The 72,089-nt window shown below is 35.6% G+C and overlaps 2 protein-coding genes, 1 long non-coding RNA gene and 2 pseudogenes across 8 annotated transcripts; 1 reads left to right on the top strand and 4 right to left on the bottom strand.

Moving 5' to 3' along the window:
* Nucleotides 1–11,191: 11,191 nt before the first annotated feature.
* LOC108980169 lies at nucleotides 11,192–17,772 on the bottom strand. 3 transcript variants are annotated; one of them, XM_018951019.2, is made up of 7 exons: nucleotides 17,202–17,772; nucleotides 15,173–16,234; nucleotides 14,622–14,816; nucleotides 14,381–14,535; nucleotides 13,186–13,296; nucleotides 11,567–11,631; nucleotides 11,192–11,483 (listed from the first exon to the last, which is right to left on the bottom strand). In XM_018951019.2, the coding sequence occupies exons 1-6, from the start codon at nucleotides 17,376–17,378 to the stop codon at nucleotides 11,571–11,573; spliced, it is 1,761 nt and encodes a 586-aa protein (XP_018806564.2). In that variant the 5' UTR covers nucleotides 17,379–17,772; the 3' UTR covers nucleotides 11,192–11,483; nucleotides 11,567–11,570. The 3 variants fall into 3 exon arrangements, with proteins under 3 accessions (XP_018806564.2, XP_018806563.2, XP_018806565.2); XM_018951018.2 differs by having other exon boundaries at nucleotides 11,192–11,631; XM_018951020.2 differs by having other exon boundaries at nucleotides 11,192–11,631; nucleotides 14,381–14,514.
* Nucleotides 17,773–40,615: 22,843 nt separating this feature from the next.
* Nucleotides 40,616–47,200, bottom strand: LOC108980171 (serine/threonine-protein phosphatase BSL1-like). 4 transcript variants are annotated; one of them, XR_004800865.1, is made up of 7 exons: nucleotides 46,165–46,280; nucleotides 44,718–44,819; nucleotides 44,330–44,411; nucleotides 43,078–43,083; nucleotides 42,792–42,956; nucleotides 40,776–41,396; nucleotides 40,616–40,644 (listed from the first exon to the last, which is right to left on the bottom strand). XR_004800865.1 is itself a non-coding variant. In XM_035687601.1 (7 exons), exons 2-7 carry the CDS (start codon nucleotides 46,926–46,928, stop codon nucleotides 41,275–41,277), a joined length of 483 nt encoding a protein of 160 aa, XP_035543494.1. In that variant the 5' UTR covers nucleotides 46,929–47,017; nucleotides 47,121–47,200; the 3' UTR covers nucleotides 40,691–41,274. The 4 variants fall into 4 exon arrangements, 3 of the variants coding, with proteins under 3 accessions (XP_035543494.1, XP_035543493.1, XP_035543492.1); XM_035687601.1 differs by lacking the exons at nucleotides 40,616–40,644; nucleotides 46,165–46,280 and adding exons at nucleotides 46,923–47,017; nucleotides 47,121–47,200 and having other exon boundaries at nucleotides 40,691–41,396; XM_035687600.1 differs by lacking the exon at nucleotides 40,616–40,644 and adding an exon at nucleotides 46,333–46,384 and having other exon boundaries at nucleotides 40,691–41,396; nucleotides 46,165–46,232.
* A 3,671-nt stretch (nucleotides 47,201–50,871) lies between these two features.
* On the bottom strand, nucleotides 50,872–52,912 carry LOC108980172. Its single transcript, XR_004800866.1, has 3 exons — nucleotides 52,662–52,912; nucleotides 51,413–51,567; nucleotides 50,872–51,318 (listed from the first exon to the last, which is right to left on the bottom strand). It is a non-coding gene; the product is annotated as an uncharacterized LOC108980172 (long non-coding RNA).
* Nucleotides 52,913–53,053: 141 nt separating this feature from the next.
* Nucleotides 53,054–54,954, top strand: LOC108980170 (annotated as a pseudogene).
* Nucleotides 54,955–68,008: 13,054 nt separating this feature from the next.
* LOC108983324 lies at nucleotides 68,009–70,162 on the bottom strand (annotated as a pseudogene).
* Nucleotides 70,163–72,089: the final 1,927 nt, after the last annotated feature.

The raw sequence follows: 72,089 nt of genomic DNA, 5'->3' as shown, positions 1-72,089 counted from the left end.
CATGCACGTATATGTTTGGAGATTTTTAATTGTGAAAACTTTATGGTGTGTTTGTCTAATATATTCAGATACAAAGAGGAACTTGCCCATAGATAATGTCAATAACTAATACAAGCTCACTCAAGTTTGGACGTTAGATACTTAGATATGATTTTTAACACAATTTAGTTCTCTCTTTTACACACAAAAGGAACATCATGAATGCCTTAACTAAATGGAAGTTATAAAGCATAATTTTTTTTTTTTATTGGTAAACAAGCTTTTATTGATAATAAAGATGGGCAAGAGCCCAAGTACACGAGACATGTACAAGAGCAATGCATCAGACATGTACAATAAACATTCATAGTAGGAAAACTGTAACTATAAAATGACATAACATAGCAATGAAACTATATTATAGAAGCAATGGGCGCACCTCATTTAATTGCAGTCAATACACAAACCATGAATAAACTCAATCCCGAATACCAAGTTCAACACTAACGTCCTTGATACTGTTCAAATAGTTTTCAATCTCAAATTTCAGTGGTTATTCTTCTAGTCATAACCTAATCAAAACTATCTTGATTAAACTCATAACTAATTTTTTTTTATTTTCCTTAATGTTGTGCAGTTTGTTGATATTGTCAAATACAAGGATGAAGAGTATGAGAAGTGTTGCGTAATATATATTTTTGCCAGCGAAATGGTATCACTGGTAAAAATATTGTCTCTTGTAGTGCATGTTTATCATTTTTCTAAAAAGAATTGTATGTATAATGTCAATTGGTGGTGAGCTCCGATTCCTACAGCTTGGAATCCATACCTCTAAACTCCTATTCTGATCGTAATTTCTGTTCTAACATGTCCTTAATTTATGTCCTGACAAGGGTTCTTGTAAGGCCCAGTTTCTTCATCAGTGGCCCGGATCAGTGTGTGAAAATGGCCCAGCCATTTTAGTGTCTAGTGAGACCACCGAGCGGCGTCGTTTTGGGAGGTATGGCTATCTCCTCTGTTTTCCGTTTCTTTCTCCCTTCTCTTCCGCAGTTTCAGTTTCTCCCGCACCTCTCTCGCGCACGTCTCTCTTTTCTTTTCGGTTTCTTCTTCATTTCTTGTTGCTGGAGTTATTTTGAGATTCCGAATCCCATGCCCTAAACTTCTTAAATTTCGGTTTTCTCTCTTGCGCTGCACTTAGTTTCGGTGTTGCCGTCTGCTTCATTCCTCTGTTTTCTCTCCATTTGTTTTACGTTTCTGTTCTTCCTCTGCAAGTCAGCAAGCAGTACCTCTCATTCCTCCATTTTTCGACTGGTAAGTGTTTCCTTCTCAACCCTTTAGGTTTCGGTTTCATCTACTGAAATTGTACAGATTCTGATCCTTAGTATTTGGTTTGATTTATCCTCTGTTTCTGCAGTTTCTGTTTTGGCCGTGAGGTTTGGGTTGCGTTTGTGTGTCTGGGTGTTGTGCGTGGTGAGTCTTCAGGTAAATCTCTCTCTTTGCTCTCAGGTCGATGCCTTCCCCGTACTTTATTTCTCTGGTTTTATGCAATTCCGTCATTTGAATTGTTCCAGGCGGTGCCGTTGTTTTGTTCCCCACTCCGAAACCCCACGTTGATGTTCTTTCTCTTACAAGCCTCTTTGTTTCACTTCTGTCCGCTTTGTGTTTAATCTACCTGCTGTGGCTTGGCTTTGAACTCTGTTGAACTGGTAAGGAGGCCGTGAACCATACTCTTCATGGTGTAAATTTATGTCTTTAATTGTTGGAGCATGGGAAGGATTTCTTTTGTTTTTTATTAGATGAGGTTATGCCTTTTGTCTTTTAATACTCGGGTTGACTAGGTACTGTGTTTCTTTGTGCTGTTGGTTAGTTTTTTCAACCATTGGTAAGATTGTTATTCTGTTTAATAGTTGGCGTTGGTCTTGGAGAGTGTTTAGGATAAAAGCAAAGACTAGTACATGGTTCTTGAGTGGGAATGCGGGCTGTTCAATATTATTAAGTAGTTGACTTAGTGTGTTAAATTGTGGGTTTTAATTATTTAGATGGAGGTTGTGTTATTATCTTTTAATACTTAGTTTATATGTTTTTTTTATGAATAGGCGACGAGATTGATAGAGGTCAATTTCAAGGTATAGATAATACGCTGCAGGAGTCAGGTAAGCGGGGTTCCTATGCTGGGTTTTATACAAGTTAATAAGATTGAGGTTGATTTTATGAAAAACTTGCATAATTTGTGTTGTGTTGGGATTTTGTGAAAACAAAGATCAACCTCGGTCTCTTATCTGAATTATTCATGAAATCTGTGTGAAAAAGGAAAATATATTCTGACATGCATTGTGTAGATATGAGCTAAATTCTGTCATGTGATTTCTGAAATCTGAAAAAAATGAGCGATATTGAGAATATGAAAAGTTGGGCATTTATTTGAAAAGATATTCTGGCTTTTGTGTTCAGTGTGTGTAAACTATCTGATTCTGTTTTGATACTCTCTATTATTTTGATATAACATCTGAAAACCTTTGGCATGGTATACTGGTTTTCGTATCTGACTCTGTCTCTGCTGTGCTCTGCTCTGCTCTGTTATGCTCTGCTCTGTTTGGGTTGGTACCAACTTCTCTGTCTCTGAGTGCACCCACTTTGGAAACAAAGTGGTTTTATTGTGGTCTTTCCTGTGTGCACACTCGGGGCTCCGAGAAGAATAAAGGAAAGATTTCACCTCTGTCTCTGCCTGGTTTGGCCACCGGGGTTAGCACAACCCTACCACGGGGGTGAAACATGGTCTCTGCTCTGTTTGATGCTCTATTTGGATCTGATGATGATACTCAGTTTATATTATGCCAAAGTACTATGGGTTTTACTTGTCTTAAAACCATCGCTCTGTTATTTTTGAAAATATGATCTGTTCTGCATGATAACTCTGGAAAATATTTTGTTCTGCATACTCTACTTTATGAATGCTCATGTTTGCACGCTAGCATATGATTTCTGCTTACTGAGTTGTGATAACTCACCCCCTATCATGATAATATTTTTCAAATGATATGGAGAGTCCAAATGAGGACCTGGATTAGATTGATGAACGTGGTTAAGCTGAGGAGATATGGTTGGAAGAATGACTTTTGATGTTCTTAGTTTTAATGCCTTTGAGTTTTAATTATATGTTTGGCTTTAGTAGGACCTATGGTGTTATCAGTTTGGTATGTTACTGTTATCGTGAGATTGTGGACCCCTTTGATTTATTATTATTGCATTAAAGTTTGTGTGGAGTTTGTAATGAGATTATTTAGAAGCTATGAGATTGTTTTCACTTATGAAGTCTTTGGAGATTATTCTTTGGATGTGTTGGGAGACATGTTTATAAGTGACAGGTAGTAATTCTCCAAGCCACCCGGGTTTGGGGCATTACAGTTCTAATCTTCCAGTTGGACCCAACCCAACGGGGAACACTAATATCCCTTCCATTGATGATTAAGGACATACAATATATATGTAGTAGACAATTAGGGGTGTAAAAAGAAATAAAAAAATTAGTTGAACTGAACTGGTAGGTTCGGTCCTGTTTGTAAGCTATTTGGTGTAGTCCAGTTCTTAAGAACCAAAACCGGTTTGATATCGATTTTCATATTTTGAAAATTGGTTTAAACCGAACTGGACCAACATATATTTATTTTTTATATTATATATATTATATGCTGAATAGCTAATTAATATAACATAAAATTCTAATCTTATTATTCAAGTTTATTAATCTTATAATATAAAATTAATCTTATAATTTTTAATATAACATTTTATATAACATATAAATTTTAAACTTATAATATAAAATTAATATAACATAAAATTGTAATCTTAGACATAAACATTTGATAAATACATTTTTGGCATAATAAATTATAATTTATATTTTTTTTGTAATTATATTTTTACACATTTGATCATATATACTCATATAAAAAGTCTAGAACTTATATAGACTATAGTTAAATTCAATATTATACTAATATGTGTTAATTATTATAAAATAATGTATTTTATACTGTAATATAAATAGACCAAGAGTTTCATATATGTAAATATCATATTATTATTAACATAGATAATCCATAAAACCGGAAAAACCGGATTGGAGTGGACCGAAGCCGGAATTCAGTAGTGAATCGGTCCAATATTTTTTAAAAAAATTTAGAACCAGTGTATAAGGTATACCTGATCAATTATAAAAAAATGTACAAAATATGACCGAACAAGACCCATTACCCCCTATAGACAGCTTAACATACCTTAATTCAAAGCATATTAATTTACCAGGTTACATATAATTAAGCTTGATTTGAGCAGAGGAAGAAAAAGAAAAAGGCACATGTATATGGACCACCTTCTAATTATGGAAATGTTGTAGAAGAGCCTTGATTTCCACATCTTCCGCCATCACGGGTGCATATTTTCGATCGAGCTTCTTTGAATTGGCCTTGTTTTGGTAGCTTTACTGACCTCGGCCTTGGTGAGATGTTGAAGGCAACGTACGGCACTTCTTGGAGCTAGGCTGGGTTATGGTTGATTTCTGTGGATTGGTGGGCTTGCGTTTTGCCTTTGGATATGGGGATTCCACATGGGCCCCTTTTGTTTGGGTCGCTGCTTGCCTTTCGATATCATCCATGCGGCCCATTATATGATACAACTTATTAAAAGATTTGGATAATAAAAATATTTTAAAATATTTATGAATAAATGTGAAATAGTTTGAGTTAAAATATTTTATTAAATTTAAAAAAAAAAATTAAATAAAAATATTATAAAGTTAAAAAATTGTTTGAATATAATTTTTTAGAGAAATACCTTAGTCACAAAATGATTACACAAAAATAAATTCACAAACTGACATAGCTTGATACAATACGTCAAATTATAAAACTATTTTTACTGTAAAGTAGGTCTAACAGATTATATAAAACCACGTCAGTTTGTGGATTTACTTTTATGTAATTTCTTTATGTCTGTAACACTTCTACATTTTTTAATATTACTTTTATTTGAAACTTTGAGAAAATTATATAGGATTTTGTGTTTTGTTTGGGAGTTTGAAAAAATTATATTGATTAGGTAATGATTAGATGAAAATATTGAAAATTCAAATTAAAAAATTGTATTTAAGTGATGTTTAAAAATAAAATATATGAAAATACCCTAGAACAATTATGTTCCCAATCATGTCCTAAACGTTGACTTTCCTATACTTCCTTTCCTTACCTTTAGCTTCTCCCTTCTCAATAGTTGTCAACAGATTGTACACCGGTTGGTGTACTAGCATTATTCTTTTAAATTTCCATCGCGGTCGAATTCAGTTTTGTTTATACCTGTTAGGTCCTCCAGTTTTGCTTGCACCCTTTAACTTCTCCAATCATCTCGTCCATCTTTTTTTTCCCTTTCCCTACAATTCTTCTCCAATTTAAATTCTTTAAAATAGATAGAAAAAATATTAAATTAAAAATTAATTTTCTAAAATTATAAAATAAAAAACAAGAGCGAGAGAAAGTGGTGACCACCACGAGGTTGGCAAGAGCCGGCCAACCTTCATGGTGGTCATGTGGGAGCGAGGTTTCAACTTTCAATGGGTGGCATGAAACGGATACCAAGTAGGGTGACCTAGTTTGGGCCACCTGTGGTGGCCAGGTAGTCCATGTTGACTTCCATAAGCCGTATTGACATTGGATAAAATTAGAATTTTTCTGACGGCTAGTTAATCAATAAAAATTGGATATTGAGATTGAGAAAATATGTAAAATAGAAAGAAAACTCTGAGTAAAGTTAATTGATAATATTCAAAAACTGACATTAAGACCCACAAGTTGGACTCAACTAGTTAAGGAAATCCAAGGTTTTAATAATTTTTTTCAAAGAGGAAAAATCCCAATTATTACATCAAAATAAAATACATAGTAAAAGAAGAACCTTTGCAAAACTCTAGCCCAAATTGGAATTGAAATCATCTCTAAAAGTTACAGTGAAACATTTTCATTAGATTAAAAAAAACTTAAATTGACGATTCAGAAGAGAAAATAACTGATTTTGAGATTTAAATGGAGACTAGTTGGCAAAACATGGTGAACATGGCGTGTGTACTGAAACGAGTTTTTCGAATTGGAATCATATGTACGATTTTGATACCTGTAGTCAAACTTATAGCTAAAATACTAAAGTGTGGTAATATTGCCCAAGTCCAAGGAATCTTTGTCTCTTTCTGTCATATTTGCATTGATATGCCTTCTCGAGTAGTCCATCAGTATCAATGTAGAATCTGCCAACTTAGGCTGCATTTAGATGTTGAGCTGAGTTGAATTCTTTATAAATAGTAATGAGCTGAGATGTGGAGTGAGTTTTATTAGGTTCACCTAAAATGAGTTTACATATATTTGAATGTTAATATGAGTTTAGATGTATTTATGGGAAATTGAAAAAGGTTGTAGATCCCATCATTAAAAACCACTGTTCACCTGGCATTCTCTTGTCACTGCGTGCCAAACCTTTAAAGAAAAAAAGCCATTGTACAAGCTTCACTTTCAACCTTGAAAAAATGTACAACATGTGGTTGCACTTGCAGCCATCATTTTCGGCACAAATAGTGAGTTACATGTTATAGGGTCCAGCTGATGAAAAAGAAAAGAAAACGTAAGATGCGTTTGTGATGGGCACCAACATGTACCTAGTCTTAAAGATCATTTGTAAGTTCCAGATGGGCCAATTACAATATCAAGAGCTAAGAAGATCAATGAAGCAATACAAATATTGGTACAATCCATTTGGGATGAAGCTAGCAAAAGCCCAACACACAAGATGAGTTTTAAAGAAGAAGAATCAATTTTGTTCCACTTGATACAAGTTGTGGAAGACATGATTCAGAGTTATTGTTTGAGTCTATTGTTATTGAAGGCTTTCAATTTGTTTAAATTATTTAAACGATTTATTTTATTAGTTTAAAATAATTGGGCTTGAGGATGTTTGGCCCATATATGTTTTATTTTGTTGAACTAGGATTTTAAGAAGTTACTGTAGCAGCGGCACTATTCACTCAGGGGTATTTTTAGAAGAATGGGCTTTATTTTGGCTAAGATTTTAATTGGGTTTTAGTTTAAATACTCTTTGTAGCCTCATTTTAGTGAGTTTTATGAAATTTGATGAATTTATTCATTGTGAGTTGAGTTTATCTCCTCTTGTGCTTGAATGAACTTTTGAACTTATCAAAGGTAAATCACAACCTTTGTAGCGTTTTTCCTTATAATTTTGGTTCTTGAGACAGGTTTTTCAATGGGTCTAGATTTTCATATAATCTAGATTCTTGAAACGAGTTCATCAACAAGTCTAAATTTTTCATTGGCTTGATTTTGACTTTCTTGGGTGAGTTTTCAAATTGATTGTAGATTTAAGGGATTTTATTCCCACGGGTTCATATCATTTTTGTCAGTTGTGGGGTCCAGATAAGTTATAAATTGAACTGCACTCATTTGTGGTTAAAATTGTGTTTAGATGTTTAAGGTAGCTTAAAAATAAGTTGAGTTGAGTTGCTCCCTGCATCCAAACTAGGCCTTACTACCATCGGACTCGGATCCACCTTTATCATGCATCCTCTCTATGCAAGCCATTGGCGGGCCACCCCACCACAATGCAGTTATTCTCTCTCTTTAATATTCAATTTTTATAATTTTAGAAAATTATTTTTTATTCTAAAATTTAATTTTTCTATTTATTTTAAAGAATATTGATATTTTTCAAGAAACTAATGTTGACATGTGGCAGCTTGTAATTGGGCCACATGTTTTACTTTAACGATGATGGACGAAAAATCTAATGAAAGGAGAAAATTGCTCGGTTGTTATTCTTAAAACAAAATCTCGAAGGGGCCTAATTCTCAAAACTCAATGAAAAACCCTACTTCAACTAACAATGCCTATTATGGGGTTATGAGGATGTTTAGAAAGTGTGAAGCGGGAGAAAGATGAAAGTCTACAGCTTGGAGACAGCATTGGGTAAGGGTTATAATTAGATGATTTTAGATGAGTTAACTAAAATATTATTAGAATATTTTTTAATATTATTATTGCTTTGAGATTTGAAAAAATTGAATTATTTATTATATTTTGTGTAAAAATTTGATAAAGTTATAATGATGAGGTGAAATTATTTCTGTATCCAAACGAGCCAAACCCTAAGGCTGTGTTTGGGTGACCAAGTGTCCTCAACACTTTTCAAGTATTCTCGTACTTTTGAAAATACTTCACATACCAAACAACCTAAAATACTTTCAATGGGACCCATAAACTCACTTCAATCTCTACTCATAACTATTCACAAACATTCTATAATACTTATCACTATTATATATAAATAAAAAATAAAATCACTATAATATTTATAACTATTAAATATAAATAAAAAAAATCGTTATAATATATAAATAAATAAAATCACTATAATATATAAATAAAAAATAAAATCACTATAATATATAAATAAAAAATAAAATCACTATAATATTTATCACTATTAAATATAAATAAAAAAATCATTATAATATATAAATAATAAAAAATACTATAATATATAAACAAAAAAATATTTATCACTATTATATATAAATAAAAAATAAAATCACTATAATATTTATCACTATTAAATATAAATAAAAAAATCATTATAATATATAAATAATAAAAAATCACTATAATATATAAATAAAAAATATTTATCACTATTATATATAAATAAAAAATAAAATCACTATATTATATAAATAAAAAATAAAATCACTATAATATATAAATTAAAATTAAAATCACTATAATATATAAATTAAAATTAAAATCACTATAATATATAAATAAAAAATAAAATCACTATAATATTTATCACTATTAAATATAAATAAAAAAATAAAATCATTATAATATATAAATAATAAATAAAATCACTATAATATATAAATAATAAATAAAATCACTATAATATTTATCACTATTAAATATAAAAAAAATCATTATAATATATAAATAAATAAAAATCACTATAATATATAAATAAAAAATATTTATCACTATTATATATAAATAAAAAATAAAATCGCTATAATATATAAATAAAAAATAAAATCACTATAATATATAAATAAAAAATAAAATCACTATAATATTTATCACTATTAATATAAATAAAAAATAAAATCGCTATAATATATAAATAAAAAATAAATCACTATTAATATAAATAAAAAATAAAATCACTATAATATATAAATAAAAAATAAAATCACTATATATATAAATAAAAAATAAAACTATAATATTTATCACTATTATATATAAATTAAAAATAAAATCACTATAATATATAAATAAAAAATAACATTACTATAATATTTATAACTATTATATATATATAAATAAAATCATTATAATATTTATCACAATTATATATAAATTAAAAATAAAATCATTATACTATTTATCATTATTATATATAAAAGTAAAATAAAATCACTACAATATTTATTAATATTAAAAAATCACTATAATAAAATCATTATAATATTTATTACTAAAAATAAAATCACTATAATATTTATGGGACCCACACATTTTTCAACTACTTACTCAAAAGTCAACAACTCAACATACTTCACACATCCAAACAACTCAAAATACTCTCAATGGGACCCACAAACTCACTCCAATCTCTACTCATAACTATTCACAAACATTCTCAACACTTCTCAACACTTTTCAACACCCAAACGTACCCTAAGTGTATGGAATCTTGAACAACCAAATAAGGTTAAAACCTTCTTATCGAGGTTTTGCAATGGTATATTACACACAAAGCAAGCTCTTAAAAAGAAACGTGTTTTACAAGATGCGACCTGTGATCTATGTAGACAGAGAGAAGAGGATAGTCTCCATGCATTAATCACACGTCACCATGTTAAAAAAGTTAGGTAGCTAGTCTATCCTTGGTGGCTTCAATTGCTAGTAAGTGATCAACAGAGTTTTGGGCTTCTCATTTTAAGCATGAAGCAGACTTTTCCTAGCAAGGATTTGAGCGAAGTCTTTACAGTTGCCCGGGGATTGTGGTATAGAAGAAATGTATTCATTCACCAACAACATCTTGATCCAACAATAGCTGTTCATGAGGCATTATGTCTGGTGGAGAGTTTTAGGAAGGTGCAGCTCTGTCAGCCAATTATAGAAAGGGTAAAAAAAAATACTCCTATTAGGCGGAAACAGCACATGGAATTCTCAAACTCAAACTCAAACTCAAATGTTGATGGAGCACTCTTTAGAGAGCAGCAAGAATCAGACGTAGGCGCTTTCTTGTGAGAGGAGGAATGAAAGTTTTAGGCCTCGTTTGCATAGTTAGTTGAGTTGAAATAAGAAATATGTTAATAATAGTGAAATAATTTGAGTTAAAATTTTTATTGGATTTTGCCAAATAAGAGAAAAAAAAAATTGAAAAAATTATTATAAAGTTAAAAATATTGTTAAAAGATAATTTTTTAATATAATTTTTATTTTGAGATTTGAAAAAGTTGAATTATTTTGTGTTTTACATGAAAGTTTAAAAACGTTATAATGATTAAATGAAAATGTATAAAAAAATTTGAAAAATATTTTTGTTTAAATAGTATTTAAATGTTCATTTGAGATGAGATAAGACCAAGTGCTTATCCAAACGGGGGCCTTAATGGCTGCATGCATATTGGAGTATTGTGAACAGGAAGTTGAAACCATTTAGTATTAAGAGGTTTGCAGTTAACCACCCATCTGGGCATCCTCCAATAATTATAGAATCTGATTCCTTGATTAAAATTAACAAGCTGAAGACATGCCCCTCTAAAATGTCAATGCAAGAAGCCACTTTTGATGACATCCTTTTAGTTGGCTACCTTCTTTCCGAGTTATGTTACATGCAGTCGTGAAGTTCGTAAACGCCGCACAATCGTTTTGAAAAATAATAGAGTCCACTATTAAAAAATTAATTTTCGTTTTTCAAGTGGATCTTGTATTTACTCACTTTTTTCAAAGGAATTGAGCGGCACTTGAGCACTCCACGACTACAAATATCATTTCTCTGTTTTCTATATATTTAAAAAAAAAAAAAAAAACAACTCATGGGATGTTTCTATTCCACCATGTTGGAATGCTTTCTTTTCCATGAGTTTGTGAAATCGTGTTTTTCTTCCTTTTCAAGTTTTTGTGAAACGGATGCAAGTGACACTGACAAAAGCTAGCACAAATATAGCAATATGCAAGGAATTTAGGATATACCAATGGGAACTGCTCAAAGTTATACGGTGTAAAATGGGGAAAACGAACCATCTCTGTCCCTCTCTCCAGTTCTGTGGCATATTTGCAAGCAGTTCAGTTCATTTCTTACGGGTGTGCGACGTTTCACAATGCAACCAGAGCAATTAACCACAGCCAAGAAAGATAATTTCAGCAGAAAATGATCATAACTTCCTGAAAAATAATCTCAACTAATCAACTTTATTCTTGTCTTGATGAAGAACTTTAGTTGTTAGTAAGAAGACTGCAAAGCTGACCACTTTAGTTCTCTGCAGGCAATGAATCTGATCTGCAGATGTCACCCCGACAAAGAGGGCATACCCTGCACACCATATACAAGTAAGCATGTTATCTCAGTTGTTTGTTATGTCACCATGTTGGGTTAGGAAAAGTGGGCACACGGGTTCTATATTAGCACTCAATCCTGTTAAGTATACTCGGGACAACATTCTGTTTTTTTTTTTTTTTTAATATTGGCATTGGGTGTCTGAGTCTACTCGGGACAGCAATCTTAATAGATTTCAATTATTTATAGAGGACTTTGTCAAAGGAAAGATTATAAAAATAAAGGCTGAAGCTTATCACATCTCTCTTTAAGACTTCCATGACATGTTCTGGTCTATTTTATATGAAACTGAAAATTTTCTAATCAAGCAAGCAAATGAATTTCATTGTTAAGACGGAAGAGGGAGGCAGGCTAGAGTTGGTATTGTTATTAAGACCACAATGTGGCTAAAGAAAAGGAAATATTGAAGACTCAGCCGTAGTACATTTATTGCACTTGACCGTACAGGTAAAAAAATTTCATAACCGTGCAAAGATACAACATAAGAGGTAGAAACCAGAGCAAAATCATTACTTGACCATGCTGAAAATGTAGCTAATGGAATCCATTTTCCCATTTGATCTAAAGTACTTTCATTTATCAATAAAAAATAGTACAATCTCTCATGATATATCTACTATGTTTTATCTATGTCTCACATCGGACGAGACCATATGTTCCAAAGCATTTATAATGTCTAGTGTTTGCTGGGTGTATTCCATGTATACTCTGGGCACTTGGGCTATGCCTACTGTTTTTTGGATTAATAAAATTTTACTATTACCTGTAAAGAAAAAAATGTTCTGAAGCATTTCCTCATCTTCTTTTTTTGATAAAATAAGAACAATTTTACTGAGACAAGTAAATAGGCATAGCCTAATTACACAGGAAGTGAAAGCGCAAACCTAATTACAGCTTCTCCTTATTTTTCTTGGGAACAATCAGGAAGTGAAAGCGCAAATCTGTCTCTGATACCATTTGTTATAAACCCACTAAGTAGAACTCACCCTTCAAAACTAGCTTACAAGAAAAGGGTGCCTAGGGGCTTATAAACCATCAACCAATCCCATACTTAGTCGATGTGGGATCGTAACACAGTCCACCCAACAAACACCATAGGGCAACTTAATCCATATGCCTGATAAATTCACAAGGGTTCAAAGATGAACCTAACTGGAAACCTAATGTAATTGAAAATTCGCTTGTCCTCAGATTAACCATGGGACAGCTTCCACTGTACATGTTTTCCAGTGTCTCAATATACTTCACCGATATCCTCGTCGTGCTTTTTTCTTTTCCTTGAGCAAAAACATTCTCTGTATAACTTTATTTTTTTTAAACAAAGAAAAACCACTACAATGAAAAAGGATTACATATTTACTCTTCTAGGCCAACAAAAATCGAGTTTTTGAGTTTCATGGTCTGAAACAACCACAGTACAATGGCACTCACTCAACAGTATGGTCGTATAAAAACTTGCATGTATGTGTGTTTATTTATATTGTTAGTCATATATGTAGAAAATGCTAAAAGAAAGGACCAATCTCGTACCTGTGGATCTCCTTCAGCCACTTGTCTATACATGTTCTATGGTATTCATGGTGGCAAGGCAATATCCGCAAGCTGTCTCCTTCCTCATATTCCACAAGGCATATATAACATCTAAAAGCCACCAAAATCAGAAGGCAACTTGAGATAATCCAGCATAAATGGCTAACTTAAACAGAGGTTCCAATCAAACTAAATTAAATTGAAAAAAACAATAAAGAAGTTGTGTAGAATAAGTCATGCTCAGAAGTGTAGCTTAAGCATAGGCCTCCCCCTCCAATGATAATAATGTCAAAACCACTACCCTACAAAAGCACGATTGAACAAGAGCAACTTAAGAACTCCCAAATCTCCTTTCAAAATTGGAAAACAACCTTGGAGCAGTTTTATAGGTGAAATCTGAACACTTCACCTATCCCAGTCCAAATGATGTCTTGTGTAGCATCTCTATTTGATTTGCCACTCTAGAAGAAAGTGAAAATAGTGACAGGAAATATGTAGGCAAACTAGACAAGGTACTCTTGATCAAAATGATCTTACTACCTTCATAGAAATCCTCTTCCAACCAGCCAATAGTTGTCAACCTTCTCAATCACATCATCCTAAATAAACTTGGTCTGAAAGAGACTTTCAAAGGGAGGCCGAAAATTTTCACAAGCAAAGAGGATACCTCACATCCCAATATACTGGTCAAACTATCAACAACAAAACATTGCCGTAGGAACCAATTCTGACTTGTCAAATTTACTTTTAACCAAGAAACAGCTTCAAAACATAAAAAGATGGCCTTATTACAAGCCAAATTCACTTTCAATACTCCATTCCTTTGGGTGGCTTCTATAGAGTTTGATGTCATACTTTTATTGGCTCTGTTTTCTATTTTATGGTTAAGTATTCTTCTGGTATACTTCTCACATACTTGAACTACACCTTTTGCATTTTTAATAGTCTTTGATTATCTAAAAAAAAAAAAGTAGTCATAACCCATTGATCAGTTGATAGCACCACTTCATAAAAAAAGATAATGAGGCCAGGATTGTACCAGGATCACCCCAACCAAAACCCTATTTAAGTGACTAATCAAGAGCTTATTAGACAAGCATATCAACTGTATCAGCACGGCTTTATTAGTACTTCACAATATTCAACCACCTCCATCATAGATATTTAAAAACCAAACAGTAAACTTGAAACTTACTGGGCAGCCTCCTCGTTCTGATGTTTTTTCAACTTGGAGTATAATTTGACAGGCAAAGACTCTACGACTTCATTAGGCGCAGGGACAGATCCAATTGAAGATACAGAAGGCCGGGAAGATAAAACCACAGATTGCTGGTGAATTTCATCCAGAACCTAATTAAAATATGTAAAGAAGATTCAACTGGTATAAACAATACCAAAAATGGCCATTATAAAAGGTAATTACTTATCAGTATTACCTCAAATAAAGCTTCAGCTAACATAACAATTCTTGATATGCTAGCTCTAGCACTTCCATCATCATTTACATTGGCATCACGGTTACCAATCCGACATGTACAACGACCTGTTCTATGTTGACCAGATAAAATACAAGACCTCTCATGTCCAGACAGGTTCTCAAAACGACTCCCCAATCGCTGAAGAGCACGAACCTACACCATGAAATCTGAATCACTGTTCTGAAATCAAACACATATAGTGATCGACAACCTTTAAATTGCACAACAGCATAAATAAGTTTAGTTGGAAACTAAGCAGAGTCCAGTACATAGTATGCTTAGACTGACCATTGAGATCAATGTAGGGCTTAGTTATGTCCCTAACGGGGCTGTCAAAAGGTAGGCACCTCTAAACCAACACGTATGGAATATATCCTGCTAGTAATAATATACAACTATTCTCAAAACTAAACATAGATTACAAGCATGATGACCATGATCTAGTTATGTCTTCCTCACTTTAGCAATGTCAGGAGGCCACAAATAGCTCATACAGAAACTTTACACACCTGAGATCGTATTCTTCTTCTCCGTTCAAGGAAATTTGGTCTATGCTCAAGTAGATCATGGTACCTGCCTTCTCCTGGCTGTGAAGTTTCCAACTCATGATCTTGGATGCTGAATAAAGACCTAGATGTACCGGAGGTTGTTGGAGTTGTTATGGCATCACTTTCAGATACCAATTCCCTAGTCTCACCCTCCATGACCGATCTACGACTGCCCTGATTAGAATCCCTCACTTCTCTCTCTAGTTGCAATGGACAAAATGTCAAGTCAGACAATGATGATCGACGAAGAACCCTGTCACGAAGTCTTCCAACACTAAGTGTCCGACTGAAACGAACATTCCGTTCAACTGGCTCACGAGCTCCAATCCGCCTATCAGAATTTCTAGTCTCAACACTCTCAGTTTCATTATGAATTCTTGGTGAATACAAGTTAACTTCAACCCCATTTCTTGTACTATCACCATCATTGGCCACATTGTGGATATAAGAAACCATCTGATTCTCTCGCAAATTTTCAGAAACACCAGGTGCTGGACAATCTAACATCAAACTACCAGTAGCCTCTTCATAACATTGTGTGGATGTTCCATCAATTAGTGATGCAGGAAGCAAGTGACTACCTTGTTGAGTTTCTGTTCCAGGAACAAACCTGCTGGCAGGTCCTGCTCGTAGATGAAGCTCATCTTCATCATTCAATATTGATAGAGTTGAGGAAGAAACAGGATAAGACCTTGATGACCCTAAACTGGTTGCTCTGCTGAGTCTGAAGCTTGCATTACCAGGGATAAAACTAAAGCGAGAAAGGAAACGACTTGAAGGGTTCAAGGATTGAGTAGATGAAGCTCGGGTAGAGCTGCTACCAGTTCTGGATGCCATATCAGAAATGCTTGCTTGACCCCATTCATCAAGATCAATATTAGACGATAGACAAGGCAGTTCATTTGGTTCATCAACTTTAACCTTTTGGTAAGAAACAGTTTTTATCTCATCTGAATTCGTTTCGGCTCGATTTAAACATGGACCCATACCCTCACCATTTTCTTTCTTCCCAAAATTACACACCTGAATGATTTACAGATCATGTATAAGTCGTTCAGGAAACCAATAATGGTTAAAATTTCCTAACAAGTACTAATAGTATAATACTACCATGCATAGCAACATAAGGGTTGGGTCCCACGAAACTTAACTAAATAATTACATGTCACAGGTAAGCCCTTAGATAGTTATTCAAAAAACAGTGTCACTATGCGTATTGCCCACTGTCACCTCCGGAGTCCAACCTCTGAAAAAACGAAATGTCTTTCATTTTGTGATAAGTGAATTGCCTTTTTTAAAGTAAATAATAATCAACAAAAAAGGCAGGAAAAAAGGAAATGTCACATAATTCTGTGCCTAAAAAGGCTAAGACTTTAAGCAATTTCTGAAAGTGTTAATTTGCCTAAAAACCCAAATCCCTATCTTCACATCAATTGACCAAAAAAAAAACTAATGTTTGGGACCGTTCATATTACCGACTGAAGTATGTTTAAGTTATAAATTCCGAGACATTATTACTAGTGAAAATTTGTGCACATTTGATCCATATAACTAACTGATTAGTTACAGTATTCTGATCTTCGTATCAAAGAAATGAAGGATTCGCTCTCTGGCAGAATCATTTACATATAACTGTAGTTTTTCGAGAGAGCGTAAGAAAGTTATATAGGTCTTCCCTTGGACCTAAAGTCCATCACATTGAACATACTCTAAAGTTTAAGAGTCACCCAAAAAAGATCTAAGACGAAATGTCTTATCTCAAAAGTAGATTCGGTAAGATGACATTCAGAGAAATCGATTTCTCTATCGCAGAAATTTTCGTTATGCTAAAAATGCTACACGAACGAGTACCCAAAAGAGAAAGTATATTGTTTAAAAAAAAAACAGAGAGAAAGTACATAAAACAACGCTCCGACGTAAACAATCAAAGTCGAAGCAGCAACACTGAAAGAGAAACAGAAGGGGCAAAACGGGGAACCAAATGAAGGACCTGGTGGTCGACATTGCCACGGTTGCGGGATTCAGATGGCGTCCCGAGACAAGAAGACTGGAAAACTCTGCGGCCTCTCGACCGAGCCCTTCGGACGGTACCCGACGACGAAGAAGAAGAAGTAGAAGACGATGTCATGGTAGAACCGGAAGACGGCTTGCTTCGGGCCGATCCCATCTCCCTAACTCTCCAAATTCTTTGACGCGCTCAACTGAAGGGGCGTATCCAATTACAGTTTTAAGATCTAGCAGTAGGAAGTAGGTAAAGAGAGAGTTGATTTGAGTAAAGAGGGTGGGGATTTAGGTGGTGATGGCATTGGCCAAAGAATGAGACAAAGCAACTCGCAGAGAGAGAGAGAGAGATAGAGAGAGAGTGGCTATGACAATGAGGGGTTTCTTTTAACCAAAGGAAAGTAGAGATGTCAGATGTGCATTTAAATCGAAAGAAAGAAAGAAAGAAAGAAGGAAGAAGGGAAAAATCGGAAGGGATGGTGGGAGAGTGGGGAGGGCGTTTTCTCTGGCAGTTCCAGTCCGCCTCGGTGTCTGGGAAAATATTTTCAAACCGAACACACACTCTCTCTCTCTCTCTGTTGGCTCGTAAAACCATAACACTATTGTTGGCCTCTTTCATAATTCTAGTTCTACGCGTGCCATTGAGCCTTTCCCCTTCCTTTAAAAAAAAAAAAAAAACTACTTTAATATGCATAAACTTTAATGTTTTAAGCTGCATATAAATATTAAATTGGGTTGAATTAAATTAAATTGAATTGATAAAATATTATTAAAATATTATTTTTTAATATTATTATTATTTTAATATTTAAAAAAATTAAATTATTTATTATATTTTATATTAAAATTTAAAAAAATTATAATAATAAATTAAGATGAATTTAAGAACTAAATAAAGCCTCTTTTATTTCATTATTATTTATTTTTTTTATTATTATTTTATTACTACTATTTAATATTAGTAAATATTTTTGTAAAAATAAATAAACAAAATATTTTTTTATGTATTAATTCCCATGTCATGCAACGTCATATCATATTTTTCTTAAAAATTTATTTAATTTATTATAACGAGTTATATTAATTTATAAATTTGATTTTTGTGAGATCTACGTATCAATCTAATGTGTGTGTATATATATATATATCACGTTAAGATTTGTGAAAATTGGTAAGCTGGGTGATGTTAGGATGTAAAAGAAATTTTACACTAGATGTTGTATCTTTGGAAAAGGAAATTTTATTTATTTATTGAAATATCATATCTGATTTTAGAGATGGTTAACAAGTACAGATAAGAAAAGATTTATTAGAAATAGAAATCTTCTTGTTATTCAAAAAATATTTGAATCGAAGTTGAATATTTTTTTAAAAAAGAAAAACTTAAAGACAAAAATTGGAAACCAAACATGATTAGCTTTTGGAGTAAGTGCCTCCACAATCGATGGTTTTCTAAGGCTTAGAAACTACATCATTATTCTATATCATTATTCTATTTCATGATGTTCTGAACATTACATCTTTTACTAAAATTTGACCTAAAGTTATTAAACAATGTCATGACAATCAAATAGAACAATGATGAAGATGGCCGTGTAGTTTCTAACGTGTGTGTGTATATATATATATATATATATATATATATTTAGATATATATTTCTCCATAATTTATATTCTTAAGTCCCGTTTGGATATAAGAAGTATTGTTTCATCTCATCTTATCATTATAATTTTTCTAAATTTCTATACAAAATATGATAAACAATTCAACTTTTTTAAATCTTAAAATAATAATAATATTTTATTTAATTTTTAATTTTCATCTTAATTCATCTTATCTCAACTCACTATCCAAACCGCACATTAAAGTTAGAGTATTTTTTTCTTTTATAAATTTTTACTGCATATCAACTTTATTTTGAATAATAGATATTGTTGATGAAACTTCTCGAACCTAGTAAACCCCTCTCCACTGTCATCTACAAAACAAAGGAAGTCAAAAAATCGATGCTTGAAGTTTAGATAGGAACACTCCGATATCTTGAACTTAGGCAACTAACTTAAGTATTTTTAGGAAATTTAGGTGTTACCAAAATTGGCTAATTGGGTTGCTTTCTAGGCATAGTTACTTAGAGTTTTATATTTTGAGAAATTTTATTTACAGTCCTCATTTGGAAACTGTATGTGCAAGCCCTTCATTAAATGAAAAAAAAAATCATTTTAATAAAAATATTATTGTAATTTTAAAAAAATTTAAAGATAAAATTAACTAGACTTACAATGCAGTCCTCATTTAAGAAATGTACGTAACATTACTCTTACATTTTAGTGGAGACCTCTTGGTCTTAATACAAGTTCGATAGGCCTATGGGGCTTATCGCTAGTTATCCCTACAATTGCTCTTTAATCTCCTTGTCACTTACAATAGAAATATGATATGAGAATAAAACAAGTTAGCAACATGGTCTGGTCTTTTCAAATCACTTTATTCCTTCAACCTATAACTTCAACTAGGGCTGCTACCCGCACTCCTTGAGAGGGCTTCTGTCTGGAGGTTGGGGGCGGATTGGCCCTTGTTGGCCTCAATAAGTTCAGAACTTATTTCTAGACTATTTTTTTTTATCCATAATCCATTTTTTGAACCTAATTAACCAAAACATGATTTGAATAACAATTAAATACATAAAACATAAAATTAAAACTAAATACATAGAACATAAAATGAAATGATCTCTAATTAAGTTACTAAGCTCTAAGTTCTAACTAATAATTCTAAGTTATTACAAGTACTATAGACTATTACACATTAATCTAAAACTATTACAATTTGTCAAATAAATTGAATGAATAATAATGTTTCAAGAATTGAACATCTTAAGAAATAGTAAACCAAAGTAACGATATGAACATTAGCTCAATGAGATGGTTACTCCAAGTGGTAAGTGACATTATAAAATCTGAAAAAAAAAAAAAAAAAATATGAATAACAATGTTTAAAGAATCGAAATACATATTAAAAAAGTAAACAAAAGTAACAATATAAACATAAACTTACAGCCAAATGAGATAGTTACTCGAAGTGACAAGTGACATTATAAAACCTAAGAAAAAAAGAAAAAAAAAATGAGAATGTGAAATTATGAATTAATAACGTTATATAAATATGTTAGAAATTACAAATAATTAACTAACAAAGTTAACAAATTAATGGTGTTATCAAAGTCAAATTGCAGTTGATGTAGATTGGGACGGGAGTTGTCACTACAACATTTGAATTTGAAATTAATACGTTGAATAAATATAACACAATCTAATATAAACAAAGCAAAATAATGAATTAAGAGCGATTATCGCTTCCAGGCTAATCAATATCACCCTCCTTGTAGCTCTCCTCAAAGTCTATCGACTCCAAAACAAGAATGACTACTATTTTTTCCAATTCTGAGTGCAAATAAAAGTATCCATAGTGCTATGAGGCAATGAACTCCGAATATGCGCCTTCGGTGCTAAATGTAGACTCTGAGGCTACGGTAGAAACATAAATGGCCAAAACATTGTAGTTATCTCTCCAAAGATGAGATACTTAATGAAATTAACCTCCCACAAAGGTAAGATATAAAATTGCACCGTATATAACTGTATGTATACCGACAAGTATCTATCCAAGTCCAATGTCCATCTAAATTCTTCCAAAGCTCGAGGGTCTCGACATACCTCTCACCCCACTTTTCTTTTTTAGCCTATCAAATTCTAGAGAAAGCGATGCGGTAGATGGTGGAAATGTTATATTAACACCCCTGAATGCTGCAAACTCTTCATACAATCTATTGAGGGCATCCTTAACCCTTGCCACAAGTTGATCTACCCATGACTTCCTGTTAGTGCTTTCCAAACAGAATGTTATGCCATCAATTTTATACCACGGGTCAAGAAAAATAGTCACATATAGGAAAATGTTGATTCTGCTTAAATATCCCCAATACTTCTCATACTTGAGCCTCATGCTCAATGCCATAATCTGTAAAGTAGGATCATCACTCTCGCACATTTCATTCAATTGCTCTTTCACATGACAAACTTTCTGACAATATTAATTGGATATAATATACAAAGACCCAGAATGGTGCATCTCACCTCATAGAAAAGTCTCATAAATTCTACAACAATCCGCATAATATCCCAATCATAATTGGTGCATGTGACGCCCACAATTCCCGCTTGAGATGAAACGGAGACTTAAAGCGTCGGGACATGCAACAGTAGGTTACATACTCCCATTCATGACAGCTAATATGCAATGCATTCTAGTATGCAACTAGAAGTATGCAATAATCGCAGCGGAAATAAAAGGTTAAGGTGAAAAATATGTCAGAATAACTAAAACATCTCAACTTCATTAGATAATCATCATGTTCGAAATACTAAAGTAGCATAGACTTATATACAAAGTCATATCATTCTCTTAATGCAAACTAAAGCATAAAGGACTTGGGTTATGAACATCAAAATTAAGTCCAACTTCCTCTCCAAATATGACTCATCCTCAATCATGCGAATCCAGTGCTCCATCAATCTCGTTCTGGTTGATTCCTGACACAAGTTCTATCATTCCGAGTAGAATGATAGTGATCTCATAAAATGGTGAGATTTACGTGAAATCTCAGTAAGTTAAACAACTAACCAACACAAAGATAAATCAATCATAAAAAATGATAAATATGCGATGCATGAGATGCAAAAAATCAGTATACATGTCTTCCATCCAGATTCCTTAACATCTTTAAAAAAGAACGAAGACACGGGTTTTTACTCAGTAAGTAATTTCGTCATCATTTTTGAAAAGACATAACTTCTTCATAAAAATTTCATCATAGATTTTCTTCATCATAGACTTATATCATTATCTTAATTAATAACATAACGTATAGTAATGTTACAGTTCCCCATATGCACTGTGAGTATCTGCCAGTGACCATATATAACTTATGTTGAAATTACATTGTCTATAGACTCGTTCTCAATATATTGGTAAATATAACATAACATCATCAAAATCATAATGTGTACACCTACCAGTGTTAGGTATCATAACATATTGACTTCACTCCGGTATTTTTTAAAGATAACGCATTCGAAGCCTCTTGACTGTTCTTCGTCAACCCAGTAGTTACCACTCCATTATTAAACACTCCAGAATGAACATATGAGTTTCACCAGGATAATTTCCCATCCTGCCCTTTGGGGTCATGACAAAATGATTTTCATGCTATGCTTAAAAAATATATATATTTTTATGACATGTGTATATGTAGTAAATTTCATACAAAAATGACACTTAATATGTAACATGCAAAAATGGTGAAAATGCTATATGTTATGTAAGTATGCACTCGATGTGTCATATTACATGATAATTTATGCTCAAAATGATAATTGAAGAATAAATAAAATATTTATCAATAATTCATAAGAAATTTATCAATGTGTAAGTTAGAGACCAACTTACAAACTTCTGGAAAAATTCAAAATTAGCGTCGTAGCTGCGTAAATCGTGTGTATACTAAGTTAGAGTTAATACTCCTATGGATAGGTTTAAAATCAAAGGTTTCAAAAAACTTGGGTATTCACAAAAATAACCCTAGACTTTAAAAAATTGTTATTTAGGTCTTATATTTTTACTAATTGCAAACGAACTCTAAATTTAACCAAATTTCATTGATTTCATATTTTTGGCATTCTAAAACCCTATATGCCCTTAGATTTTCAAAATTCAAAGTGGAACTTGTCCAATTAGTCCTAATTCGTGGCATGCATCCTAGTTGATGCCTATGTGTATTTTCAACTATCGATCCCTATGAATGCATGCATATGAGATTTTCTTTAATCACTAATGATCACCAACATCTTTAGGGACATTATGAAGTCTAATCCTTGAGTAATCAAATTCATCCCAACACTTAATCAAAGCTAAGAAATCATTAATCACCAATATGTTTAAAACTTATTCATGCTTGATAATCAAAACAAGATAGATTTAAAACCTATCATGACATGCTTCTAATAAAAAATTTAACCTTCCATAATCATGTTAGAATAATTATGAATCATATAAAATCATACTTAGAACATGCCATAGATAAAATTTCAATTAAAAACATTTAATCATTCAAACATTCCTTTAATTGACCCAGTTTTGCATTAAGCATCATAACCTTATCAAAACTCAACCAAATTTCGTACCAACACTTGAAAACAAAGCTTGAAATGCTAGCTAAGATCAAAAGAAAGAAAACTTACAAATTTCATGGCCTTCCAAGCACTCTAGACTGCCTTACTTAAGAACACTCATGAACTCCCCAAAACTCACTCGGTTTGCACTCTTTTGATCTGTAAGAGGGTGAAATGCTCTCAAAACTCAAAATGATGCTTGGAGCTGTAGTGTGGGTGAAATTAGAAGGGGGGGAAGTATTTATAGGTGGCCAGGGGGTGAGGGACATTGGCTTGGGTGCTTGGTGATTAGGTGAAGTGGGAGGTGCTCAAATCTGAAAAATTGCTTGCATGAGTTTAGGCCACTTGTGCAAAATGAAATAGTGCCCTAAACCACCATCATTTCCTCTCCAAAGTAGCTGCAAGGGTCCTGTAGATGACTCCAGGTCATGGGGCATCATTTGGATGGCAGAAGATCCCTCAAACCACCATTGAAAACAGGTGGATGAAGGTAGTTTTGTGGTGGCAGAAAATCAGTTCGGTTTTAGATCTTTTTGGGCAGCAAAAATGAGTCAAAATCCTTCATGATGCTCATGGGACTTCTTGGTGATTGGGTAGAGAAGGAGGTGGCATGGGGTGGTGGTGCAAACCAAGGCAGGAGGCTGGTTCAAATTCAATCCAAATGGTTCCTACACAAACCAGACCAAGGTGCACCCAGTTTGGTTCTTGAGTTGGTTGATGCAACCAATTTCATCCAAGGATGAAACTGAGTTTGGGAGGGTCTCATAAGGTGTTTAAGGACCATATTACCCTTGAGGATAAACCACAAAATGTTGGGTCCAATAGCAAAACAATCCAAGCATTACAATGGGCAATGCACAAAACCGATTGAAACATGGTTTGGGCTTATTATGTCATTTTTCTTAATGACAAGTGGAATGATTTAGCTAAGGTATTAACATGGTCTAATCATGTTTTAAAGGAGTATTAATTCAAGAAAATTTAGATTAAAAAGTTTAATAAGAGATTAAGCATGATTAAACTTCAAAGCATAGCTTAAAGTGCACTAACCTTAAGTATGATGGTTAATGGCCTTAGCTAATTTTCAAAACTAAATTTTGGTACTTTGAGTGTGATTTGTCCTTAAGGAAACCAATGATATGATGTATTGGGCCTTTGGTCTTTGAATGGTAAAATGAGTCTAAACATGGCTTTGATATGAGCTTGAAAAGGGCCAATGGTCCAATCTACACCAAAAGTCTTATGACTTCCTATACTTAGGCGAAGACTAGCCTTGATTTTTTAAGGGGTTGGTTCAAGGTTTTATTGGGCTAGGCCCATAAATGCACTTGGGTTTTAAAAAGTCTCACAAAAATTACTAATGAGCTTGCCTCTCTAATCCTTTGCTGATTAACACTAAGTACCAACATTAATGCTAATCCCACTATCAACCTTAATGAAAGTGATTAACCCAAAAATAAAAACCTAATCTAAAGTACTTAAGGATTAATCAAGAGTTAATTAAGTGGGGTGTTATAGTGGGCTACCTTGATATCCCGTCGTCCTCCTCAAAGTGACGGACATATATGTTGTCCCCGTTGCCCATGTCATCAAAGGTCAATCTATACTGCCATGTTGTCTCCAACATAAAAAAGGTTGAGTTTCAATCTTGTAGAAATATTAAGACACAACATCTTCTTGCACTATATGCCCACAACACGAACAAACACCTTGAACTTCTCAAGCGTAGCTGATGAAGATCTCACAAATCTCACTCCACTTCTTACTCTTGCAACCGACTCATGAACATCTCAAACCGTTAGTCACAATAAGATTGAGGATATGTGCAACACATCGAATATGCAAAAACTCACCACGTAAAATTGAAAAATTGTTCTCTTTAATCTTATTCTTAAGATACTTAAGTGTGGTATTGTTAGACGAGTCATTGTCAACCGTTATTGACACAATTCGCTCCAAACTCCACTTTTTTATTGCCGCCTCCAATGCCTTTTCAATGGTCTCACCTTTGTGATCGAAAATTAAAGAAAATTTGAGAATCTTTATGTGTAATTGCCAATAACTATCTACAAAATGGTCAGTCAAAGACATGTAATTCAAGTTTTAGTGCTGGTGGCAATGCATGTCCTACAATTGCTAGTAAAAAATGCTAACCATAGTTGATGCTGTAGAGTGGTAGAAATAGTCTTTCATGGGGTGGCACGTGAATGGTTTTACAATGGTTTGGTATATATTTAAGCTCCAAAGTCTGTAGAAAATAAACAAAAAAAGCATAAAAGAAAAGGAAAAATAGGATAAAGAAAAAAATAATCAAAGTAAAAGTAGTAAATAGTGTTGGAAAGAGACCTTAAACAACCCTGGTTTGTCCTAAAGGGTTGAGTGTGGAGCCCACACACAGGAACTAAATTGTGTAGAAGATTGGGGGTGGTATTGTACAATTAATAATATATATTGTACAATTATAATTCTAGGTTCAAATATTTTTAAAAGATTTGAGATTGTCATTTCCACCCCCATCACTCAAACACCCGGCCTAAGCTCTACTTTCTTTTATCTGACATAATAGCCTTGATTTGACATGCTAAAAGTCTAAATCTATGAAAATATACACTGATACACATTGCACAATATTATTTTTATTCACATACTAACACACTACATCTCCACTTGCATAGTAATAGAAAACTGACAAACAATAATTCTATTTTCCCCTCAACCGACTAAATAACAAACAACTCATTCTTATCATTTTCTTCCATTTTTTTTTCTTTTTTACTCTTTTTCTGCTTTTCACGACATGGAGACTAGAGTTGAAAAATTATAGAATCGTTGGCTTGCTTACTGTCTGGCTTTGCACTTTGTTGAGATGCTTAGACTTCTAATTTTTATAGTAAGACTTTTTAATCCCTCTTTTATTTCTATATATCTTGTTATGTATAAATTTTGTGAATTTAGTTAAGCCTAGACTTCTCCACACACCCAAAAAAATAAAGACATGAAGATATAATTTAAGTTTACTTATATGATGAAAAACATTGAGGTGATAAAAGTGTGGGATATTATGTAACTATGTTGAAAGAATTGCAAAATTTCTTGCCAATTATTCTGTGAAAGGTCCTTGATCTACCGGTCTATTCACCAAGAAACAAAAAACAAAATATTCATTATTTCATACACTTGCAGTTGGGATTTGATGAAACTTGAAGTGTCAGAACATGCAACATAAGGTTATATACCTTTATTTATGACAGTTAAATATGCATTGCACCTAACATACATCAAACAATATGCAATATTCGTAGTGGCTAATTATTTTTTTGAGCAATAAAATATACTAGAAGCACTATACTCCAAAAATATAAACATATTTCATAATTCACATGGTAAACATATATCCAAAAGGTTACATCACTTGTCTAATACTTATGTAATATAAAAAGTACTGGAGATAGCGTTCCATGAATACAACATGGAAATGAAATTTACTGTACTAAATTGCCGAGATGCTCCTCACTATGACTCCAAATTCGAGTCCAAAAAGCGGATAACTGTAGTTATTATTTACTCATCATCTCCCTGTGCACTACTCAATCTATTCTAGTCCTCTAGGCGCATGTTTCTCTATATCCTAATACATCGTCTACTATTTCAAGAGAAATGATATCTGAGAGTATTAAGTGAGATTTGTTTACATATTTCAGCAAGTAAGCTACCAACAATATAAATATGCATACATGATTGTAAAATGACATGGATGCATTCTGACATGAAAATATGTGATATGACTTGACAAATAGTATAACATGTGCTTGACTGAAAATAATATGACTGAACATGCATGTATATGAGTTGATTAAACTGAATTTAACATGAACTGAACTTGATATGAACGTGACATGAACTTGAAAACTTATTCAATATATACATAATTGATTAAATGTGAACATGTAGATGCTACACGGGTCCCCTTGAGCTATGTACTTATGCCGATACTGTATCACATCACAGACATTTGCGCTAGCTATGAGTACGTTATAATAACTGAATTGATTTAAAACTGATAAATATGCGGTTGGCATCACTGGCGTTGGGTGCCTGACTATGCTCTAACAACTAATTATTTAGGTCTCATTCAAAATCTGTTGACGATATTTTGACAACCCAGAAAATTTCACATTAATTTAAACATTTCAGCGTGGACAATAAAGTTTCACTAAGATAACTCATCATCCTAGCACTTGGAGTCATCATAAAAATAAAAGACTTCAAATGATTTGAAAATATTTCTTTCGTGACATACTCTATGCATGTGATATGACACTGTATATGGGAACTCTGTTGCTTAAAGTTAAGGAGTGTAAACTGAATAATAGTTGGGTTATGGAGCTGTTGGTTTCGTTAGTGGGACAGGATAATGTGGATAATATTGTTGAGGCTTTGGCTGGTTGTAAGGAGGGGTCTGATGTGTTGATATAGACTAAATACGAGAGTGGTAATTTTTCTACAAAATCAGCTTGGGATTGCATTCGAATACGAGGTTCAAGTTTGGATGTGGCATAGGTTGTTGCCTCTTAAAATTTCAATTTTTATGTGGAAAGCATGGAATATGGCTTTGAGCGTTGATGATCGTCTTAGACGGATTGAGATCTCAATAGTTTCTCATTGTGATTGTTGTGAAGTAGGTAAGTACGAGGATCAAAATCATGTATTGTTTGGAGGAGAGTTTACAGCTAACATATGGCATTATTGTGGTAATATTTTTGGTCTACCTCTTGGTCGTACCTGGATGGAGACGGTGACGGCTTGGTTTAGACGTGCGTCGATCTACTCTTAAGTGGGAATTTTTGTGAGGCTGCTTCCGTTGATTATTACTTGGCATCTTTGGTGTAGAAGATGTACTGCCCATATGAAGGGACGCACTCAATCTATTAGTTCGGTTTGACATTCTATTAAGAATTGGATGGGCTCAATAAGTCAAGATATGAAAAAGGTTAATAAATGTGCTATGTACGATTTGCAGATTTTACAGGCTTTGCAAATTCTGCCTAAAGTCCCTGTGAGGCAGTATTTAAAGCTTGTGGCTTGGCAAAAGCTTGCTCAATGATGGTTTAAATTGAATACAGATAGTAGTAGTCTAGGAAACCCAAGTTCTTCAGGCGTGGGTGGTATTATTAGAAATGATCAAGGACACTTGGTTCATTCTTTTAATTCTCATATTGGATTTTGTTCAAATATGGAATTGAGTTGTTAGCTCTGATGCAGGATCTTAAAGCCTATAAAAATATGGGGATTAATTTTATGGAAATTGAACTAGATTCTCAAGTGGTAATCTCGTGGTGGAATAGGTGGAGATGTAGAGTATGGTATTTGGAGGATTTTTGGGAGGATATACTTGTCCTTATGGACTTGATGGTTTGCGTAGTTCGGCACATTTATAGGGAAGGAAATAAAGTTGTTGACTGGTTGGCTCAAAGTGGGGCGGCTGGTCTTAACATGGAATGGAATATTATTGTGGATTTGCCTAGGATCCTTCGAGGATTAATTCGCTTGGATAAACTTGGTTTATCATCTTTGCCTTACTGTTAGAGTCATCCTTCATGTGGAGTTTGGTCGTTGTGTTGGTTTGGTAAGATTTTATTATCGATTGTTGTTGTGCTAACGTTTTTTTGCAGGTGGGGTTTTTTGCTTGTTTTTTCTTTGGCTTATTATTTTATGGACAACAAAATCTAGGCTATTTTGATACCTGGTTTCGGAACTTTATTGTATCCCCAAGTATTGGTTTGTAACCACGGTTTTCCTCCTCCATAAATGAGGGTTTATTAATAAAATTAAGACGGGGTCACTCGTGGACAGGTGATTCTCGACTCTTTAATTAAAAAAAATGTAACAAAATGAACGTGTGACAATGACATGTTATAACATGACATCTAACAGATAAGTATGCATTTGTAATAAATGACATGACATGACATGACATGACATAATATTACAATTTATAATAATCATAACTGACAAAAATATAACAATAATAGTCTTACCAACTTACATACATAAATACACTAAGAGTAAGTTAGATGCTAACTTATAGTGAATGAGTGTAACGTGAAACTTAGCGTGAAAAAAGTGAATTGAAAGTAGATATTTCTAAGGGTTAGAATATCCTAATAAACACTTAGAAACATAAAAAATTACTGAATTATAGCTATATTGTAAATTTACCCTTCTATTTGTAAAAAATTACAATTTTGCCTTTAAATAACGATTTTGCATACTTAGGGGATGTTTGGAAATTGTTTTGATCACATTTCATTTCATTTCATCTCATCTTATTTTCTTCCCAAACATCATTCATAAACAAACACTTTTAGACTAATCATTACAACTTTTCCAAATTTTTAAACAAAAAATAATTCATCTTTTTCAAATCCTTAAATAAAAATTATATTAAAAAATTATATTCTAAAAATATTTGAATTTTATAATATTTTTTATTTAGTTTTTTCCTCTCATTTCCCAAAATCCAATAAATGCTTAAACTCAAAGAATCTCAATACTATTCACAAACTATCTTATTACTATTCACAAAATTCTCATCTCATCTCATTCTCCAAGTATCTCATAACTCTAATGGCTCGTTTGGAGAATGAGATGAGATAAAAATTTTGTAAATAATAGTAAGTTAATTTGTGAATAGTAGTGGGATAGTTTGTAAACAGTAGTAAGATAGTTTAAGTTGAGTATTTTTAGATTTTGAGAAATGAGAGAAAAAAAGTTAAATGAAAAATATTATAAAGTTAAAATATTGTAAGAATATAATTTTATAATATTATTTTTATTTACGATTTGAAAAAGTTGGATTTTTTTTTTATTTGAAAATTTGAAAAAGTTGTAATGGTTAGTTTGAAAATTTTGTATTTGAATTATGTTTGAGAATCAGATGGGATGAGATAAAATGAGATGTGATGAAAATTTTATGTCTCATCTCATGCCCTAAATCTTACCAAAATTTATATTTCTCAGATAAATTTTATCATAAATCTAAATATCCAATCAGAAAAATTTAAAACCAAACAGAACTAGGTGAACCACACCTTGGTCGATCCATACTCTTGGAAAAAAATTGATTTTTGTTGTAATTCAACTAATCATCAAACTTTCATGCTTAAACCAATTTTTACAATATTAAAAAATCACATTCTAGGTTCTAAAATCATGCTAAGACACATCAATATATTCCATAAAAATCTTAAACTCACTACATCAATAAAAATGTCAAAACACAAAGTTTAGGTGAAAAAAGACCAACGCTTGATGTTCTTAGTCTAATACTTTTATAATCAACTCCAAGAACTCCAAAATTCCACAAACATACTCTTAACATTAGGGCTGTAAGCCTGTAAAAATAAACCAGAGAATCGGCCCGAGCCGGTTGGTTCAGTCTGGTTTTGGACATGTTCCTCTATTTTAAAAACTAATCAAAACCGGTTCGATTCTGGTTTTAGGTTTTTCGGCACTAGACCGGTTCATATATATTTTAATTAATTTTTAATATTATATATAATTTTATATAATATATATAATTATATATGAAATAATGTTTTATTATGATTTATAACATAAAATTTAAATCTTAAACATGAACATTTGTTTGATCATATGTTTTAAATATAAAAAATATATATATTAATTACATTGTATGGCCTAATAAATTCTCAATATATTTCTTTTAATAAATACATTAGTAATACTAATACTAAAATCGAGAAACTGGACCAAATCGGTAAAACTGAAGTACCGATTTAGGAAGATAACCAGTGCTGTATTGGTTTTTGAAAATGCAAAACTAGTGTATACCAGTTCGGTCTCAAAATTTATCCAAAACCGGACCAAATCGGACTGGTTACACCCCTACTTAACGTGTACATCATTCAAATCTAAGTGATGGCATGCTTGATCAAACAACCAAAATCTTAAAGCACTTCATAAAGAAATCGTCTCACACTAAAACTTTTAAAACTGTGTACAACATGCTTTTTTGGCTTGAAACAAAATCACTAAATCCATGATTTTCATGAAATAAAACTTCAAGAAATTTAACCATATACCTAACATTCAAGTTCTAACTTGATATAAGATCAAAATTTTAGGTTTTAGTCTTGAAAACAAACCAGGCCTAAATCTCACATCACACGGCAAAAACTGCATTAAAGGATAATACAAACCCGAGAGCTCTTATATTGAGTCCTACACAATCTCTTGCATGGATAAAATTATTCTATCAAAGATTTAAATCAATATTCTCCAAATTAAAATTCTAACAAATAGATCAAAACCTTAACAACATCATATGTGAAGATCAAAACCATTAGATCAAGTTTCTAAAACCAAACATCATAACGTCACAAAAACAGAACCTGTTTTAAGACATCCAATTTCTAACTTTCCAAAATAATGCAAAACTATTTTAGAAAAATATTAAAATTCTATAAATCCAAACATAATTTTCACATAAACATATTAACACTTCACTATAGTAAGATCTACCCAAGATTTCACCAAAAGCATCATCAAAATTTCACACAAACATCAAAATTGTTGCCCAGTGAGACGTTTTTATGTTCAAACTAAGCTTTCAGTAATCAAAACTCCATGAAAAATTACCCTATATATACTAACGTAAACTAGAGTCAAACAGGAACAAAATGCATGAAGATATATTTCATGAGGATCAACTTTCAAATGGCTGAAAAATGCAAGGCAAAAACTGCCATAAAATCTACCTGAAACTCTCTCTGTGTTTCTCTCTCAACAAGTGAGGGAAAATACAAAGTATGAAATCATGATTGAGGGAGGTGTGATATACATGAGAGAGGGCTAACATGGGGTGGTTAAGGGACCCTTGGATATGAGGTTGGTAGCCAAAAGATGGGGACAAAGGGGTTGTATAACTATTGTTTCCTTTGCTGCACCTGTCCGAGTGATGGCTAGTGATGGAGGTTGGCTTTTTGACTTCCATCAAGTGAATCTTAGGGCTAGAATTGAGTGGTATGTCAACCCTTGCCTTGGCCTTGGAAGTAAGAAGAAACTTCCTCAAGAAGCCTCCGCTGGTGATGGTTTTCGGAGGGCCAAAAATGGCCTAACTGATGGGCTTCAATTTAGGGTTTCAATGGGCTTCATTTGGGGTTTCGGTTATGGGTGAGTCCAAAACAATTTTTCTTGGCTCAATGTGATTACCAAGATGTAAGAGAGTGGTTATGGGTGTATGAATGTATAATCAAGTTATTAATAACATGTGAAAGTGATTAACCCACGTGATTAAACACTTAATAAAAAAATCCACTAAAGGGCTTGAAACAAAGTTTGGGGTTTTGATTTAAATCCAATGGTTTGGAGCTTTACTAGGGTTGAAACCTTATTTTGATTGATCGAAAAGTGTTTTGGTTAGTCGAAATAGTGTTTGTACATGGTTTGATTTACCTTTTATTCCATCACAAATCAATATCCTCAAAACAAGTGTCCTATTTCTATTCTAATGAATAGCTAGGATGATGTCATGTGTTTATCCAAAAGTAACCCTAGTGATTCTAAGTGGATTTGGACATTCTACATAGTAATTTAACAACCGTTTGAATTAAGTGTCACATGGCGCTATCCCGGATGTTACTATTCACCTAAAAAATGCGAAAATTATTATTACACCATAAAATCCTAAATAATCATATGAGTATATTGGTACAATTCATTTCGCGAAAATCAATTCCTAAGTGCCTTGATTAAATATAAAGGCACTCTGGATTTTATTCATCTAGGAAATGGGAAACATATTATTGCACTATAAAATCTTAAATAATCATACAAGACTAATGATACAATTTTTTTTTTGTAAACTTATTTTCTAAGCGCCATAAACAAATAGAAAGGCAACTCTATCACAATAGTGGGTCAGAATCTGACTATACTAACAGACTAAAACCTAAGAAGTTGCTCAATTCATAAAATCTTTTTTGAGATTTGATGAGATCATGATAGTCATATCAGATTTGGAGTATTTAATTGAAGTAGAAGAAAAGAAAAGAAAAAGAATCTATTAACATAAAATGATTATTTTGTGAAGAACTTATTTGTTATTCACATGCCTCATTTTATTATGGATGAACAAACTTTGGACCACTTCACAAGATGAATTTCAACTTCTCTATAAAGTTACAGACAAAATCCCATATGCAATCTTATGTGAGTTGCGATGACTGCAGGAGGGAAAACAAAGACATATAGTGAGTGGAAATACTGGACAAAGTATTCTACCGTGCATGGAAAAATATGATCTCTTCCACCCTGCCAATCTCCTTTCCATCTTCTCATGAATGCCCTCACAAATGGGTTTAACCTTAAAATAAGCACCCACAAAGCGACCTTACAACCAAGAATGCCCGGCAAACTAAATTAACCTTCAAAACAGGGCAAAACAGCACACGAAATGCATATGCTCAAGATCTGCTTCCCTAAAAGATCAGGGTATCATCTGTGAATAGAAGATGTGAATGCCATTGACATTCTGAGTCCCATTGAATATTGCAGTTGCAAAAATCCACACCTTCAAAATTTTAACCACTACTTTACTTCTTCAAGGGCTAATCATGATCAACTGTCTTATCAAACTATGCATTCCTCCTTTTAGCCGCTCATGCATAAAGAAACTTACCCTTAGTAATTAAGAGGCTTTATTTACAGCATCTGAAACGGGTTGAACATCTAAATTTTTAAGTTGAGTTTTCAAACAAGCTCTGCCCTGGCTATGGCAAGTAGCTACATAATTGGAAATTAATTACAATATGAAGTACCGAACTACAAGTCAATGAAATAACTTAAACTATGGGTTCTAGTAATTCGATCAAGAAACTCTTGTGCTTTAAGCCATAATAAAATCATTGGCCTTCAGTTGAAGCCAACACTTGTTTTTGCAATATCCATCGTAAAAGAAGGTGATACAACTGATCAGGGCATTAGATTGCCTGTTGCCTCACCTGTTTCAGATGTGAGAGAGTAAGTATCACATTGCTTAAGAATGACTATTATATTGCCTTGGCCTCCTATATAAATGTTGGTTTAGGAGGCCAAAACAATCTAAAATAAAACTCTAATGAGTTTATATTTTTTTGAATAAAATTTATAATTATATTCTATTATAATTTGGGTCTAAAAAAAATTTAGACCCAAAAAAAATTATAGATCCAGTGAATAGTGGGGGGCAGGGTTGAAACCGCCCCCCCGCGCATGGTGCAGGGCGGGGGGCGGGGGACGGGGAGGGGGTGCCCCTGCCCTGCAGCATGCGGGTTGCACCCCTATTTTGCGCTACTCTCAAACCCATCAGAATTTCATACTTTTTGCCACAATTTACTCCTCCCCTCCCAAAAAAAGAAAGTGTAATGACTAATAGATACATAAGAGCAATCGGCAATTAGATATATAAATCCAGATTCACAATAAAACAGCCAGCTTTTAACCGAATGAAAAAACCACCATTGAAAGTAACCATTCTCCCATCGCCAATCAAATCTCATATCTTAACCGAATTCCCACTTGGCCTAGCAACTAGCCCCCCAGAAGCAAAAATATCACATCCTCAATGAATTTTCCATGGTTCACCTCCAAAACCGATTTGGAATTGCCTACTCTCACATCCCATAGCTTAATCGTATGATCATATGATCCAGTCACACACAATTCATGACTAGCAGGTGAAAATCACCACTACATACATAATCCTTATGTCCCTGAAGCTCTAACATTGGTGTCTCGGTGGGGTTTGGGTTTTGACATCAAATACTTTAATTAGTCAAAAGAGATCCGAGGCGGCAATCAAGAGGCCGTTACAGTGTAAGGAGGCGAAGAAATGACGTCAGAGAAAGAGGAGATAGTGGAGGAGGGAGAGAGCGTATGTGGGCTGAAAAGGGTAAGCGAGGTTGAGTAGGTGGCAGCGAAAGGGTGTGGAGTCATGAGAGAGAAGGTGAGGGAGGTGATAGAGGAGATGAGGTTTGGGATTTGGTGGGTTTTGAAGGAGGACCAATACTTGGACTCTAGGGTTTGCTTGGGGGTTCTGGGTCTGGGTTTGAGCTTGGGTTTCATAGTTTTAAAACTTGAACTTGGTTCCGCCATTGAATGAGGGTTGTGGAAGCTCAAAAAAGTTGCGCTAAGATTTTTAGACACGGGAACAAGAGTTCTTGTGGGGTTTAGAGTGTAAAGGGAGATATCACCGTTTGGCACCCCATTGAAGCGTCTCTAGGGTTTTGGTAACAGATCACCAACCTTCAAACATACATGAAAACACCATATTTCGAGACGGATCACCAACCTTCAAGTGTTACTAACAATGAAGCGGGCGTTAAAATGCATCACGAAGGTGTAGGTGCAGTGAGTTGTACTAGCAAATACCTGACATATATAAATTTTTCTTGTATAAATTGTTCAAGGGCTTGGGCAAAAATCCCATTGCTTTTATTTTTATTAAAAAGTAAAATCTTTTTATTGACATACTTTGACCATATCTGAACCAATAGTCAAGCCATTTAGATCCTCGGCAGTAGCATTTGTAAAATTACACAAAGCCATCCTTTTTACTCCTCCGATCCCTGACCATGGAAACTTCGCAAGACACGGTATTCACCGAACACAACCGAAGGAATTTGCCGTGTGATAACAATGGACTCACCGAGACAATGAGCTTATGCTCGGTGGCTCTGGGTGGCTGGGAGGGACTGGCGGTGCAGCTGGGGATACCTATGGTGGTGCGACACCGAGAGAGGAACTATCAAAATCGACAGAAATAGAGGGAGGGGAGGGTGGCGGATGTCATTGGCTTCCCGGAAAGGAGTGGGCTCGACGGGGTTGGGCTGGTCAACGATCTTTGTGGCCTTGGAGAGGTGGTCTGACATCTTGTAGAGTGGTCGACGGTGGCTAGCCACAACACCCAGCGACTTTGGTCACTAACGGCAGAAGGAAAAACAACGGGAAAGGCTTAAACGGCAACGGCGTACGTCGAGGTGGGAGGAGAGCTTACTATTGGCAGCGTCTGTGGTGGATTCCGGTGAGGTAAGTGTCTCGGTTGGATGTGAGAGTGGTTTTCTTGGTTTGCGGAAGCTGCTATGGTGGCTATGTGTATAAAGTTTTATTGTGTTTATTTCTGGAGGTCTCTGGTGGGTTTTATAGGCAAGGAGAAGGGGTATAGTGGATCATAAGGAGATTGGATAGAGTTTGGAGTTAGGAGATAGTTTCAAACTAGGAACCTATTCCAATCTAGGAGACCAAATAGAAAATAAAATAGGTGTATAGTTTAACAGCAGAGAAATCCTATTCAAAACAAATTACTACCTCAAAACATATCTAATAAAATAATAAAATAGTAGTAATAATAATAATAATAATTATAAAATCACACTTTTGGGGTCTGGATGTTACAAGAAGTCTGTGATATCCTGCAATATTTTTTATGACTGATTTTTTTCGTTATGTGCCCCTACATTAATAGACTCGCCAACCTACATGAATTACTTCCATCCTTCGAACTAAAATTTAGAGTTTGGTGTTATTAAATTGCAATGCTTTGACTGGCGTGCATGCTAGATGTTCGAAGATATGATTCCAATGGATTAGTACCTTTATGCTTGGAATCAGGATGCCTGCTTTGCTACCATATTCACTACTTTATCGATATTGATAAGACATCACTCATTTTCTCATGTACTTATAAAAAAATAAAAATAAAACTATATTCACTATAAAAGCCAGTCATATTAAAAACCGCAATTAAAATTGTTCTCTTCAAATGCTTCCAGCCAAGTTTACCAATTCTTCTGTGTTTAAGTTTGGGTTTCCAAATGATATTATCTGTCTTTCCCTAAAGTGTTAGGAAGATGAGCAATAGCTACTATAAAAGAACACATCTTTGAACAGCTACAAAAGCCTTCTTTAGTTAACTCCCAAACCAAAATTTGACAACCTTTAAAAACTGTGTTAGTGGAGACCGACCATACATAAGTCCAAACTTTTTTTTCCTGAAAAGTGAGAACCAGACGATATTGTCATGGTTCTCACTAGGTTTAGAAATATGGAAGATGAGGTGTGTCAAGTCTTAGCTTGCGTAAGAATCAGACATTTGTTTCTCTTACTCACTTTATTACATTTATATATAATCATTTGCTGCTCATGCTGGCCCAGGTTGTCAGTTTTCAGTTTTCTTCTTCTGAACATGTATTTGCATTTGGCGTGGTGTCTGCACTCCATTGTAAATAGCGAAACTGTCTCTGAAGCATCTTTGTCTTCTCTACTATCTAAACGCACTACCTTTTTTGAGCAACTTCAGTACTTTCTCAACACCTTCGCTGAAGGGGAGAAAGTGGGTAAAAATGGAAATCAGCTAGGTTGCAGGGTGAGCATTTTATTGCTTTGATTTTATCAATGTCAAACCACAGCTCAGTTAAAATATTTATCCTTATTTCAATCAAATTTACGTTTACAGATAAAAAAAAAAAAAAAAATTAGAAGGGATTTTTTGGGAAGCCCCAATTTTGGTCTAATTAAATGTATGTTGTGCCCAAGGTTTGCACTATACTTGCCGAAGCATGGTTTTTGTTTAGAAAGACAAATTATTCTTCTACGAAGCTGGAAAGACTAGGAAATTGTCCTGAGCCTTCTATTCTTCAAAAGTTCTGCAAACTTTGTGAACAACTGCTCAACATTTCAGGTGACTCAACATTTTTGCTTCCTTTTTTTGCTAGTAGTATGGTGCTATGATTGGAATAACTATGATAGATCACATCAAGATTGAAAGGCTATGCTGTCACTCGTTTTACATATTTTTGTGGGATTGTTTATTGATACAATACATTGGCTTCGTTTGGATCACTAACTACTCTCAACTCCTCTCAACTCATCATTACAACTTTTTCAAATTCCAACATAAAATATAATAAACAATTCAACTTTTTCAAATCTCGAAATAATAATAATATTAAAAAATAATATTCTAACAATATTTTATTATCTCAACTCAACTCACTTCAACATCCAAACTCAACCTCAAACAGATCTTTTTGGATGGGTTTCATTTTCTTTTTTGATAAGGAATAGATCTAAAAACAATGTAGGTGAGAGCCTTTTGCATTTTTCCTAAGATTTGAACAATCAATGGCATTACATGTATGGCAGTATGGGTCAAAAGTACATCGTTAATTTTATGGAAACATTGAATTTCATCTTTTTGAAATTTTTATTTGTCAAGTGGTGTCTTAATTTTATCTTAATTTATTGAATAGTTTAAATTTTTATAAAACCATTGATACATGAGAAAATGAGTGATGTCCTATCAATCTCGATAAAGTGGTGCCTTATCATAGTTTATCTCATCCTAATTATGTAACGCCCCGGTCCCGTAGGGATCGAAGAGTTACTCCTTATAACTTAAAACTCACAATTCATCAACAAATTTATAGACTCCAAAATATAACGTCATCGGAATACTTCAAAGTCTCTTAATAAAATCCGCCACTGTTCAGAAATCTTCTATGAGTAATTCACTATGCTTAAATAATCATCTCACCGATACTCCATTATCCTGATCCTTAGCTGGTCTATTCAAAAATCATCTGAAAAATAAATGGAGATAAAGGGTGAGTTATCAACAACTCAGTAAGCAGAGGACATATACTAGTGTGTAAACATGAGCATTTTCATAGAGTTCGGAATGTAGAAACAAAACATTTCAGCATCAATATGCAAATCTCAAAAAAATACATTTTATCAGAAATCCAGAGCGACTTCTCAAATATTTCATATTCAGAAACCAATATTCAAAGACTCATTTGGCACAACATGACTGAACAACTTCGTCTTATCATATCATATCAGAACAGAGACCATGTTTAACCCCCGTGGTAGGGTTGTGCATCCTGCGGAAAGCCAAGCAGAACATAAATCACCGTGTTACCAAAGCGATTGCACTCAGAACAGAAAACTACTATTATATCCCGTGGCGGGCTAGAGATCACTATTATCTCCCGTGACAGGGCCAGAGGTCACTATTATATCCCGTGACAGGGCCACATATCAGAGCAAAACAGAATCAGAATCACCATATCAGAGTTAGAAAGTCATGCCAAAGGTTTTTCAGATGCCACATCATAACAGAGTACAGAACATAACAGAATCAGATCACAAAACATACTTTATGCACAAAATTTCATATTCGCTCTCTTTTTCAAAGTTCAGAAAGAGAATGTTAGGAATAAGCTCATGTCTACCCCAGTCATGACAGAAAATACTTTCTTCTTAAACAGAAACTCATGAGTAATGCAGACCAATTATCTGAGGTTGTTTTCAGATTTCTTTTCATAACAAAACATGCACATTTTTCAAAAAGGACCTCAGTTCATTTTATTTAATGCAAAGTCTAGCATAGGAACCTCGCTTACCTGAACTTCTTAGCTTTTCAGAACTTTCCTAAAAAATGCCGAACAAATATTAATCGTCACCTATAAATAATCACGTAACTTCCATAAATTTCCAACCAACCACATATTTCGATATTAAAACTTAAAAGTGTTAAAAGAACCTATTTTAAGAACCTCAAAACCTAAAATTCTCATAATACCTAAAATACCAACATTTTCTAAGACCAACAATATTCACTTAATCGAAATCGCACTGGAGAAGAAAATTAATCGAAAAAAGTATTATGATAATTATAGAACTCAATAAAAATTAATATTCAAAATATCTAACATACCAACAACATTTTGTAAATAAAAAGAATACATTGATTACTAAACTTTTCCTAAAATAATTCATGAAAAACTCACCTCTTATGAAAAATAGATTTACTTACTTTAACTAACAATATTATCAAAATACAATATAATATTTATTAAAACTTAAAACAAAATCCTAATTAAATATAAACTCAACACACAAATTTCTTCTCAGCCGAAACTCAAACCGTGAACTTTCGTTAAAACTAGTAAGTGCAAGTTAAAACTTTACTTATAAATATACACACACACACACATATATATATATATATATATATAAGCACCCTATACGTAAACAGGCGATAAACAAACAACAGAAAACAGCGAAAAACAAGCAGCGGCGGCAGGGACTCACCGAGATGGAGAAGTGCGACGGGAGGTGGTGCACTCGGTGGCTATGCACTGGACGAGAAAGAGAGAGAGAGAGAGAGAGAGATGCACGGTGAGAGAGAGCTTACGGGAGAATTAACCGAACGTGAGAGACAGAAAAACAGAGAGGGAGATACTGTGCGGCGAGGCGGCAAGAGGCGGACCTGGGGTGACAGAAAACTTCGCCGGCGGTTTCTAGAGCCGCAACGTGAAGAAGCTCACGGTGGTTAAAGGTTGCAATGGCTCACGGTAGGAGGAGAACCATCCTCTGTTTCGGGAGTGAAAAACAGAGGCTGCGGGATGGCTATCGAAGGCTACGGGTTCACGGCTGGGTCACGGTGGCGGCGTAAGGCAACGTTGAGGAGGAGCAAGCGGTGACTTGACTTCCTTGGGAGGCTGCGCTTTCCAGGAGACGGTTGGGGATGCAGGATGGCTTTTGGCCGTGCGCGGGCGAGTCTTGCCGTGTGATCCGCTTGCTCCGCGTCTCACGTGGCGCAATGGTTGCCCGTGGTTGAGATTGACCTGAGCTGGCCGTGGGTGGTGCACTGCAGAAGTGCACGGTGCGGGGTGAAGGTCAGTGTAGTTGTTGACGGTAGGGTGGAGTGCAGCTCTGCACGGGTTGCTGCCGCCACTTCTCTAGAGAGAAAACATGCATTTAGTTGATTAAAACCCTAGAAGATCACGTACGTGCATGCGGTAAGGAAGTGAAACTGCTTCCTGGTTGCGTCGGGCTGGGCTTACAGGTCCACTCCATGCATTTCGGCCCACGGTTAAACAAGCCCAGTCTGAACAAGAAGAGTTCAACAATAAAAAAATTAAAGTGTAAATTTAAATACAAACACTGATTAATATCAAGAAAGCACATCAAAATAAATTTCACAATTTAAAAAAATATAAAATAAATCCAACAAGAAAAATTCGATAAATTTTTAAAACAAGAACAATAATATTTAAATTAATTATAAAAAAAATCTTCCACATAAAATAAATAAATACCCTAAAAAAAAAATACGGGGTATTACAAATTACATGCTCATTTGCTTGTTTGTAATTGAATTGAACATTTTGTTGAAAAACTGGTATCATCAGGAATTTTGATACTTCTATGTACTGCTTCTTGTTTGTGTTTGGGTTCTAGACTCGACCACAGTTATGAACTTAATAATTTGATCAAGGTTGATCCTTAGAAGATACGATTACCAGCTTTGTTCCCTGCTGTACTTATTTGGATTTCCATGTTTAGAAATCTAGATTCTTATTCCTGCACATCTCTTACAGACGAGACAGAAGATGAAGAGGTGAACAAAGAGTATGCTGAGGAGACAAATAGAGATGCAGTCATGAAAATGGTCTTAATTTACTTGGTGAATGAAAATGGGACTTTCTTGCATTTTCTTAGCGTGTTGATCCTTAAAATTGAGATTCATGGAGAAAATACTAAAGGAGATCATTTAGTTTGTGATATGTTTTTTCTAATTTTGCCTTTCATCTCATGCTCTCCTCTAAATCGTTGGCTTCGGTATTTTTTTTATTTTCAGCTTCAATTTTTATCCATTTTTTATTGTGACTTGAGGTAAGTTATGAGCAAAGTTAAAATGGTGCCACAAGTCCCTCTGGACTTCTTGCTTTGGGATGATGTACAGATTAACTTTTTTGGGATTTAGTTAGGTTAGGGGAAAGGTAGTGTTCCTTCCTCTAATTTATGTCATTATCTCCACTACTTTTGTTATGGTCGTGACTCACAGTAAGATGATTTCAGGTGATGCGGATGACAGTTTCCTCTCTAGTTTCTCAGTTAGGGTATAGCAACCTTGGCAGTTGGCACGCACAAATTTTGACACTTAAGTCAAAGCTTCAGATTTCCCCTTCTTCTTCTTTTGACAAGTAATTGCAAAACTTCATAATTATGGACTGGAGTTTTTATGTTCTCTAGGGCTTCATAGAATTTATTAAAAAAAAATCATCTTTTATTAAAAAGGGGTCTAAATTTTTAGCCCGGAATCTTGCAATAGAGGAAACCTAAACTTCAAACCCAAGAATAATTGGTAGTCCACTCGCAACTGTTGTATCCTTCCTAAAACATTTTTCAGTACACATGTTCTTCAAAATATAAAAATAGGGACATTTTCACTTCTATAGTTACATTCAATATGTTTTCAAGACTGCATTTAGAGTTTTACCTCCCTTGAGACCACCATAGATATATATTCGAACACCAACAGATGCAGCTGCATGGCGACAACGACGCATAAGCTCCAAAAAAGGATCATATTCAGTTTGTCCCTTGTTTGTGCGTGAAGAGGTGACCAGCCCACTTCTATCTAACCAAATTCCAGCAGCGGTGTTGTTATGAACCCACTAGGTAGAACTCACCCTTGAAAACTAGCTTACAAGGGAAGGGTGCCTAGGAGCTTATAAACCATCAACTAATCTCATACTTAGTCAATGTGGGATCGTAACAGGTGTCCAATACTACCAAATAAATGATGTATAAGATTTTCTGCATGAAGAATACCCCCATATCTATATATCAATCATAATAAACAATATAAGAAAAGAAATGGATTATCCTGCCACCGTGAAAGGAAAAAAGGGCCCCGCGCGCGCGCGCGCGCAGGGGGGTGGGTGGTGTAGGGAAGGGGAGATTAGGGATATTCAACTCATTCCATGGAATGTAGCAACTGACTGCTCAACAAAGCTTGAAGAAAAGGTCGGAAATATGATCTGCAGCAATAATCGCTTTTTTTTTTTTTTATTAAAGAGTTAGAGTCACCTGTCCAAGAGTGACCCCTCCCCAATTTTATTAATAGCCCTCACTTGTGGCGGAGGAAAACCGTGGTTACAAAAAACAAGTATCTGGGGTACAACCAAAAAACCCAGCATACCAAAAACCAACCAACAACCATAAAAAATAAAACAACAAGAAAACGACAAAACCACAAGAAAAAACAAACCAAAACTAAGAAATCCGAAACGAAGGAGTCCCGGAATAGTCCATGCGAATAAGGCCACCAACATGCGGGAGTCTCCATCAAATGGGAGAAAGCTGAATCGTTACCAGAAGCTCCATTTTTGGCTAACCAATCTGCAACTTTATTTCCCTCTCGAAAAATATGGTGAATAGAGCAAGTCATAGAATTCATGATATCAAGAACTTCTTCCCAGAAGTCCTCCAAATACCAAACCCCACATCTTTTACTACGCCACCAAGAAATAACAGTCATAGAATCAAGTTCAATTTCAACATGATTGAGAGATAAAGACCTACAAACCTGGAGTCCATGTAGGAGAGCTAGAAGCTCAGCTTGGTTATTAGAACCTGTGCCAGTAAAAGCAGAGAAAGCATGAATTAATTTACCATGATCGTTTCGAATAATCCCACCTATGCAATAATCGCCTTTCTGCTTGGCTTCAAGCAGAATAAAACAAACGTATCACTTGATTTCTCAGATGATAGGATATGGAAACATGATGTTTCAGGGGGGCCAAGTGTACCTCCCGTTCAGGAAATCATGGGCAACAGCACTCAATCTCATTAAGGATTGATCTTCCGCGTGAGCTGTGCCCTTTTATTTTTTTTTATAAGTAAACGATTGTATTAATGATATAAGCTGTGCCCCTTTATTATGATGAAAATAAGAAGTGTGGCCCTCCTCTCCACACACAATAACACAATATATATGTATATCTCTGATGAATTTGAAAGCCAAGAGATTACCTGCAACAGCTGCTTCACCTTCAACTCCACGTCCTCCTCTGAGAGCACCTCCTGTAACATGCAATCGTGCACCAACAAAAACCTGATAGCCCGAAATCTTATGTTCAGTGATAAGAAATAATGCTTGGGATTAGAGAGTTTGTTCACTCAAGAGACAGCACCAGTGTAAAAACCTATCATCTAAACCAATCAACTTGTTTCAATGAACTGTGCAGGCCCATTAAAAACTGTATATAACTAAATCACTACAAAGGAAATATATTAAAAGATACATAAAACTAACAATACTTTAGATTTATGCGTAAGCACACAATAGATGAAGATATATGCATACATAATAACTAACAAATTGACAATAATAACTCCTAATGTATATGTCATTACTTACCACAGCATGTTGATACCTTGCTGAAGGAGATACACCTGGTGCAAGAGTCCATTCCCACCGACCATTCCTATGCATGAGCAGCCCATAAGCATCTGCAAGTGGCTGTGGAAGCATACACATTGGAGAGTTAGATCTAAAATGCTTAAAGATTCATTTGTTACATAGAACCAAATGTGACTCACTAGTTACACAAACTTCAGAAAGTTACATAAAGGGCAAGTAAGTAGGATTGGACTCACTAGTTACATGGAATTAAGATGCAACTTCCATACAACTTAAGGCAACAGGTTTTGTACACTGGGGGAATTTGTTTTCAAACAGTTGGAGCACTACTGGGGAACTTCCAGATCATTCAGAGGGAAAGCTCAACAAACAAAATTCACCGTGTTCATTTTAATAAGTAACAAAATTCACCATGTTTTGCATTCTTCTGTGTAATTTTTTTGTAAAAAAAAATAATGTTGCTTTATGTAAACTCAAAATAATAATATTTTGTGTGATATTTATGATACTTTTCCTTCTTTCCTGATATTTCTGAAACCTTTTACTTATCAAAATATATCATTTAACTTTTTCCTTGAAATTTCACAAGAATTATTTAATCAACTCGGACTAGGTTCTCATTTTCTCTCTTATTTAAGGTCATCATGAGTTCAGTTTATCAGAGCTTCACGTGAATACTCCCCAAGTTCTTATCCATGCCAAATCAGTTCTAGCTTCATGTTGGGTTTCGCCTTTTGCGCTTTTTAATAAACATTTATTCCTTATAAAAAAATATAGCTTCATGTTGCCCATATGATTTTGGTTTTTTTCTTTTTTATGAATACCTTATGATTTGGGATTAGCATGGGTGATGCCTAGGCGCTATGGGATGATATTTTCAATAGTGGGACTAGCATGAGTGATGCCTAGGTAAGTGGTCGATCTCCTCGCCAGCTGGAAAGGTTTACATGGTATGCTGCAAATTGCAGCAGTATGGAAGATGGTTTCCATATGCCTACTATGGTGCATTTGGAGGGAAAGGAAGGATCGGAACTTCGAAGATAAGGAATGCTCACTGGAAGAAATTAGACATTTCTTCTTCGATACCTACTTTTTTTTAAAGTGGAGTTTGTAGTTTTCAATAGTTAATTTGTTCAACTTGCAGGGTATATGCCACAAAAGCAAATTGAGTTGCAAGCTACATGCTATCCATGCAGATGCTACAAATTAGCAGACACAAATTGGCACATCAAAGTCATCCTTGGTTTAATCGTCTCAATTCCTCACATCTTTCATATGCCTTAAAAATTCTAAGCAAATCACAATAACACACCAATTCAGAATTAAAATTGAGCTAGATGCCCAAAAACCAAGCAAAAACATAAGAGCCTAGTAAACCAAAATGGCAAACATGCAGAGACTATTTGTTATAAATCGAATGCTTCATCTATAAGTATATCATTACCGTGCCAGTAGAGTCTCTTCCACCACAACAAAAACATGCCATCTGAACGGGCACTAGCTGTAGCATAGCTACAAAAGAATGTTGAATCATAGCTATTCTAAACATGGACAGTTGAACGAATACACAAGTAAATAATTTTGTGATTCCCAACAAACTAAAGACACTCACATTCTAGCAGAAGGTCTATCACCTTCCGGGCTCAGACTCTGCCATGCATAAGTTTTCTAGGCAGTATCCAAAGCCCAAGCATCAGACACAACTCTTTTTCCTAACCCCAAAAAAAATATTACATGGTTTTGATATATGACAAAATGCATTCTTATTGCAGCAACAAATCAACAAGCACAAGCATTCTCTTTCCTGAAACTAGTCATGATCAAGTTTGAACTCAAGCAAAAAAAAATAAACAGTAAGTCACAGCAAAAGGTTAGGTGAAGGGAGGTTGTGAGAATATTATCATCCTAACTATGTCAGACTATAAGTATGATAAGTATACCATTCAGTGAATAGATCCAATCAGTTCCCCAAAATACTTTCGCAGGCACATGGTGTACATATAAATTATTGGGAGGTAAAGGTCATTACAGAGTTTAAAGAAACAAAAATCAACAAATCACAATGTGTCTAATAAGAAATCAAGTTTCCTTTGGATTTTGACATGCCGTCTCTTCCAAAAATGCATACTACAATCAAGTTTTTATTTTTAAAAAAAACGAGTCAAACAGATAAAATATAACTGAACAGTGAATCTCCCTCACCGTCATTGCCACTGACAGTGACAAGGTATCTTTGAGCAACCAAGTCCATTACATGCCCGTAGCGAGGTCCAGGTCCCTGTCCTTGTACGACCACTCTATGCTCATGTGAGAATTAGAATGATCAATATCAGAACGTAATCAAAACTCAAGAGACCCAGAAAAAGAAATTGCCGATTAATTGAAGCCAACTAATCTCACCTGTGCCACTTAAACTTGTCTATGCTCTTATGAGAATTGGAATGATCAATATCAGAATGTAGATTTTTTCATTTCCGAAAGAAAAATTCTATTCCTAAGCCTCATACACCACACACCATCCTTTTATGATTTCTTTAATTTTATTCTCTTATTAAATGTGTGGTATATAAATTATAAGTAGAATAATTTAATTATTTTAAGAATAATAAAACCAAAAAAAACTTTAAAAAAATTTTAAAAAAATAAAATTTTTTTGGTGTGTGGTGTATGGGTTTATGAATAGCAATGCTCTTTCCGAAATGAGTTCTCAACGGATCAGCCCACTGTTTACGGCTGATCCGTAGCACACCTGAGCTGGCGTCTTTTTTTTTTATTTTTTTGGTCCTCTAAACGCCCGTTTTACCCAAACAACAGAGCGCCCATTTTGAAATCCCACGAAGAAGCACATCCCACGTCTGCAGAACCCGCGTCGCCCAGCACCCGCGTCGCCTGCCCAGTGCCACCCCTCGACGGCCATCACTCGGTCCAGCGACACCCACCGACGGCTCATCTCCACCTGTTGCGATTTCGCAAGTGTTGGTTGGTTCATATATATTTACTTGGTTCTCGGTTCTCGAATGCAACGTTTAAAGTTGTAGATCGTAAAGTTATGGTCTTTATGGTTTTATTTGTTTAAATCTTAGTTAAATAGTTAGTATCTGAGCTCAAAAGCCTCAGAAACACAAAATTTCAGAACCAGCTTTTGGTACTCTTATATCATACAATGAACTCTATCTCCAGTAAATTGGTCTCTTTTTTTCTATTTTCATTACTCTTAGCTACAGATGTAGTTCCTAAAGCTAAAGATTTCGAATGCTGATGATGTTTTTTAAGCCACTGTGATTTTTAGTTTTGTGTTATTCATGGATAAACTTGAGCTGAAACAGCCTCAAAAACCTCCAAATTATAGCACAGGTGGATAATTCCTTTAACTTTGTTTTCTATGAGATATCCTTAAGCCAAATATTGTAAAGTTCAATACTCTTTCACAAGTTTTCAAACACTGTTCGTTAAAGACAAGTATTATGTCTCCCATCTATAACTTGGGTAAAGATCCAGATTTAAGGGACAACGGCATATAAGCTTATGTGCTTATATATAGAATTGAGCTCATGTAACTTAAGAATTCAAAATCAATTCATCTTACCTACATTAGAATTTGAACTATGTTGCTGGGAAGTGGAATCGAGTTAATCGTACTAGAAGTTCTCTGTAGTTTTTAAAGTTGAGTTTTTTTGACCCACATCATTTTTTTAACCAAGTAGTAATAATCTTAGCAACGCACAGGGTCAGCGTGTTCTTTCTTGAAGTGTTTTTTCTTTTTATTTTTTAGCTTTGTTTACTCTTTAGGAAAATTGTAGACTTTCACCGGTCGGTGATGAAAGCTAATAGAGATAAAACAATTTGAGTTTGTTTTAAAATTATCTGTTGCACCTGAAACAATATGATCATCTTCAAACATAGGTAAAATGATAATGTTTTTGCTAATGGAGTTAGGTATTTCACTATTTCAACACAAAAGAAGAAGACATCAATATCTGAGTTACTCTATCCTCAATTTCCTCCGTAGTCTAGGCAGCCAAGCGGAGACTCAGATTATTAGTCCATCAGCAAGTATCAACCTTGTGGGAAGTTTCACTTTGGAAACTGTCTCATCAATTTTTTGCAAGTAACTTTTCTTGTTTTTGTTTTTGCCATATTCCCTTAAAAAGAATGCAATTTTTTTTTTGCAAGAAACTTTTTTTGTTTTTGTTCTTGTGAAAATCTTGACTATGGAAAATTTGAGGAAGCGTGGGTCTATTGTAATGTATTGGTGCCATACGTGTAAAAAAAAAGTGGTGAAGCTGTAGCTTATTTCTTACTTAACCGTGAGGTGGCAAGAATCTTATGGGATGAGATTTTTAGCTAGACCAATCTTGCATGGGTGACATTTAGGAGGGTGGTGGATCTTTTTGTTTGCTGGAGAGGCCTTCATGGGAAACCCCAACTTGTGGCTGCATGGAGAATGATTCCTTAATTTCTCACATGGTGCATTTTGGTTTGAAAGGAATGGTCAAAGCTGTAAAGATCGGGAGCGCTCTTTGGTTGAGCTTAGAAGTTTCTTTTCCACACCTTATTTTCTTGGGTTTCTGCTACTGCATTCAATGGGGCTAGCTGTCATGACTCTCTTATATCAATTTATTGCTCCTTTAGGCTACATCTATTTACTTGATTCAATAAAAAAGTTTGTGCTTCCTCTTTAAAATCCTTCAAGAACAGCTTTGTTTAACTTTTTTCACTTAATAATGCTTTCATTGCATGACCATTTTAGGACATGGTAGTTTTCATTCTTAACTTATCTGATCTAGAGTTCCCATAGCACTTTTATTTTCTCATGTCAATTCATTTAGTAACTCTAGTTTACAAACTATGTACTAATATTGCTAGACTTTTATACATGGTCTAAGCATCAAATATAGTACCACTCTTGGAAAAGTTGCTCTAGGTGAAGACGTGAATCGTGCTCGTTAATCTATTTAATTGCATAATTGCAGCATAATGTTGATGTAAATATGACATAACTGCGCAAGGAAAACTGCCCCATTGCATTTTATCGGCTGACGTGCTGGAGGGAAGATTCAGTACTGCACTTCATCTCATGGTTTGTTCATTGTATACATACACGAGGAAGCTACAATGTTTGAGTTGGAATATCAGAATATGCATCTCTGGTTCTCTATTGCTGCGTAGACTACTAGTTAGATTTTTTATAAATGATATTGGTTGTTTGCAGTCATTAAACTTCCAAGTTCAAGAACATAAAATGTACTATTTATGCTTTTTCTCTCCTCGATTGTATTTTGGAATTTGATTCTATCTTGTTTATGCAGACCTGCTTGTGGTCAATTGGAAGGATTCCTAAAGACAAAGCCCCTTCAATGTCTGGAACCTTGGTGCTTGAGACAGGGTTAGAGCGCCTTCATGAATTTCCCACATTTCAAGTGGCTTTTAGAATAATGGGTGTTGCCCTCTCTGGCCTGTAAATAGATAAATTGGATCTGAAAAATCTACCTAATCGCCCTTACAAAGGTTTTCGATCTCTTACACGAGCAGGGGAATGTTGAAGTTGGTCATGAGTCCAATTTGATGCATCAAGATCAATTTTTGAGGTGTTTTGGAGTAAGATAGTTGCTGTTATGTATTTCAAGGTTTTGGTGTCATTAGGATTTTGAGCAATAACTTCATTTAATGCTCAAGTTGATAAGATAGCATTTGGTGGTTAGGTAGATTTAGACTACTAGTTCTGGAAATGCATACAATATGTACTGTACGATTGTAAGAAATATTTGTTGAGTATTTTGGATCACGTGGGACACTACTTTTGAAACTGTATGCCATTTGTATCAATGAATGTGACTCCTGATTATATTGCATCCAATTCAAAGTGGTTCAGATGTATGACAGTCCCACCGCCAAACCATCACCACCATACTCATGGAATTACTCCCAAATCCAGATTTAACAAAGCATCAGTTTCTAATTCATCTCTGGAATTACTCCCACGAGTAATGCTCCTGATTTCTTCCTGAAATCAACTTCCTGAAAGTTTTCATGCTTCGTTTCTAGTTCAATAAATCATATTACATTTAGCAAAATGGCAAATATGTAATAGAACTTAGTTTACAAAGTCAATTGAAATGGCATTTCATATTACATTCTAGCTGCTTGATAATTGACTCAACCTGGACATGTTTTTCAAACTACATAACTACATAAGAGAGCTGAGTTTACAAAGTCAATTGAAGTGCAAAAGCTGTTTTAATTACACAGGTTGCTTCCTCAAAATATGATTTACATACATGGGTTTTCATCAAACCATGTGCACAATCTGTTTCCATTCAAAACTCATCTAATCCATTTTCACCTCCTTCTTACATGGAATTTATCCGAACCAAGCAAACAATATTACGAAGGTCACCACCCAGTACAAACATAATAATTTTCGCTTTTGAATTTTCAGAATCTTCGCTATTTCTCTCACTTTATCTTCCCTTTTTCGAACGTCATACTCGCGCTGTAATACATCATCCTACATCTTCGAAGCCTTACTCTCTCTTGAGTTCTCCTCTAGCAACTGAAGTATATCTGCCCATACGAATAATTCACACCTTGCATCTCCCTACACACAGTACGAACACAAGAATTAACATTCTTTCTACACCCTGCAAGTAAAGAATCGATATGCAAAATATAACAAATATAAAGTCATTTACCGTATTATACATGGGGCAGGCAAAAAATCTCATTCTAGGATTTTTCTTAGTGTGGGAAGTCTTGATTGGTGTTTTCAAACCACACAACCAAGTTGGTGATTCCATCACAAAATTATTAACTAAAGATGATGATTGAGATGATGTCATGCGTGATTCTGCAAAACCAAAGACAAATTCAAACTAAGTGAAGATCATCAGTGTGTATTGTGTGTATAGAAACAAAATAAAAAACATCAAAATTAGGATGCTTTGTTTTCACTAAAATAGTCCCGATGGTTTGTTTTCACTAAAAATCAAGATTATGTAACAGATGTATTTCCAGTTTGTTGGGAGAAATAAGAAAACCAACCAGCAATCCATTACAGAAACTAATAAGGTACAAATAATTAGTACAAACATTTGTTTTTTTTTATAAGTCCAATCATGGGTTTTAAAGAAAAATGTAATCCAGCCACATTGGAGCATACCATGGACTATTTTGATAAGTATTAACATCCATTTACCAAAAAAAAAAAAAGACAATGTTTCATGAGGAAGATGCAAAACCCAAAAATATTTACATAACTCATCTATGCACATGCACAGCTTGGAAAAACAATCAGCCCGTAAATCATGACAGTTAGGTAATACATAATTATATGAACTGGAAAATAAAAATGTACAGTCTGAGGAAATTGTCGATAAGCCCAGTCACTAAACTACTTAAGTGCTTCAATGTTAATTGCCAGGTTGAAGTGTTTACCCATATAGTTACCATAAAGAAGATAAATATTAAAAGGACATCATCTAGGTACAATATCATAATCAGCAATGCAGCAGTAATAAGAAAACTCATGAAATTCACAAACTCATGGCTATAAATGAGAAGAGAAGATGAATTGAACATGAGAACGTACACTGTAAATACCACATAAATTGAGTTTAGACTAACCCCTCAACAAATCTTACTTCCTACCATTTTGAATAAATTCACCGAACTATTCAAGAACAAGAAGGATCTATCTCAGCAGGAAACTACTGAGACGAAAAGCAATTTCCATAGAATCTGATTTCAAATATATAAAGGTAATAGATATCTTTACATCAAACAACAAACAAAATCACAAACTTTATATATCTACACGAACCTCTTTTACAAAGGGAAGAGACTATCAGAGTGTGGGAGAGAGGGAAGCAGAGACTTTGACAGCCTTTCATCAAGATGTTTCCAGAATTAAATTGAATAAAAGAGGTGAATAAATTAGCATACCTTGGGGAAATTCGAAATCTGCATAGTGAAGACTGGCCAAGCTGAAGTTAGGGTTTCAAATTTTGGAAAAAATTACAAAGACACTCAAAAGTTAGGGTTTGGACTGGAAGCTTCTTTGCTTGGGAACTTCGTCTTCCGTTGGGCTGAGGTCGAATGTTGGGGTCGGGGTGAGGTTGAAGACGAAGCCTGGGTTTTGCACTAGAAAGGAAAAAATTCGAGCCTTGAGGTGAGATGGGGTTTGAAGACGAAGGTGCCTGGGTTTTGTACGGGAAAGGAAAAAAATTTTGAAGGAATTTTGAATGAGAAACCGTGTGATGGGGAGAGCGCGAATGGGTGCCACGTAGGGTGTGCAACGGCTGATGACAACAGTGGGATGATGAGAAGCTTTTTCCTTCCGAAATACATCTTCAACGAACACTAGTCTTTATCTTCACTTTTAATGTGCTGGCATAATCTCATCTCAGCCTTTTCTCAGATCAACGGTCACAGAACACCTACGGTACTTAGATTACGACATTCACTTCCCAAGCCTCCCTTCCACTTCTCTCCTCTTGCCGCCGCACCCAACCAACCCTCACAGCCAGCTACGGCCAGATGTGCATCTTGTTCCCGTATCTAAAATCTCTAGCAAAGCTTTTCTGAGCTTCCACAACCCTCCTTCAATGGCGGAACCAGTGAAACCCAAGCTCAAACCCAAACCCAGAACCCCCAAGCAAACCCCAGAGTCCAAGTACTGGTCCTCCTTCAAAACCCAGGAAATCCCAAACCTCATCTCCTCTGTCACCTCCCTCACCTTCTCTCCCACGACTCCACACCCCTTCGCCGCCACCTACTCGACCTCGCTTACCCTCTTCAGCCCACAGACGCTCTCTCCCTCCTCCACTATCTCCTCTTTCTCCGACATTGTTTCCTCCGCCTCCTTTCGCTGTGACGGCCTCTTGATTGCCGCCTCGGATCTCTCCGGATTAATTCAAATATTCGATGTCAAAACCCGGACCCCACTGCGTAAACTCCAGTCCCACACACGCCCGGTACGTTTTGTCAAATACCCAGTTCATGATAAGCTACATATGGTCTCTGGTGGCGACGATGCCCTCGTTAAGTACTGGGATGTCGCCACCGAGACACCAATATTAGAGCTTCAAGGACATAAGGATTATGTACGTAGTGGTGATTTTTCACCTATTAGTCATGAATTGTGAGTGACTGGATCATATGACCATACTGTTAAGCTATGGGATGTGAGAGTAGCCGATTCCAAATCGGTTTTGGAGGTGAACCATGGAAAACCCGTTGAGGATGTGATATTTTTGCCTTCCGGGGGGCTAGTTGCTACGGCAGGTGGGAATTCGGTTAAGATATGGGATTTGATTTGCGGTGGGAGACTGGTTTTTTCAATGGAGAGTCATACCAAGACAGTTACTTCCATTTGTGTAGGGAGAGCTGGGAAAGAGAGTGGAGAAGAGGGGAGGGAGAATAGGGTTTTGAGTGTGGGATTGGATGGGTATATGAAAGTTTTTGATTATGGTAGGATGAAAATCACACATTCCATGCGGTTCCCGACACCACTTATGTCAATTGGGTTTTCGCCAGATTGTGGGATGAGAGTGATTGGTAGTTCTAATGGGGTACTGTACATTGGAAAGAAGAAAACAAAGGAGGAGAATGTGGAGAGTGGTGTAAGGAGTTTTTGGAGTTTAGGGCAGGAGGAGAGAAGGGTTATGAGGCCTTCGTATTTTCGCTATTTTCAGAGAGGGCAGGGGGAGAAGCCAAAGGAGGGGGATTATGTGGTAATGAGGCCAAAAAAGCTCAAGTTGGCAGAGCATGATAAGTTGCTTAAGAAGTTTAGGCATAAGGAGGCTTTGGTGTCTGTGTTAGACGGCAAGAATCCAGAGAACGTGGTTGTAGTGATGGAGGAATTGGTGCCAAGGAGGAAATTGCTCAAATGTGTTGAGAATTTGGACAATGAGGAGCTTGAATTGTTGTTGATGTTCTTGCATAAGTACACAACGGTGCCAAGATACTCTGGTTTGTTGATGGGGTTGACGAAGAAGGTGCTTGAAATGTGGATTGAAGATATTAGAGGTTCTGAGGCCTTGAAGGATCAAATTAGAAACCTTAAGCGGTCTGTCGAGGAGGAGATACGGATACAACACTCATTGCAAGAGATACAGGGTATCATTTCTCCTTTGTTGAGGATAGCTGGGAGGAGATGAAAACATGGCACTTATATTGCATTTCCCTGTTTTATGATGTAGCTGTATTATTTATTTACCTGCTTACAACTTTGTTTTCATGCCAACTGAAAGTTCTGCAATTTTGTTTCATGAGAACTTACTGATGTAGGGTAGAAATGAGACAAGAGGTAGAGCAGAATATTAAGAAAATAGAGAAGAGAAAAGAACGAGAGAGGAGGGAGGGAGAAGAAGAAGACAATCGGGACTGAAGGGGGCGGCTAGCGCATCAGTTTTTGCATTCAAAATCAACTAACTTTAAAATTCCTTCAAATGTCTTTAAGTAGAAGGGCAACACAAACCCTAAATGAAATAACTAACACATTAATAAAATGACAAAAATAGAAAATGTCTTTAAGTAGTAGGGCAATACAACCCTAAATAAAATAGACAAAACATTAATAAAATAACTAAAACAATAATAGAAGGAGATGTCCTCATCAACTATATGATGTAGGGTAGAAATGAGACAAGAGGTAGAGCAGAATATTAAGAAAATAGAGAAGAGAAAAGAACGAGAGAGGAGGGAGGGAGAAGAAGAAGACAATCGGGACTGAAGGGGGCGGCTAGCGCATCAGTTTTTGCATTCAAAATCAACTAACTTTAAAATTCCTTCAAATGTCTTTAAGTAGAAGGGCAACACAAACCCTAAATGAAATAACTAACACATTAATAAAATGACAAAAATAGAAAATGTCTTTAAGTAGTAGGGCAATACAACCCTAAATAAAATAGACAAAACATTAATAAAATAACTAAAACAATAATAGAAGGAGATGTCCTCATCAACTATATGATGTAGGGTAGAAATGAGACAAGAGGTAGAGCAGAATATTAAGAAAATAGAGAAGAGAAAAGAACGAGAGAGGAGGGAGGGAGAAGAAGAAGACAATCGGGACTGAAGGGGGCGGCTAGCGCATCAGTTTTTGCATTCAAAATCAACTAACTTTAAAATTCCTTCAAATGTCTTTAAGTAGTAGGGCAACACAAACCCTAAATGAAATAACTAACACATTAATAAAATGACAAAAGTAGAAAATGTCTTTAAGTAGTAGGGCAATACAACCCTAAATAAAATAGACAAAACATTAATAAAATAACTAAAACAATAATAGAAGGAGATGTCCTCATCAACTCTCCCGGGGTGGAAAAAGCTTGATTCTGCCAAGTTGATGAGTCACACTAAGGCTGCAATCAATCACCCAACCATAAGCTAAGTGGTTGAGCACGCTTCTTCCGACGGCCATAAACACGTGTGAGTGGAGGTCTGAATCTGGTGTCTCTACCCACTTCTCTAAAACAGGTGGCTGGTGACCCAGGCAAAGGAAGATCCTGCTGGCTCCGATAAAGCTCTAATAAATCTGGATCAAGCTGCTGTAGTGTCTCTCTGGGAATCCATGTACAGTCAGAATATGGTCGATCGACCCAACGAACAAGGAAACGCTGAACCTCTCCATCATTGGTCAACACAATCTGTTCATCTAGAATAGTATCAATTTTATCTTTGTGTGCTGTGATGGATGGTAGTGGATTAGGAGTTACAAAAGGTTCAGGATCAAGGTTCACAGATGGAGGCAGAAAAGGATCACTGGAGGGATTGAAATGACCTTTATAAGCAACTAAGTCCTCAACATTGAAAGTAGGGTGGTAACCAAAATGTGATGGAAGATCAATAATATATGCATTTGGACCAACACGCTTTAAAATTTTAAAAGGACCAGCACTACGTGCTTGCAATTTGGAAGCGGATCCAGGTGGACGCCGTTCCGGTCTAATTCGAATCATAACATAATCCCCAACTTTAAATTCAACATGTCGTTTATGCAAATCAGCCTGCAGTTTATATGATGCATTACTAGTCTCAAGTTGTTTATTGATCTCAATATGCAAGTCATGAAGATGTTGAACAAAAGCCTCAGTTGACACAGATACATGAGCATGAGGAGACATGGGAATAAGGTCTAAAGGCTTCCTAGGTTTGTAGCCATGAACAACTTCAAAGGGACTCATACCTATAGACCGATTCACCGAACTGTTATATGCAATCTGAGCTGTAGGGAGGATCAAATCCCAATTCCTAAGATTCTCCTGAACCAGACATCTTAATAAGTTGCCAAGACTGCGGTTGACAACTTCAGTTTGACCATCTGTCTGGGGGTGGTAAGCAGTGGAGAATTTCAATTTAGTGCCAACCATATGCCATAGGGTTCTCCAAAAATGACTTGTGAAGCGAACATCCCTATCTGACACAATGGTTTTAGGAAGACCATACAACTTGACAATCTCGTTAAAGTACAACCTAGCGACCTTAGATGCATCTGAAGTTTTGCTACAAGGGATAAAGTGAGCCATTTTTGAGAAACGGTTCACTACAACAAAAATAGAATCATACTCCTTCAGAGTGCGTGGAAGTCCCAACACAAAATCCATACTAACGTCTTGCCAAGGACAACTAGGGACAGGAAGGGGTGTGTAGAGACCAGTATTTTGTCGCTTTTGTTTGGCTAATTGACAAGTGTTACAGGTGCTAACTATCTTAGCCACATCTCTCTTCAAGCTAGGCCAATAGAATTGACGTTCAATCTCTTCTATGGTCTTATCACGTCCAAAATGTCCAGCCAAGCCTCTGGCATGAACTTCCCAAACTATAAAGTCTCTAACTGAAGTCCGGGGGATACACAACTTATTGGTTTTAAAAAGATAACCATCCTCCAAACGGAAACCATCAGTGGTATCCGACTGCCCACTTTTCAAAGCCAAAAAAGTATCCCTAAAATCAAGACAAGACTCATACTCTTCCTTAAGTCTTTCAAAACCTATGACCTTGACATTCATGATAGACAAAAGGGAGATACGGCGGCTCAAGGCATCAGCTGCTTGGTTCTCAACGCCCTTCCTATGCTTTAAAGCAAAAGAATAAGCTTGCAAATACTCAACCCAACGGCCATGCCTAGAATTCAATCTTTTCTGGGAATTGAGGTAGCGGAGGGCCTCATGATCTGAATAAAGAACAAACTCCTGAGGTAGCAAATAATGGCGCCAATAGCGCAAAGCTTGCACAACCGCGTACAGTTCCTTATCATAGGTAGAGTACCGTTGTTTGGCATCATTTAACTTCTCACTGAAATAAGCAACAGGGTGGCGTTCCTGGCTAAGAACTCCACCTATTCCTACCCCTGAAGCATCACACTCAACCTCAAAAACTTTGGAGAAATCAGGAAGTCGCATGACAGGAGCTTCCGTCATTCGCTTCTTGACTAACTTAAAAGCCTTAGCCGCTTCCGATGTCCACTGAAATTCTCCCCTCTTCATGCACTCCGTGATAGGAGCCATGATTGTGCTAAACCCCTTAATAAAACGACGATAAAATGTAGCCAGACCATGAAAACTCCTGACATCATGTATAGTCTTGGGCTCAGGCCAACCAACAATGGCCTGAATCTTTGTGGGGTCAGCAGATACTCCAGTAGAAGACACAATGAATCCTAGGAAGACAACCCGATCGGTGAAGAAAGAGCATTTCTTCACATTAGCATACAGATTTGTCTCATGAAGAGTGGAACAAACCTGTGTGAGATGATCTAGATGTTGTTCCTTAGTCCTACTGTAAACGAGAATGTCATCAAAATAGACGACGAGGAACTTACCCATGAAAGGCCGAAGTGCTTGTGTCATCACTCTCATAAAAGTACTTGGGGTATTGGTTAGTCCAAAAGGCATGACCAACCACTCATAAAGGCCGTCATTCGTCTTGAAGGCAGTCTTCCACTCATCACCCTGGCGAATCCTAATTTGGTGATACCCACTCTTTAAATCAATTTTCGAAAATATTGTGGCACCAACCATCATATCCAACATATCATCAAGCCTAGGGATGGGAAATCGATATTTCACTGTGATCCTATTAATGGCACGACTATCAATGCACATCCTCCAAGAACCATCTTTCTTAGGAGTCAAAAGGGCAGGAACTGCACAAGGACTTAAACTCTCATGGATAAAGCCTTTGTGAAGAAGTTCACCTACTTGTCTTTGGAGCTCAGCGTGCTCAGTGGGATTCATCCTATAATGAGGCAAGTTGAGAAGGGACGCTCCTGGGACGAGATCTATGGCATGTTGAATATCTCGTAGAGGAGGTAAGTGGTCAGGGAGGTCTTCAGGGAAGACATCCCGAAACTCCTGAAAAAATGATTGGGCCTCATCAGGGACCACTACTGGAGATGCCAAAGGAACCTCCATAACAACTACAGCAAACACAACAGGAGCACTCACGAGTGCACGCTCAAACTCCGTAGAGTTAATGATATTTAACCCTTTTCGTTCCACAATTTTCTTTGTTTGTTGTGAACCAACAGGTTTTGGAGGTAGAGGGTTAAGATGAATCTTCTTTCCATTAAACACAAAGGAACATGAATTGGATCGACCATGGATAGTCACATCTAAGTCGAATAACCAAGGCCTGCCAAGAATGACATGACCAACATCCATAGGAATGACGTCACACCATATACGATCCTTATATTCTAAGAACTGGATAGGAACCAGACAACGCTCTTTCACAGTTATGGAAGAGGTATCAACCCAAGAAACACTATACGGCTGAGGGTGAGGCACTGGTTGTAATCCAAGACGGGACACAGTAGCCACAGAAACCGCATTAATGCAACTCCCACTATCCACAATGATTTTACAACCCTTATCATTGATTTTGATATAAGTATGAAAGATGGCATGACGGCGCCAATCATCAGCACCTTTTGGTTGGGTAAGGGTGCAACGTACAACACTTAATCTGGGTGTGTCGGAAGCATAAGGTACAGAACTTAAGTCCACAGGAAAGGTTCGGATACAACCTAAGAAGGTACCCTCATCATCACCTAAATCACCAAACTCCTCAAGATTAGGCTCATAGACTTGATCTTCTAATAGTTCATCAACTATACCCTCATGTTCCTCAATGACTAGGGTTCGACTAGGACAATTGGAAGAAATGTGACCAAAACCCTTACATTTGAAACACTGCAAGCGGGAGGAAGTCCTTGGAACTTCAGGACCTTTACCCTTATTTTCCCATGCGGGGAAAACATTAGATGGCGGAGGTCCTAAGAGAGACTTAGGGGAAAGGGTGGGCGCTGGGGTGATGGAAGGGCGGTTGTCACCGCGCCTTCCATACGGAGTCCTCATGACCGACTCATAGTCTCGGACTAAAGAGTAAGCATGGTCAAGTGTAGCGACACCCCGAAGGACAAGCTCACGTCTAAGGTCATCCTTTAAGCCTTGTCTAAACCTACTCAAAGTCATGGCCTCATCCTCAACAATATGACATCTCATTCGGAATTCATCAAATTGAGTGACATACTCGGTCACTGGCCGATTGCCCTGTGTAAGGGCATTCCATTGGTCCAACAAATTACCCCTGTAAGATTGGGGCAGGTATTTCTCTTGAAGACGATGCTTCATTTCTTCCCAACTCCCAACGGGAGGCGCATGACGCCTCTCAAGGAGATCCTCTACACTTTCCCAAAAGAGTTGGGCAGTGCCAGTTAGTTTCAGGCTAGCAAATTGAACTCTTCGATCTTCAGGGACTCTATACCAGGTAAAGAAACGATCCATATCCCTAATCCATTGAGTAAAAACTCGAGGATCTAAGCAACCATCAAAAGTAGGGGCCTCTAGCTTAATGTTTCTGAATAGACGCTCCTCATGGCGAGTAGGGGACTGAGTACCTTGGCGGTAATGGTCTCGTTCTCGCTCACGATCATAATCCCTACCCCCACGATCATGTCTGACATGTTGTCGATCACCTCGTCGACGACGATGGCGTCTATTTTGGGACACTTCAGAGTTGTCAGACGAATGAGGGAGTTCCTCAAAATTGTTCAACCTAGCAGCTAGGTCCCTGTTCTCCTCACGAGTAGCAGCCATCTCAGTTTGGACAGCCGCTAATTGAGTTTGTACATGTTGCTGGCTATTGGCTAGTTGAGCTAATTGCCGAGTGAGGGCATCAAATTGGGAAGGGTCCATGGTAAAAGTACTGGAACTAGAGGTGACAAGACGACCACTACGCAACTGCATGCAATGCAACACTCGCTAAATGAAGTGCAATGGAGAGATCAATGAACAATAAATGCAAGCAATGAAAAATATCAACTGAGCCAAATAATAATGTTTTTTTTTTTTGGGATTAAGTAAATTCAAAATACGGCAAACAAATAATACTGACGTTTAAAATAATAAAGCAATGGACAAATGCTTAATCAAACAAGTCCAATCACGTAGCAATGCTGATTTTTTTTTTTTTTGAAAAGACAATCAGTGCAAAATGAGAGTAAAGCTTCAGGCTATGGAAATGAGAATGAAAACACAAGACATAGGAAGTAAAACGAAATCCAAGTGTCGAATAACTTTGGCCATAGCAAATGCGGGTTTGGCTAACTTCTCTATGGTAATAGCAACACAGAGAAAACAATTAATACATTTTCAAAAACAAACCGATAGTGTAAACAAAAGAAGGAGATAGTAAACTTCCCTCTGCCCGATAACTGTGCACTATCGATGAGAATCACGCGGAAGTATCGATGAGAGTCACGCGGAAGGATAAGCTGAAACCACGCGGAAGTCGCGCGAGAGGAGAACCCGAAGGAGAGTTCGACGTTTGGTAGAGGGAGAAGAATCGGAGCTGAGATGCTGTGTTTCCGGAGTCGTCTGCCTCAAGTCTAGTGATTTCGGCGAGGTCTGTACTGTTTTCTCTATTATTTATTTTTTTTTTTTGCACCTGTTGTCTCTGTGTATCTCGGTACTGGGTATTTCGGGAGAGGCCGAGGGTGAGACGGAGGTAACGGGGAGGTCGAGAGGCTTACCGGCGGTGTGCTCACAGAGAACGAGATGGAGAATCGGAGAGGGCCGAATCACTGAAGAGAACCCAGTTCTCGGCAAGGTCTTCGACGGGTTTTGCTTTGGCTTGGATCGAAGGGAACTCAGGTGGGTGGGTTTTCGGCGCTGGTTTTCGGAGGAAGGAGATGAAACGAATGGCGCTGGTTTTCGGAGGAAGGAGATGAAACAAATGGCGCTAGGTGTTTTGTCAGCGTGGCTCGGTATTGTTTGAGAAAACAATACAACCGGCTCTTGATACCAATATGATGTAGGGTAGAAATGAGACAAGAGGTAGAGTAGAATATTAAGAAAATATAGAAGAGAAAAGAACGAGAGAGGAGGGAGGGAGAAGAAGAAGACAATCGGGACTGAAGGGGGCGGCTAGCGCATCAGTTTTTGCATTCAAAATCAACTAACTTTAAAATTCCTTCAAATGTCTTTAAGTAGTAGGGCAACACAAACCCTAAATGAAATAACTAACACATTAATAAAATGACAAAAATAGAAAATGTCTTTAAGTAGTAGGGCAATACAACCCTAAATAAAATAGACAAAACATTAATAAAATAACTAAAACAATAATAGAAGGAGATGTCCTCATCACTTTCTGTGTTTTCTTTTCAATTTTATGAGGAACTTTAGTTACTTGTTAAGATTTATCATATCAAAGTCGTTCTTTTGCATTGACATTGTTATTCGATACCTTTTAGGTTTTGTTCTTCTATGATCTCAGAATGTACAACATAATAATAGGTGGTGTATAAGATTTATCATGTCAGCACGTATTATTATATAAGTAAAAATTGTAAGTATAAAGGAAAATATTATTTGTACTTACAATTTTTACTTACATAACAATATATGCTGACATGTCGGCTATTGATATGCGAGTTCTTCTACGGATCAGCCACTGTTCACTACTGATCCGTAAGAGCCTACAATGCGTTTTATGTTGAGAGCTCCATTTGAGATTTTGAAATCAGAAACCTCCCTCCCTCGCCCAGCGCCCGGCTTTCTCCCTTTCGCCCCTCTGCCCAGTGACCAGATTTCTCCCTTTCACCCCTCCTCGCCTCTTTTCGTCTCTCCCTAATGGTGCTCCCGGTGATCTCTAAGTCTTCTTCCTCTTCGTGAAAGATAAATCATTGCAGATCTTTGTTTGGAACCCCTCTGCCCAGAGAAGCAGGTAACTTTGCTGTTCCAAATTTTGTTAGAAGCTCAGATCGTGAGGGATGGCAAAGGGAGAACGATTTGGGCATTCTGTGGATTAAGGGTTTGATCGGCAGAACATCATGCGAGAGAAGTGAAGTGCTGAGTTAGTGTTACCAGTGAAGTAAAAGGGAAGTGGATACGGCGTCGTATGACCAGGGAGTACGGTGTCGTTCCGATTAAAGTGAGGCTGCGTGGTTTAGTTAATTGAAGTGATGCGTTTTAAAGGAAGAAGCAATGCGGCGTCGTTTATTGAAGAGGAGAGGCTGCTGACTTGTTGATTCAGTTAGGCACACACCTGCTGCGTGAAGGGAATAAAATTAGTTACTGATTTGTAATCTCTGACATCCGGACTATAAGGATGGAAGAGAGATGGTATTTTGTTTTATCTTTGAAAAGCTTGTAAGAACGTACTGTGGAGGTTTAGGGACCCTCGAAGATCCCCTATCATTTCAAGCAATTCATCTATTCCATCTATTGTCATTCTGTTCATATTATCATCATCCAGAATATACCATTACATTTCATCCACATTCTGTTAAGAGAAGTAGTCTCTTAACAAATTTCTTCATTCAACTGTGTATTATTGTGGTGCTTCATTCGGTTTAATCTATCATACTACGAAAGATTTATGTTTTATTGTACTTCGGGCTGTCTCGTATAGAGAAAACAGGGATAACTGCGTTCTAGTTAGCGATATTGGTGCCCCTTTGTCGGTTTCTCTCTATCCTGTCGTTTCTCAATCTCAGAATTCTACACAAATTTTACAATTTTATGATGTAGATTGTAAACATAAATTTAAAAAATGTTAAACTTTTCTGAAATATTCTGGTTGGTTTCTCTTTTATCTGTTACTGCTCTGGGTTACTTGAATTTGAGGTTAACTTTCCATATGTGGCTACTTGATGCTCGAAAAGCCACTTGAGATTGTCAATAGGTGAAGCTACTGGGGCTTTGTTTTCGTATTTTTGGTGGGGGTCGTTGTAATTGGATTACAATATTGCAAATCCCTCTGTTGAATATGAAGTTTTCTTGTAGAGAAATGTAGATTCCTACTCTTAGCGAAGGAGCATTGTGTTATTTTGTTCTGTCCTGACAATGCATTGCCACCTGGGTCCATATGTCCTGTCAAATTCCTCCAAGATGACATTCTCAATCAATAATCCAGAAGACTAGTCATTCCAATGTTTCACTTTTGCATAGATGCATGGAAGAAGTAAACTTTAGTGCTCTTCATGCTCATGTTTTTGCAAGTTTCATCAAGTTTTTAATGATTTCGAGAAGCTCAAATTTACTACATGATCTCTAGTCTTGCCAACCGGCTCAGCCAATATTGGTATATGTCGCTTTATAAGATTGAGATGAATGGGGTCAGATTTTGGGTTAGACATTCGGTGTGTGCGTGTGTAACTTGCCAATTAGAAGTTTCTCAGTTTCACTCTGTGTTGTGGGGATTTTTTGGGTTTATAGTGTTAGTTTGTCTATCTATTTTTTGCCCAATAATAGGAACTGAGTTGTTTCTGAGTAATGCTACTCATCATCCTTTTATTCATCGTTCTTATCATCTCATGATGTGGCATTAAATGATTGAAAAATTATTTGTTATATTTCACTCGTCTACCAATCATTTGATGTTACATTAAGGGATGTTGAGAGGATGATGGTTAAAAGGATGATGAATAACATTTTTCTCTTCTTCTCTCTGGTTTTCATTTTTATTTTTTATCTAATATAATTTCATATTAAAGTTCCAATATGACACACTTTGACACTAATTGCTATTCAAACAGTATCAAGGATGCCCAAAAACGTTCAGAGAATGTAAATACAGATGAAGATCCCAGTGGCTGGCGCCCCTACCACACATTTGTTGACAGTTTACGAGAGATGTATGCAAAGAATGAAGGTTTTCAAGGTACCACTGTAATATACTTTTCAATGCTTCCCTCTAGATCTAAAGTGGGTAACTTCTCGTTATTGAGCATTTTTTGCTCAATAACTGTTACTTTAAAAAACTTTCATTTTGCTAAACAATAAGCAATTCTTTTTCGTATTGTTTCTGAATTGAGAAATTTTAGTTGATAATTTGTGCTGATCGTATTTAGTTTTTTCTGTTTGACTATTTGATCTTTTCATTGAGCAGGGGCCTCCAGCTAGTGACTGGAACACTTCAGTTTGCAACTTGTTTATACAAGCTACGGAAGCATAGGTCCAAGTAGAGGAAAAAAAAAAAAAAAAAAGAGAGGCTTCGGAGCCGTACCATCTGTAACAGTATGCTCTGGCTCATCTTTGTTTAGGTTACTTCCATGTTTTTGCCTTTATAGCTGAACTGCATTGTTAAGTAATCTCTAATTAAAGTGTTGATCAAATGTAAAGTCGAGATTTCTGGGAAAGACGGACTACCCCATAATTCCAAGCCTTGAAGCAGCTCTTCTCTTTCTTTGTTTTGTTCTATGTTATGAAAACCAGACGAGGAAAAATATGTGGAGTAGGTCATGTGACATGTCCAATATGTCTTATCTTCAAGGATAATCTCAATTCTAGTTTACGGTTTTCGCTCGCTCCTATTTAACAATCTCCATGGATGTAGTAGATTCTTGTAGCTTTATTACAGAAGTAAGCTGAGTTGGTTTGGGTATACGTTTCGCCTTGTCAATGATTGCTCATACCAGAAACTGGTTGACGTGAACAGAATCGTCGATCATAATTCAGTAAACAGAAGAAAAACTTGATGTTTTATGGGGTTCAGAGAAATGAGAGGGGAAAAGTTGAATAAAAAATATTTTAAAGTTAAAATATTGTTATAATATAGTTTTTAATATTATTTTTGTTTGGGGATTTCAAAAAATTGAACTGTTTTTTATTTTTTGTTTGAAAGTTTAGAAAAGTTTTAATGATTAGTTTGAAAAAATTGTAATGATTAGTTTGAAAATATTTGTGTTTGAGTGATGTTTGGGAAGGAGATGATATGAGAATTTTGAGATGTAAACTTTTTCCAAAGAAGCCCTTAGTCCAATACGAATAACCTATTTAAAAGTAGTTATGGATGTTAAGTTTTACGCTGACAAATTACTCGTTAAAATCTGGCTTTTTTTATGGCAAGTTTTAAATTGATAAGTCTTATGATTATGGTGTAGATGTAGGTAGATATGATATTGGAACATCTCATGTTCTGTGGGGCAAATTTAAGAGGATATCACTTTGTTTAGGAAGGAAATTTGTAACACCTCAATTCCACACTTGGAATATGAATAACTTAAGGAATAGGTAGGGTTAGAAAGGTAGTCATGGGTGCTTAAGGTTGTGTTTGGGTAGAGGAGTGATCTTAGATCACATTTTTATTTTTACTTTTTATTTATTTTTTACTATTATTTAATATTTTATTATTATTTTTATACTATTATTTATAAATCATCTGAAATCATTTCATTAGCTGAACGTACCACTTAAACCTTTATAAGTGATTCTAAATTAGAAGCTTCAAATTTGTGTTTATCGCACACGTGAGCAGCATCTTCCCCACAAATAAAAAGAGCCAGAAAAGTAACTTTAAAGTACCTAATATTTATAATTTTTCACCTGCCACTTGTGCGCTACTCTCAATCCCATCAGAATTTTATACCTTTTACCACAATTTACTCCAACGCCACCACCACCCCCCCGCCGGACGAAAAAAAAAGTGTGATGATGATAGATACATACGAGCAATCAGCAATTCGATATATAAATCCAGATTCACAATAAAATAGCCAGGTACGTGGAAGTCATGTAAATGGAACATTGCACTGAAACAACTCATCCCAATGTTTTGAATATTGTTTCGGTAACTGTTTCGGTCGAGGCATTAAAACGAGATATTTCAATACCGATATCGTTTCGAAATAATCTATATATGAATAAATTATATATATAAATTATATTCTAAAATAGTAGTCTACATATGAATAAATTATATATAAATATATATAAATTATAAATAGTCTGGTCTAAATTGATGGGTCAAAAAATGAGCTTGCAGTTTGAAAAAATGAAAAAATAAATAAAAAGTAAGGGCTGAAATATCGGCCAATACTGGCAGAAATATAGGTCGGTACAGGTAGAAACAACCGAAATTCCGACCGGTACGAAACTATATCCTTCTCTATACCAGCTAAACCACATAAACGGTATATTTTGACCGTACCGGCTAGTATGGTACAAAATTCAAAACTTTGACCCATCTTCATTTTAAAGACAAAGTCCATTTGTGAAAGCTTCCCCCATCACAGCTAAATTACAAAATTTGGCCATTGATAATATCATAAAAAGAAAAATGTTATTTATACTTGAGTAGTGCTACATATACTTACAATTTTACATACAAGATCAATTTTATCAGTTTTCTTTTTAAATTCAAATTTTGAATTTCAAATTTCATAATTTTTAGCATATCATATCATTATGTAAGTAAAAATTGCGAGTAGAAATAGCATTTTTCTTTATACTTACAATTTTTACTCTTATAATAATAATGTCAGTTATTGATATGCTGAAAATTATGAAATTTAAAATTTGAATTTAAAAAACAAAACTGATAAATGGATCTTTTACTTCGTACGTAAAATAGTAAATACATGCAGTATTACTCAAAATAAAAATAGTACAAAACAAACACGCCACCTATTATTATGTTGTACATTCTGAGATCATACAAAACAAAAGGTATCGAATAATAATGTCAATGGAAAAGAACGATTTTGATATGATAAATCTTAACAAGTAACTAAAGTTCCTCATAAAATTGAAAAGAAAACACAGTAAATTCTCATGAAACAAAATTGCAGAACTTTCAGTTGGCATGAAAACAAAGCTGCAAGCAGGTAAATAAATAATATAGCTACATCATAAAACAGGAAAATGCAATATAAGTGTCATGTTTTCATCTCCTCCCAACTATCCTCAACAAAGGAGAAATGATACCCTATATCTCTTACAATGAGTGTTGTATCTATATCTCCTCCTCAACAGACCACTTAAGGTTTCTAATTTGATCCTTTAAGGCCTCATTACCACATAATCCCCCTCATTTGGCTTCTCCACCTACCCTTTGTGAAAATAGCGAAAATACGAGGGCCTTATAATCCTTCTCTCCTCCTGCCCTAAACTCTAAAAGCTCCTTACACCACTCTCCACATTCTCCTCATTTGTTTTCTTCTTCCCAACGTACAGTACCCCATTAGAACTACCAATCACTCTCATCCCACAATATGGCAAAAACCCAATTGACATAAGTGGTGCCGGGAACCGCACAGAATGTGTGATTTTCATCCTACCATAATAAAAAACTTTCATATACCCATCCAATCCCACACTCAAAAGTCAAAACCCTTTTCTCCCTCCCCTTTTCTCCAATCTCCTTCCCAGCTCTCCTTACACAAATGGAAGTAACTGTCTTGGTATGACTCTCCATTGAAAAAACCATTATCCCACCGCCAATCAAATCCCATATCTTAACCGAATTCCCACCTACTGTAGTAACTAGCCTCCCAGAAGGCAAAAATATCACATCCTCAACGGGTTTTCCATGGTTCACCTCCAAAACCGATTTGGAATTGGCTACTCTCACATCCCATAGCTTAACCGTATGATCATATGATCCAGTCACACACAATTCATGACTAACAGGTGAAAATCACCACTACGTACATAATCCTTATGTCCGTGGAGCTCTAATATTGGTGTCTCGGTGGCGACATCCTAGTACTTAACGAGGGCATCGTTGCCGCCAGAGACCAAATGGAGCTTATCATGAACTAGGTATTTGACAAAATGTACCGGTAGTGTGTGGGACCGGAGTTTACGCAGTGGGGTCTGGGTTTTGACATCGAATACTTTAATTAGTCCGAAGAGGTCCGAGGCGGCAATCAAGAGGTCGTCACAGCGAAAGGTGGCGGAGGAAACGACGTCGTAGAAAGAGGAGATAGTGGAGGAGGGAGAGAGCACTTGTGGGCTGAAGAGGGTAAGCGAGGTCGAGTAGGTGGCGGCGAAGGGGTGTGGAGCCGTGGGAGAGAAGGTGAGGGAGGTGACAGAGGAGATGAGGTTTGGGATTTGGTGGGTTTTGAAGGAGGACCAGTACTTGGACTCTGGGGTTGGCTTAGGGGTTTCGGGTTTGGGTTTGAGCTTGGGTTTCACAGGTTTAAAGCTTGAACTTGGTTCCGCCTTTGAAGGAGGGTTATGGAAGCTCAGAAAAGTTGAGCTAGGGTTTTTAGACACAAGAACAAGAGTTGTTGTGGGGTTTAGAGTGTAAAGGGAGACAACGTCATTTGGCTCCCCATAGAAGCGTCTCTAGGGTTTTGGAGACGGATCGACGTACTTGAAAACACCATATTTTATACCTCAATTTCCGATATAATAATTACAAAATTCCTCAATTTTATCGCACTTTGTATTGGATGAATTTATTAACTAATTTATTTTTTACACAATTAACTTAAATACTTATATGCTATACAATATCTAAAGATATATATATAGAGAGAGAGAGAGAGAGAGAGAGAGAGAGTTTTGAGAAATGATATTTATAGTCGTGGAATTGTGTAAGAACTGCGTAATCATTTTGAAAGAAGTGAGTAAATACCAAACCTACATTATAAAAAACTAATTTTTTAATAGTAAACATCACTATTTTTTAAAAGAATTATACGACGCTTGCGCTATCCACGACTATACATAACATTGCTTTATAATTTTCTATTCAATAAAATCATTAATTCATATTCAACGAGATTCATGCCTTGGTGAATTCTCTTAACAACGCACAACAACTTCTTTTTTTTTCTTTTTTTTTTATTGTCACCGGGTGTCCAAAAATAAGATCTCGACTAATTTCGGAAATACACATACCTTCGACAAAGAATTTCCTATAAGTACACCTTGAATAATTCAACAGAAAATTAATAAATACCTTAACAACACACTATACTACTAGTAAACACTGATATGATACAGTTTTAGGAGACTTTTGGACATACAAATTCAGTTAAATACGCCAAATTAATAAATATGGCTGAGGTTAGCATTATTGATAGGCTTTGTTCAACATTTAATGTCAACTTTTACACTTGAAACTAATCACCTACCTCTAGTTGTTTAATGACACACTTTGACACTAATTGCTATGCAAACAGTATCAAGGATGTCCAAAACCATACAGAGAATGTAAATACAGATGAAGATCCCAGTGGCTGGCGCCCCTACCACACATTTGTTGACAGTTTACGAGAGAAGTATGCAAAGAATGAAGGTTTTCAAGGTACCACTGTAATATAGTTTCAATGCTTCCCTCTAGATCTAAAGTGAGTAACTTCTCTCGTTATTGAGCATTTTTTAAGGCTAGGCAAAATTCTGGAATTTCTGATTCTGCCCAAAATCCGCTCTGATTCCGACTCCAATGGAGTCGGATTTCAAAGTCAGACTTCGGAGCTACTCCGAACCCCGTTTCGGAGTCAAGGTCGAAATCGGAGAGCTCCGAACTCCGACTTTGAATTTTGTTTTTTTAAAAAAAACCAGATGTAAAACGACGGGATTTTAAAAAAAAAAAAAATAAACAACACTGTCCCACTTATTGTGGGACGGCGTTGTTTTATCACGCGGAGGGGGCCAAAACACTGGAGCCCCCCCATTCCTTTCTTCTTTCTTCCTTCTCTGTTCTCTATTCTTTCTCGTCTGCTGTGTCTCACATCTCTCTCGCGTCTTTGTTGCCACCTTTCGTTGTTGCTCCTCCGTGTGACTTCAAGTCGAGCTTCAGCCTCCGTTCAGCTTCAGCTTACAGTGAGAGTGAGGGGTTCCGAACTTCCGAGCCCTAGAATTAAATTTAGTAGTTTAATTAATTAATTTTATGTAAACGTCTCTCACTCTCTTGTGAATTGGTATTTTATTGTTATTCTCTAAATTGATTTTGTAAATTTGTAGTAAGGAAATGTGTTTAATGAAATGTATGATGTGTTTGTAAGTTGTATTGTATGCATGCATAGTGTTTGATAAAATGTGTTAGAGATGTTAACTTCGACTAATGAACACTTGCAAGTATAATTCTCAACACTCTACTTTAAATTCACTTATTCACATATGTTCTTTAATCAAAATCGCCTATACATGACAGCTATCTTAATTAATTGGTTTAATTAGCTATCGTTCCTATAAATATATATATAAATATATATAATGGTCGACCTAATTAAAAGCGAATGCTAATGATCGATCGATCTAGCTCAAGCTGGGCTTCGCCAGATCAGTTAAGTGTACTTAATTAAGTTAACGGTAAATTTAATTATAAGCCCATCATTTTCTTGGTGCACCTTTTTTTGCTCCATCATGTATTCAAGTTGGGCTTCCTCCATTTTTTTGCTCCTTTTCTTATTGTTCTATCCCCCATATGGAGAGTGCATTTATGCATAATATGGAAATAGAACAGCTGAATGTCAACAGATGATGATGACAAGTAAAAGATAGACAGTGTTTGTTATTTATTGGCCTATTATTTCTCTGCCTCCTTGTATGATTTTATACAATAATTTTTTTCTTAGCAATTTGTAAATTGCATGAATTAAATTGGTATTCAGAAACATTCAGAAAAATTTTAATTATGATGAAATGACATATCAAATTGGTATGTTGTATTGGTATTAAAAATTTAAAAGTTTGAATATGCAAATCGATTCTACCGTGGGTAGTTCAAATAGTCTTAAAAAGGAAAGGAACTGCATCTTTATCAAGTTCGTTGAATCTTGTTTCCATTGAATCAATGACTTTGAACAAATCATAATAAGCCTTACACGCTGATAGTTTTGCCTTAACCATATGGTATATATAAATATATATTGAAAGGTAATAGCAATAAATATTCATTTTCTTCCTTTACAACACTTCATTTTCTTGAGGAAATTAAAGACAATACTCAGTATGTTACAAGTTTGGATAGAAAATGACATCGATTAATGCTTTCTATACAAATCTCATGCAACGCAAAGTGTCCAACATCTTGGCCTGTTTTGTGTGAAGTAAAAAGAATGATATAGCTTTCAATTAATGATTTCTATAAATCATGTGACATTTCCAGGTTTAATAATGATGTTCC

Source organism: Juglans regia, chromosome 2 (genome assembly GCF_001411555.2).
Source record: "Juglans regia cultivar Chandler chromosome 2, Walnut 2.0, whole genome shotgun sequence".
NCBI classification, from domain to species: domain Eukaryota; kingdom Viridiplantae; phylum Streptophyta; class Magnoliopsida; order Fagales; family Juglandaceae; genus Juglans; species Juglans regia.
The sequence above is the reverse complement of the archived record's forward strand: the minus strand, read 5'-3'. Positions and strand labels throughout refer to the sequence as shown.

Excerpts from the sequence above, each read along its gene's own strand:
- LOC108980169 (XM_018951018.2), bottom strand. The coding sequence starts at position 17,378 with ATGGGATCGGCCCGAAGCAAGCCGTCTTCCGGTTCTACCATGACATCG. Across the intron at positions 13,297-14,380 it reads CAGAACGAGGAGGCTGCCCA|ATGTTATATATGCCTTGTGG; the intron begins GTAAGTTTCAAG and ends GGTGGCTTTTAG. Across the intron at positions 11,632-13,185 it reads TGGCTGAAGGAGATCCACAG|GGTATGCCCTCTTTGTCGGG; the intron begins GTACGAGATTGG and ends TATGGTGTGCAG.
- LOC108980171 (XM_035687599.1), bottom strand. The coding sequence starts at position 46,269 with ATGTTTAGAATAGCTATGATTCAACATTCTTTTGTAGCTATGCTACAG. Across the intron at positions 44,820-46,164 it reads GAAGAGACTCTACTGGCACG|CCACTTGCAGATGCTTATGG; the intron begins GTAATGATATAC and ends ATGCTTCCACAG. Across the intron at positions 44,412-44,717 it reads CAAGGTATCAACATGCTGTG|GTTTTTGTTGGTGCACGATT; the intron begins GTAAGTAATGAC and ends TCGGGCTATCAG.